This window comes from Oncorhynchus mykiss, chromosome 18 (genome assembly GCF_013265735.2).
Source record: "Oncorhynchus mykiss isolate Arlee chromosome 18, USDA_OmykA_1.1, whole genome shotgun sequence".
In the NCBI taxonomy this organism is placed as follows: domain Eukaryota; kingdom Metazoa; phylum Chordata; class Actinopteri; order Salmoniformes; family Salmonidae; genus Oncorhynchus; species Oncorhynchus mykiss.
In genome coordinates, this window is record NC_048582.1 from 69,235,549 (window position 1) to 69,296,496 (window position 60,948).

General features: G+C 42.9%; 3 protein-coding genes across 7 annotated transcripts; 1 reads left to right on the top strand and 2 right to left on the bottom strand.

The window, feature by feature from the left end:
- Positions 1-2,494: 2,494 nt before the first annotated feature.
- On the bottom strand, positions 2,495-27,259 carry spag1a (sperm associated antigen 1a). 4 transcript variants are annotated; one of them, XR_005037545.1, is made up of 9 exons: positions 26,834-27,257; positions 23,955-24,054; positions 18,887-19,039; positions 18,578-18,714; positions 13,366-13,507; positions 10,799-10,925; positions 4,581-4,742; positions 3,783-3,907; positions 2,495-3,271 (listed from the first exon to the last, which is right to left on the bottom strand). XR_005037545.1 is itself a non-coding variant. In XM_036953617.1 (8 exons), the coding sequence occupies exons 1-8, from the start codon at positions 27,171-27,173 to the stop codon at positions 3,902-3,904; spliced, it is 1,113 nt and encodes a 370-aa protein (XP_036809512.1). In that variant the 5' UTR covers positions 27,174-27,259; the 3' UTR covers positions 2,495-3,901. The 4 variants fall into 4 exon arrangements, 3 of the variants coding, with proteins under 3 accessions (XP_036809512.1, XP_036809510.1, XP_036809511.1); XM_036953617.1 differs by having other exon boundaries at positions 2,495-3,907; positions 13,420-13,507; positions 26,834-27,259; XM_036953615.1 differs by having other exon boundaries at positions 2,495-3,907.
- A 5,102-nt stretch (positions 27,260-32,361) lies between these two features.
- Positions 32,362-33,877, bottom strand: LOC110496771 (RNA polymerase II, I and III subunit K). Its single transcript, XM_021572807.2, has 4 exons — positions 33,751-33,877; positions 33,141-33,209; positions 32,779-32,871; positions 32,362-32,590 (listed from the first exon to the last, which is right to left on the bottom strand). The coding sequence occupies exons 2-4, from the start codon at positions 33,199-33,201 to the stop codon at positions 32,568-32,570; spliced, it is 177 nt and encodes a 58-aa protein (XP_021428482.1). The 5' UTR covers positions 33,202-33,209; positions 33,751-33,877; the 3' UTR covers positions 32,362-32,567.
- A 1,531-nt stretch (positions 33,878-35,408) lies between these two features.
- LOC110496773 (serine/threonine-protein kinase 3) lies at positions 35,409-57,347 on the top strand. 2 transcript variants are annotated; one of them, XM_036953619.1, is made up of 11 exons: positions 35,409-35,585; positions 36,273-36,353; positions 36,703-36,831; positions 37,352-37,466; positions 37,611-37,775; positions 38,408-38,575; positions 42,006-42,143; positions 46,471-46,593; positions 48,643-48,838; positions 50,518-50,702; positions 55,666-57,347. In XM_036953619.1, exons 1-11 carry the CDS (start codon positions 35,563-35,565, stop codon positions 55,825-55,827), a joined length of 1,485 nt encoding a protein of 494 aa, XP_036809514.1. In that variant the 5' UTR covers positions 35,409-35,562; the 3' UTR covers positions 55,828-57,347. The 2 variants fall into 2 exon arrangements, with proteins under 2 accessions (XP_036809514.1, XP_036809515.1); XM_036953620.1 differs by having other exon boundaries at positions 55,669-57,347.
- The last annotated feature ends 3,601 nt before the right edge of the window (positions 57,348-60,948 follow it).

A 60,948-nucleotide genomic window follows, 5' to 3' on the forward strand; every position in this document is an offset into this window, starting at 1 on the left:
ACCAGACTACACTCAATCATATGACCTACTGAAGAGATTAATCTTTAGTAAAGACTTAAAGCTTGAGACCGAGTCTGCGTCTCTCACATGGGTAGGCAGACCATTCCATAAAAATTAAGCTCTATAGGAGAAAGCCCTGCCTCCAGCTGTTTTCTTAGAAATTCTAGAGACAATTAGGAGGCCTGCGTCTTGTGACCGTAGTGTTTGTGTAGGTATGTACGGCAGGACCAAATCGGAAAGATAGGTAGGAGCAAGCCCATGTAATGCTTTGTAGGTTAGCAGTAGAACCTTGAAATCAGCCCTTGCCTTAACAGGAAGCCAGTGTAGGGAGGCTAGCAGTGGAGTAATATGATCACATTTTTTGGTTCTAGTCAGGATTCTAGCAACCGTATTTAGCACTAACTGAAGTTTATTTAGTGCTTTAACCGGTTAGCCGGAAAGTAGAGCATTGTAGTAATCTAACCTAGAAGTAACAAAACCGTGGATTAATTTTTCTGCATAATTTTTGGACAGAATGTTTCTGATTTTTGCAATGTTACGTAGATGGAAAAAAGTTGTCCTTGAAACAGTATTGAGATGTTCGTCAAAAAGAGAGCTCAGGATCCAGAGTAACGCCGAGGTCCTTCACAGTTTTATTTGAGACGACTGTACAACCATCAAGATGAATTGTCAGATTCAACAGAAGATCTCTTTGTTTCTTGGGACCTAGAACAAGCATCTCTGTTTTGTCCGATTTTAAAAGTAGAAAGTTTGCAGCCATCTACTTCCTTATGTCTGAAACACAGGCTTCTAGCGAGGGCAATTTTGGGGCTTCACCATGTTTCATTGAAATGTACAGCTGTGTGTCATCTGCATAGCAGTGAAAGTTAACATTATGTTTTCAAATGACATCACCAAGAGGTAAAAACCTTGTGGGAGATCTGTCAACATGCTCTTGAGCAGGACGTTGACCCTGGTTGCTTCTGTGTATCGCTCTGGATTGGAGTCTGTTAGTTGACTGGTGTGATGTGGTTGTTGAGTGGCTTCACTGCAAGTATATTGTATGTTTTAAATATTTTTTAAAAATGTATCAAGTCAAGAGATGCTAACCATCCCCCTCATCATTGTGTTGAACAAGTCAAGAGATGCTGATGGACACACCAACTTGGTAACCACCTAGCCAACCAAAGACAGAACAGTTTAATGGACACACCAACCTGGTAACCACCTAGCCTACCAAAGACAGAACAGTTCTCAGGCTACTGTGGATGAACCCTCCTCACTCCTAAGGACCCTTGATGAGGTGTGTAGTGTCTCTCTGAGGTGTGTACTGTTCCCTTTCACTTTGACACTGTTTGTCACAAAGGTACAGTCAAGTGGTTCAACGTCAAGAATGGATATAGTTTCATCAACAGGAATGAGACATGGGAAGACGTATTCTTTGACGTCTTAGTACATGTTAAATTAAACAGTTCCGTTAGGATCGAATCTACGTTCATGTACCTGCAATACCTCAGAATGCATGGATGTATGTTCTAAACTAAAAGTTGACCCCTAAACTGTTCATTTATCTGCTGTTGTGGTGCTGCTCAACTATCAGTCTGGATTGATAACATGCCACAAGCTGCAGTTTGTCCGTTTGTTTCCACCCCCCTTTTCCCACTTCCTGTGATTCTGTATGATACTTTGATGACTAGTGTCTAACTTGTAGAGAGCGATTGGAGCTTATGGTATTTGTATATTTGTTTTCTAATTTGCTTCATAATTGGTATGTAAATGCATAGTTCACAAAAATAAACCCATGAGTGTAAGTTGTTAGCCTGGTCCCAGATCTGTGGTCTCCTTCTATAGCCTGGTCCCAGATCTGTTCTCCTTTTATAGCCTGGTCCCAGATCTGTTGTCTCTTTCTATAGCCTGGTCGCAGATCTGTTCTCCTTCTATAGCCTGGTCCCAGATCTGTTCTCCTTTTATAGCCTGGTCCCAGATCTGTTGTCTCTTTCTATAGCCTGGTCCCAGATCTGTTGTCTCCTTTTATAGCCTGGTCCCAGATCTGTTGTCTCCTTCTATAGCCTGGTCCCAGATCTGTTCTCCTTTTATAGCCTGGTCCCAGATCTGTTGTCTCTTTCTATAGCCTGGTCCCAGATCTGTTGTCTCCTTTTATAGCCTGGTCCCAGATCTGGTTGTCTCTTTCTATAGCCTGGTCCCAGATCTGTAGTCTCCTTTTGTAGCCTGGTCCCAGATCTGTAGTCTCCTTTTGTAGCCTGGTCCCAGATCTGTTTGTGCTCTGGCCAACTCCATAGCTCAAACCAAACTGTTTGGCATGACAGCTCAAACAGACTGGCACTCAGGCTAATACTTTGTTGTTGAACATACAAAATGGATTTGTCATCGGGACAACTAAAATACTGAGAGTCATCAAGTAAGTTGCTTCATATCATCAGTCCTACTGATCATCAGTAACTGACTGCATGAAGTCAACTCTAGACATCTTTCAGAATGAACACATGGTACACAGTACAAAGCAGACGTGTTTAATCATGAACAACCACCTCAGAGGGGTCTATGTTCTAAATAGACCAATCTGTGGTGAAAGCAGAACATTCACAATATATTCAACACACGCAGCTTGTTATTAATCAGTTTCAGACACTAACTGAAATACCTCTAACTCAACAGATAACTATCTGAAGGGAGTTGATCTCTAACTCAACAGATAACTAACTATCTGAAGGGGGTTGATCTCTAACGCAACAGATAACTATCTGAAGGGGGTTTGGGGATTTTATAAAGCAGTAGAGCAACATCTGAAAACTAGCAGATCAGTGTTTGACTACTATACACATTTACCTAGCTCTGGTCCAGGCCATTACAATTCCTCTAACGCCATGGACCAGAGCTAACATTTACCATACAATCATGGTCATGTTCAAGACTGAACCTGAGATTAAAAGCATACAGTACATGATATACACAGTTGTCCATCTTTCATTATGCATTAATTAGCCAACAGTGCCCTTTAAAGGTTGAAAAGGTACATGCATGACTGTCAATACAGTGGCAACATATTTTTTGGTTTCCACATGTAAAATACTCTGCAGTGTATCAAAGCAGCAGTTTATTACATATATACAAGGATGTTATTTCTCTGAGGTTCAGATTACACTTCCCAAATATATGGTTCAACTTGAATCTCAATAAGGCACACCACATCTCTCCCACATTGTGTTCCAGTGTGCTTCTAGAGCTTCTGTCGATCGCTTCTCCAATCTGTAATACCGCCGGTCTGCATAATCTGCTGTTAGTGGGAAGAAATCAAATACTTCTGCAAAACTAGTCACTCCTAGCTTTTAAGATGTTGGGTCTGAGTCCCAAATGGCACCCCTATCCCCTATATAGTGCACTACATTTGATTATAGACCTATGAGCCCTGGTCAAACATAGTGCACTTTATAGAGAGTAGGGCATCATTTGTGACGCACCCTTTCTCTACAGTGTGTTGCTGTAGGGGGTCTGAGCATGCTGAGGTAAAGAATGCACTAACTGCAAGTCTCTCTGGATAAGAGAGTCTGCTAAATGACTCACTACTGTAAGTCTCTCTGGATAAGAGCATCTGCTAAATGACAAATGTAAATGTAAGAAGCTGCATTGCATCTAAAGTATCTTTAGAGTCTCCAGAATGGAAATGAAGGATGCAGCTGCCTGCTGGGAATTATTGAACAACGCTCTGCCGTCGTTGACGCAATGCTTTAATGATGCTCTTTGAAGGCAGATGGAGTCAGAGCCCAACATCCAGCATAGTTCACCTTAGTTCATGTCAACTCTGTGAGGGATGATGAGGCCTGAACAGCCTTCCCAGGTCTCCATCAGTCTCTCTCTTCATCAGCCTCCTATACAGTCTCCTGTGGCAGTCTCATCTCTGCCATCAAACCTGAGGTGGAATAAAGAGTTCAGTCTGATCTCTGACATCAAACCTGAGGTGGAATAAAGAGTTGGGTACCTACCCTGGGTGTGTGTTGAGTACCTACCCTGGTTGTGAGTTGGGGACCTACCCTGGGTGTGTGTTGGGGACCTACCCTGGGTGTGTGTTGAGAACCTACCCTGGGTGTGTGTTGAGAACCTACCCTGGGTGTGAGTTGGGGACCTACCCTGGGTGTGTGTTGAGTACCTACCCTGGGTGTGTGTTGAGAACCTACCCTGGGTGTGAGTTGGGGACCTACCCTGGGTGTGTGTTGAGAACCTACCCTGGGTGTGTGTTGAGAACCTACCCTGGGTGTGTGTTGAGAACCTACCCTGGGTGTGTGTTGAGAACCTACCCTGGGTGTGAGTTGGGGACCTACCCTGGGTGTGTGTTGAGTACCTACCCTGGGTGTGAGTTGGGGACCTACCCTGGGTGTGTGTTGAGTACCTACCCTGGGTGTGTGTTGAGTACCTACCCTGGGTGTGTGTTGGGTACCTACCCTGGGTGTGTGTTGAGTACCTACCCTGGGTGTGTGTTGGGGACCTACCCTGGGTGTGAGTTGAGTACCTACCCTGGGTGTGAGTTGGGTATCTACCCTGGGTGTGTGTTGAGTACCTACCCTGGGTGTGTGTTGAGTATCTACCCTGGGTGTGTGTTGGGTATCTACCCTGGGTGTGAGTTGGGCTCCGTCCATGAGGCTCTGTCTGAGCAGCCCTGTCACAGTCTCCAGCTCCTGTTCAGCCTCGTGGACGTTGGGGTCCAGCTGTAACACCTCCTGGAGGTCACTGCTGGAAGACAGGTAGTCCTGGGAAGGGAGGGAGAGGAGGCGAAGAGAGTGGGGTAGAGGAAAAGAGAGAGAGGATGAAGAAAGGGTGAGCGTGTGTGGAGAAAGAGTGAGAGAAGGAGGGGGAGGTAGAATGTCAAAAAGGGGTTAAAAATCAATGGTATTTGGTATTTTATTAGGATCCCCATTAGACTTTGCGACAGCAGCAACTACTCGTCCCGGGATCCACACAAAACACAACATATTACAGAACATTAATAGACAAGAAGAGAACTACATACATTTTTTAAAAACAGCACACATATCCTACATATAAGCTATCTAGGTCCAATAGGGGAGAGGCGTGAGGTGTTGCTTTATTAGTTTTGTTAAACCAGGTTTGCTGTTCTTTTGAGCAATATGAGATGGAAGGAAGTTCCATGCAATAATGGCTCTATATAATACTGTACGCTTTCTATTTGTTCTGGAGTTGCGTGTAAGTTGACTATGCAAACCATTTGGTATTTTCAACACATTAATGTTTCTTATAAAAAGAATAAGTGATGCAGTCAGTCTCCCCTCAACTCTTAGCCAAGATAGACTGGCATACATAGTATTAATATCAGCCCTCTGATTACAATGAAGAGCAAGACATGCCGCTCTGTTCTGGGCCAGCTGCAGCTTAACTAGGCCTTCCTCTGCAGCACTGGACCACATGGCTGGACAATAATAATAAAAACATGTTGCATCTCTTCTATCCTCAAGGGCGATAGTGTCCATTGGCTTCACACAAAAACATGGGCACAAAACCATTTTTTCCAAGTTTATAACAGAAAAATCTGCAACGTGAAAAAGGCTTTTTTAAATATTTTTTTTTACATATAAACAAAAAAACGACTTCATGTTTCGATTTTCACAAGTGGGTTAGGGTTAGGGTTACATGTGGAATGCCTGTCATTTTCCAAATGCAACAGTTCCTGTCTCTTCAAAATAGAGGTTCATTCTTCTAACTTCATTCTATTAATCTACTATCTATTAAGACATCTATTAATACCTATTAAGTCATACATTAATGCCAGTGGTGTAAAGTACTTAAGTAAAAATACTTTAAAGGACTATTTAAGTAGTGTTTTGGGCGTATCTGTAAAGTACTACTTATTGTAAGTAGATATTTTGGAGTATCATTACCTGACTTTACTATTTATATTGATTATAAGTTTTAATTTTTACTCACTAAACAAATACTGCCTTTGTAAACTATGTTGGAGAGTTGGAGTGTGTCCCTGTCTGTACGTACACTACCGTTCAAAGGTTTGGGGTCACTTAGAAATGTCCTTGTTTTTGAAAGAAAAGCACCTTTTTTGTCCATTACAATAGCATCAAAATGATCAGAAATACAGTGTAGACATTGTTAATGTTGTAAATGACTATTGTGGCTGGAAACGGCTGATTTTTTAAATGGAATATCTACGTAGGAGTACAGAGGCCCATTATCAGAAACTATCACTCCTGTGTTCCAATGGCATGTTGTGTTAGCTAATCCAAGTTTATCATTTTAAAAGGCTAATTGATCATTAGAAAACATTTTGTAATTATGGTAGCACAGCTGAAAACTGTTGTGCTGATTAAAGAGGCCTTCTGTAGACTAGTTGAGTATTTGGAGCATCGGCATTTGTTGGTTCGATTACAGGCTCAAATTGGCCAGAAACAAAGAACTTTCTTCTGAAACTCATCAGTCTATTCTTGTTCTGAGAAATGAAGGCTATTCCATGAGAGAATTTGCCAAGAAACTGAAGATCTCGTACAACTGTTCTGTTGCCATGGCGCCTACAGAGATGGCCGCCTCGCTTCATGTTCCTAGGAAACTATGCAGTTTTTTGTTTTTTTACATGTTATTTCTTACATTAGTACCCCAGGTCATCTTAGGTTTCATTACATACAGTCGAGAAGAACTACTGAATATAAGATCAGCGTCAACTCACCATCAGTACAACCAAGAATATGATTTTCGCGAAGCGGATCCTGTGTTCTGCCTTTCAACCAGGACAACGGAATGGATCCCAGCCGGCGACCCAAAAAAACGACTCCGTAAAAGAGGGAAACGAGGCGGTCTTCTGGTCAGACTCCGGAGACGGGCACATCGTGCACCAATCCCTAGCATTCTTCTTGCCAATGTCCAGTCTCTTGACAACAAGGTTGATGAAATCCGAGCAAGGGTAGCATTCAAGAGGGACATCAGAGACTGTAACGTTCTTTGCTTCACGGAAACATGGCTCACTGGAGAGACGCAATCGGAGGCGGTGCAGCCAGCGGGTTTCTCCACGCATCGTGCCGACAGAAACAAACATCTTTCTGGTAAGAAGAGGGGCGGGGGCGTATGCCTTATGGCTAACGAGACGTGGTGTGATCACAGAAACATACAGGAACTCAAATCCTTCTGTTCACCTGATTTAGAATTCCTCACAATCAAATGTCGACCGCATTATCTACCAAGAGAATTATTTTCGATTATAATCACAGCAGTATATATTCCCCCCCAAGCAGACACATCGATGGCTCTGAACAAACTTTATTTGACTCTTTGCAAACTGGAATCCATACATCCTGAGGCTGCATTCATTCTAGCTGGGGATTTTAACAAGGCTAATCTGAAAACAAGACTCCCTAAATTGTATCAACATATCGATTGCGCAACCAGGGCTGGAAAAACCTTGGATCATTGTTATTCTAACTTCCGCGACGCATATAAGGCCCTGCCCCGCCCTCCTTTCGGAAAAGCCGACCACGACTCCATTTTGCTGATCCCGGCCTACAGACAGAAACTAAAACAAGAAGCTCCCACGCTGAGGTCTGTCCAACGCTGGTCCGACCAAGCTGATTCCACACTCCAAGACTGCTTCCATCACGTGGACTGGGATATGTTTCGTATTGCGTCAGATAACAACATTGACGAATACGCTGATTCGGTGTGCGAGTTCATTAGAACGTGCGTTGAAGATGCCGTTCCCATAGCAACGATTAAAACATTCCCTAACCAGAAACCGTGGATTGATGGCAGCATTCGCGTGAAACTGAAAGCGCAAACCACTGCTTTTAATCAAGGCAAGGTGACTGGTAACATGACCGAATACAAACAGTGCAGCAATTCCCTCCGCAAGGCTATCAAACAAGCTAAGCGTCAGTATAGAGACAAAGTAGAATCTCAATTCAACGGCTCAGACACAAGAGGTATGTGGCAGGGTCTACAGTCAATCACGGACTACAAGAAGAAAACCAGCCCAGTCACGGACCAGGATGTCTTGCTCCCAGGCAGACTAAATAACTTTTTTGCCCGCTTTGAGGACAATACAGTGCCACTGACACGGCCTGCAACGAAAACAAGCGGACTCTCCTTCACTGCAGCCGAGGTGAGTAAAACATTTAAACGTGTTAACCCTCGCAAGGCTGCAGGCCCAGACGGCATCCCCAGCCGCGCCCTCAGAGCATGCGCAGACCAGCTGGCCGGTGTGTTTACGGACATATTCAATCAATCCCTATACCAGTCTGCTGTTCCCACATGCTTCAAGAGGGCCACCATTGTTCCTGTTCCCAAGAAAGCTAAGGTAACTGAGCTAAACGACTACCGCCCCGTAGCACTCACTTCCGTCATCATGAAGTGCTTTGAGAGACTAGTCAAGGACCATATCACCTCCACCCTACCCGACACACTAGACCCACTCCAATTTGCTTACCGCCCAAATAGGTCCACAGACGATGCAATCTCAACCACACTGCACACTGCCCTAACCCATCTGGACAAGAGGAATACCTATGTGAGAATGCTGTTCATCGACTACAGCTCGGCATTCAACACCATAGTACCCTCCAAGCTCGTCATCAAGCTCGAGACTTGTCTCGACCCCGCCCTGTGCAACTGGGTACTGGACTTCCTGACGGGCCGCCCCCAGGTGGTGAGGGTAGGCAACAACATTTCCACCATGCTGATCCTCAACACTGGGGCCCCACAAGGGTGCGTTCTGAGCCCTCTCCTGTACTCCCTGTTCACCCACGACTGCGTGGCCACGCACGCCTCCAACTCAATAATCAAGTTTGCGAACGACACAACAGTGGTAGGCTTGATTACCAACAACGACGAGACGGCCTACAGGGAGGAGGTGAGGGCCCTCGGAGTGTGGTGTCAGGAAAATAACCTCACACTCAACATCAACAAAACTAAGGAGATGATTGTGGACTTCAGGAAACAGCAGAGGGAACACCCCACTATCCACATCAGTACAGTAGTACAGAACAGTAGTGGAGAGGGTAGTAAGTTTTAAGTTCCTCGGCATACACATCACAGACAAACTGAATTGGTCCACTCACACAGACAGCATCGTGAAGAAGGCGCAGCAGCGCCTCTTCAACCTCAGGTGGCTGAAGAAATTCGGCTTATCACCAAAAGCACTCACAAACTTCTACAGATGCACAATCAAGAGCATCCTGGCGGGCTGTATCACCGCCTGGTACGGCAACTGCTCCGCCCTCAACCGTAAGGCTCTCCAGAGGGTGGTGAGGTCTGCACAACGCATCACCGGGGGCAAACTACCTGCCCTCCAGGACACCTACACCACCCGATGTTACAGGAAGGCCATAAAGATCATCAAGGACAACAACCACCCGAGCCACTGCCTGTTCACCCCGCTATCATCCAGAAGGCGAGGTAAGTACAGGTGCATCAAAGCTGGGACCGAGAGACTGAAAAACAGCTTCTATCTCAAGGCCATCAGACTGTTAAACAGCCACCACTAACATTGAGTGGCTGCTGCCAACACACTGACTCAACTCCAGCCACTTTAATAATGGGAATTGATGGGAAATGATGTAAAATATATCACTAGCCACTTTAAACAATGCTACCTAATATAATGTTTACATACCCTACATTATTCATCTCATATGTATACGTATATACTGTACTCTATATCATCTACTGCATCCTTATGTAATACATGTATCACTAGCCATTTTAACTATGCCACTTTGTTTACATACTCATCTCATATGTATATACTGTACTCGATACCATCTACTGTATCTTGCCTATGCTGCTCTGTACCATCACTCATCCATATATCTTTATGTACATATTCTTTATCCCCTTACACTGTGTATAAGACAGTAGTTTTGGAATTGTTAGTTAGATTACTTGTTGGTTATTACTGCATTGTCGGAACTAGAAGCACAAGCATTTCGCTACACTCGCATTAACATCTGCTAACCATGTGTATGTGACAAATAAAATTTGATTTGATTTGAAGTAGTACACAGAGTTCAAAAGTTCAAATCAATGATTTGATTTGAACTCTGTGTACTACTCCCTTCACAGATCAGCGCAAACTGACTCTAACCAGAATATAAAGAGCAGTGGGAGGCCCCAGGTCACAACTGAGCAAGAGGACAAGTATATTAGAGTGTCTAGTTTGAGAAACAGACGCCTCACAAGTCCTAAACTGGCAGGTTCATTAAATAGTACCTGAAAAACACAAGTCTCAACGTCAACAGCAAAGAGGCAACTCCAAGATGCTGGCCTTCTAGGCAGAGTTGCAAAGAAAAAGACATATCACAGACTGGCCAATAAGAATAAAAGATTAAGATGGGCAAAAGAACACAGACACTGGACAGAGGAACTCTGCCTAGAAGGCCAGCATCCTGGAGTCGCCTCTTCACTGTTGACGTTGAGACTGGTGGGCGGGGGTTTCTGATCAATTTGCTAACCAGCTAACCATTTACAGTAATAGATTAATAAATAGCTATTAATTGGTGACTTAATTAATAGATGAATAAATAGCTATTAATTGGTGACTTAATAGATAGTAGATGAGGTTAGAAGGGTGAACTCCTATTTTGAAGGGACAGGAAGTATTGGTTGTGCATTTGGCCAATAAAATGCATTCCACATGTAACCACACCCACATGTTAATTGTTTTATCTGCTGAGTTAACAAAAAACAAGCCGTTTTCCTGTTTTTGGAAAACACAGTGTTCATTGGTTTTCCTTGTTCTTCACAACAACAAAAAAATGTGTTGAACCAACTAGGACTTTGAATAATAGATAACCACCTGTAAACCTTTAAACGCCAGCGCCCGTCTATAGAAGGCCTTCTTATTGGTTGGTTCCAGCTTGAGGGCGGAGTCACAGTCCTGTCTGGCCTCTTCAAAACAACCCAGTCTCAGATAACAGATGGCTCTGGGGGTGAAGGGTAGGAGTTAAGGACTAACAGTGGGCTTGAATGTGGTCATGTATCATGGCAATTTTTGTGTACAGTACTACACTGATAAAGAACTGTGCTTACAATCATATAAAAATTAATCAAATAAATGCCACTCGCACTCGGTCATTACTGAGGAAAAATGGACTTCCCCCTACTAGCATGGACATTACTGAGGAAAAATGTACTTCCCCCTACTAGCATGGACATTACTGAGGAAAAATGGACTTCCCCCTACTAGCATGGACAATACTGAGGAAAAATTTACTTCCCCCTACTAGCATGGACAATACTGAGGAAAAATGGACTTCCCCCTACTAGCATGGACAATACTGAGGAAAAATGGACTTCCCCCTACTAGCATGGACATTACTGAGGAAAAATGTACTTCCCCCTACTAGCATGGACATTACTGAGGAAAAATGGACTTCCCCCTACTAGCATGGACATTACTGAGGAAAAATGGACTTCCCTCTACTAGCATGGACATTACTGAGGAAAAATGGACTTCCCCCTACTAGCATGGACAATACTGAGGAAAAATGTACTTCCCCCTACTAGCATGGACAATACTGAGGAAAAATGGACTTCCCCCTACTAGCATGGACAATACTGAGGAAAAATTGACTTCCCCCTACTAGCATGGACAATACTGAGGAAAAATGGACTTCCCCCTACTAGCATGGACATTACTGAGGAAAAATGTACTTCCCCCTACTAGCATGGACATTACTGAGGAAAAATGGACTTCCCCCTACTAGCATGGACAATACTGAGGAAAAATGTACTTCCCCCTACTAGCATGGACAATACTGAGGAAAAATGGACTTCCCCCTACTAGCATGGACAATACTGAGGAAAAATGGACTTCCCCCTACTAGCATGGACATTACTGAGGAAAAATGTACTTCCCCCTACTAGCATGGACATTACTGAGGAAAAATGGACTTCCCCCTACTAGCATGGACATTACTGAGGAAAAATGGACTTCCCTCTACTAGCATGGACATTACTGAGGAAAAATGGACTTCCCCCTACTAGCATGGACAATACTGAGGAAAAATGTACTTCCCCCTACTAGCATGGACAATACTGAGGAAAAATGGACTTCCCCCTACTAGCATGGACAATACTGAGGAAAAATTTACTTCCCCCTACTAGCATGGACAATACTGAGGAAAAATGGACTTCCCCCTACTAGCATGGACATTACTGAGGAAAAATGGACTTCCCCCTACTAGCATGGACATTACTGAGGAAAAATGGACTTCCCCCTACTAGCATGGACATTACTGAGGAAAAATGTACTTCCCCCTACTAGCATGGACATTACTGAGGAAAAATTGACTTCCCCCTACTAGCATGGACATTACTGAGGAAAAATGGACTTGACTGAGATATGTGGTTATGATGAATTCACTAACTGTAAGTGGCTCTGGAGATCTATCTGCTGAATAACTCAAATGTAAATCTTGTCTATAAGCACTTCCTATTATCTACTGTAAGTATTAACTTAGGTTTGATCTGAAGGATTAGGGCGTCACCTGTTGCTAAAGCAGGAACACTTGTCAGGTTAGGGTTAGTATGCTATGAGGATTATGGTTAGTATGCTAACAGGATTAGGGTTTGTATGCTAGCAGGGTTAGGGTTAGTATGCTAACAGGGTTAGGGTTAGTATGCTAGCAGTGTAAGGGTTAGTATGCTAGCAGGGTTAGGGTTAGTATGCTAACAGGGTTAGGGTTAGTATGCTAGCAGGGTTAGGGTTAGTATACTAGCAGGATTAAGGTTAGTATGCTAGCAGGATTAGGGTTTGTATGCTAGCAGGGTTAGGGTTTGTATGCTAACAGGGTTAGGGTTGGTATGCTAGCAGGGTAAGGGTTAGTATGCTAGCAGGGTTAGGGTTAGGGTTAGTATGCTAACAGGGTTAGGGTTAGTATACTAGCAGGATTAAGGTTAGTATGCTAGCAGGGTTAGGGTTAGTATGCTAGCAGGGTTAGGGTTAGTATGCTAACAGGGTTAGGGTTAGTATGCTAACAGGGTTAGGGTTAGTATGCTAGCAGGGTTAGGGTTAGTATGCTAGCAGGGTTAGGGTTAGGGTTAGTATGCTAACAGGGTTAGGGTTAGGGTTAGTATGCTAGCAGGGTTAGGGTTAGGGTTAGTATGCTAGCAGGGTCAGGGTTAGTATGCTATGCTAACAGGGTTAGGATTAGGGTTAGGATGCTATGCTAGCAGGGTTAGGATTAGGGTTAGTATGCTATGCTAACAGGGTTAGGGTTAGTATGCTAGCAGGGTTAGGGTTAGTATGCTAGCAGGGTTAGGGTTAGTATGCTAACAGGGTTAGGGTTAGTATGCTAACAGGGTTATGGTTAGTATGCTAGCAGGATTAGGGTTAGTATGCTTAGCAGGGTTAGGGGTCACCTGTTGGTAAAGCAGGAACACTCGTCAGGTTTGATCTTAAGGCATTCACTGTACTTTTCTAGACCGTCATGGAACTGGCTTTTCCTCACATGCTCATTTCCTTCTGTTTTGAGAGAGGCAAAGCGAGCCTCTGCTTTTTTGGCTGCGGAGAGAGAGAGAAGCAGTTATCAGTAGTGATGCCAGAGGAAATCTGCAGACTCAGAGCAATATGATTTGTTTTTCTAACTAATTAAACTACTTCTAGCTGACTGTAAATATAAAAAAAACTTTCCTACAATGACTTCTAATGTCAAATGAGCAAAAGCTGACTGGTTGAGCCTCTGTTGAGTTTAACAGTGCTGTGACTCGATGAACTATGTCTAATCCACAGCACACCATTCTGGTCAACTCAACAGATATGACATTTCATATTCAGGACACTGGGTAGTCTGGGTAGAGAAGTCTGATTAAGGTGCTCCCTTAAGGAGTGCTGGTGTCTCACATGACAGACCCTGTTTTATTAATCTGTATCTATTTCTGAATAATCTGCATGGACAATCTCTTTCTACCAGTCTGACTCTGGACAGTGGGTAAAAACTAACGGTCAGTCTGTGGTGAGATAATCAACAGAATGTTGTCATGCTGAAGCCTGAAGGGAGCCAGCAGCAGCCAGGCAACCAGACCCTGTTTGTTCCATGACTACCACACTGTGACTGGCAGACCCGTGGGTATCAGGTTGCACTCTACATAACTACCACACTGTGACTGGCTGACCCGTGGGTATCAGGTTACACTCTACATAACTACCACACTGTGACTGGCTGACCCGTGGGTATCAGGTTACACTCTACATAACTAACACACTGTGACTGGCTGACCCGTGGGTATCAGGTTACACTCTACATAACTACTACACTGTGACTGGCTGACCCGTGGGTATCAGGTTACACTCTACATAACTACCACACTCTGACTGAATGACCCGTGGGTATCAGGTTACACTCTACATAACTACCACACTCTGACTGGCTGATCTGTGGGTATCAGGTTACACTCTAGCGAGTGTAAACACAAAACGGGGCTGTTTAGAAGCCTCTTGGACCTAGACTTGGTGCTCCGGTACCACTTGCCATACGGTAGTGGAGAGAACCGTCTATGACAAGGGTGGCTGGAATCTTTGACCATTTTTGGGGCCTTCCTCTGACACCGACCTAGTATAGAGCTCCTGGTTGGGAGGAAGCTTGGCCCCAGTGATGTACTGGGCCATACTCACTACCCTCTGTAGCGGTGATGCAACCAGACAGCATGCTGTTGATGGTGCAGCTGTATAATTTTTTGAGGATCTGGGGACCCATGACAAATATTTTCAGTCTACTGAGGGGGTATAGACATTGTTGTGCCCTCTTTACAACTGTCTTGGTGTGTTTGGACCATGATAGTTTGTTGGTGATGTGGACACCAGGGAACTTGAAGATCTCAACCCGCTCCACTACAGCCCTGTCGATGAGAACGGGGGCGTGTCCAGCCCTCTTTTTCCTATAGTCCACAATCAGCTCCTTTGTCTTGCTCGGGTTGAGGGAGAAGTTGTTGTCCTAGCAACACACTGTCAGTTCTCTCCCTATAGGCTGTCTCGTCGTTGTCGGTGATCAGGCCTACCACCATTATGTCATAAGCAAATTTAATGATGCTGTTGGAGTCATGCTTGGCCATGCAGTCATGAGTGAACAGGGAGTACAGGAGGGGACTAAGCATGCACCACTGAGGGGCCCCCGCGTTGTGGATCAGCGTGGCAGATGTGTTGTTGCCTACCCTTACCACCTGGGGGCGGCCCGTCAGGAAGTCCAGGATCCAATTGTAGAGGGAGGTGTTTAGTCCCAGTGTCCTTAGTTTAGTGATGAGCATTGGGGGCTCTATGGTGTTGAACACTGAGCTGTAATCAATGAACAGCATTCTCACATACAGTAATGTACCTTTTGTCCAAGTGGGAAAGGGCAGTGTGGAGTGCAATTGAGTTTGCGCCATCTGTGGATCTGTTTGGGCGGTATGCGAATTGGAGTGGGTCTAGAGTTTCAGGCATGATGGTGATGATGTGAGCCATGACCAGCCGTTCAAAGCATTTCATGGCTACTGACCTGAGTGCTATGTGGCGGTGGTCATTTAGACAGGTTACCTTTGCATTCTTGGGCACAGGGACTGTGGTGGTCTGCTTGAAACATGTTGGTATTACAGACTCAATCAGGGAAAGGTTGAAATTGTCAGTGAAGACATTTGCCAGTCGGTCCACACATGCTCCGAGTACACGTCCTGGTAATTGCCCCACGGCCTTCTGAATGTTGACATGTTTAAAGGTCTTGCTCACATCAGCTATGGAAAGCGTCTGGAACAGCTGGTGCTGCCTCAAAGCGAGCATAAAAAGAAATTAGCCCATCTGGTAGGCTCGAGTCACTGTGAAGCTCAGGGCTGGGTTTCTCTTTGTAGTCCGTAATAGTTTGCAAGCCCTGCCACATCCGACGAGTGTCAGAGCCGGTGTTGTAGGATTCAATCTTAGTACCTTATTGATGCTTTTGCCTGTTTGATGGTTTGTCTGATCGAATAGCGGGATTTCTTATAAGCGGCTTGCTCCTTGAAAGCGGAAGCTCTAGCCTTTATCTCAGTGAGGATGTTTCCTGTGATCCATGGCTTCTGGTTGGGATATGTACGTACAGTCACTGTGGGGATGACGTCCTCAAGGCACTAATTGATGAAGCCGTTGGCTGTGGTGGTATACTCTTCAATTTCATTGGATGAATCCCGGAACATTTTCCAGTCTGTGCTAGCAAAACAGTCCGGTTGCGTAGCATTCGCTTCATCTGACCACTTCCGTATTGAGCGAGTCACTGGTACTTCCTGCTTTAGTTTTTGCTTGTAAGCAGTAATCAAGAGGATAGAATTATGGACAGATTTGCCAAATGGAGGGTGAGGGAGAGCTTTGTACACGTCTCTGTGTGGAGTAAAGGTGGTCTAGAGTTTCTTTTCCTCTGGTTGTACATTTAACATGCTGGTAGAAAGGAGGTAAAACTGATTTAAGTTTGCCTGCATTAAAGTCTCCGGCCACTAGGAACGCCGCTTCTGGATGAACATTTCCTTGTTTGCTCCCGAGTGGCAATGCATCTCAATGTAAGAGGTGTCACTACAGTTCCTGGTTCGAATCCAGGCTGTTTTACATCCGGCCGCAATTGGGAGTCCCGAAGGGCAGCACACAATTGGCCCAGCGTCGTCTGGGTTTGGCCGGGGTAGGCCGACATTGTAAATAAGAATTTGTTCTTTACTGACTTGCCTAGTTATATGAAGGTTAAATAAAATAAAATAAAAAATAATTATGTATGACTTTATACAGTTGGTTGAGTGCAGTCTTAGTGCCATCATCGGTTTGTGGTGGTAAATAGGCAGCAATGAAAAATATAGATGTGTTGCACATAGCCTGTCTTCTCTTCAGAACCAGGTCTGCCTATGGTGGTCTTTCTCAATAGCAAGGCTATGCTCACTGAGTCTGTACATAGTCAAAGCTTTCCTTAATTTTGGGTCAGTCACTGTGCTCAGGTATTCTGCCACTGTGTACTCTCTGTTTAGGGCCAAATAGCATTCTAGTTTGCTCCGTTGTTTTGTATATTCTTTCCAAGTAATTATCTTTTCGTGTCCTCATGATTTGGTAGGGTCTTGTTGTGTTGCTGTCCTGGGGCTCTGTGGGATGTGTTTGTGTTTGTGATCAGAGCCCCAGGACCAGCTTGATTAGGGGACTCTTCTCCAGGTTCATCTCTTTGTAGGTGATGGCTTTGTTATGGAAAGTCAGGGAATCGGATCTCCGTCTCCTCTTCATGTGAATGACAGGGATTTGGGCCTGGTCCGGGAGCAACAGTATATCCTTCGCGTCAGACTCATTAAAGAAAAAATCTTTGTCCAGTTTGAGGTCAGTAATTGCTGTTCTGATATCCAGAAGCTATTTTCGGTCAGAAACATTATGTACAAAATAAGTTAAAAAAAACACAAAATAGCACAATTGGTTAGGAGCCTGTAAAACAGCAGCCGTCCCCTCCGGTGCCATTGTCACTGTGACTGGCAGACCCGTGGGTATTAGGTTACACTCTACATAATTCATTGATTCCTCTTGAGACACCTCATCAGGAATACTTCTACCATTCACTCAGATTCCCTGTGACACACTTATATATCTATATGTTGCAGCTATTAGATCAAGAACACAACTTCAGCACTTGGATGGATTTGGTCAACTTCGCATGTTTCATTGTGATGAGTAATCCTTTCCTCAGACCTGAAGACTTGTTTATTGCCTAGGCTTTAGCTCAGTGGACTAAAGCTGTCTTGAATTGCATGGACAACCCAGGTTCAATACCCGGTCTTTCCTTCCAGTTCTCTGCTGCCAATGACAGGAACGAACTTCAAAAATCTCTGATGCTGGAGACTCATATCTCCCTCACTGGCTTTAAGCAGCAGCTCACAGATCACTGCACCTGTACATAGCTCATCTGTAAATAGCCCATCCAATCTACCTCATCCCCATACTGTATTTATTTATTTATTTTGCTCCTTTGCACCCCAGTATCTCTACTTGCACATTCATCTTCTGCCGATCTACCATTCCAGTGTTTAATTGCTACATTGTAATTACTTCGCCACCATGGCCTATTTATTTCCTTAACTTACCTCATTTGCACTCACTGTATATAGACTTTTTGTTTTCTTTTGTTCTATTGTATTATTGACTGTTTTGTTTATTCCATGTGTAACTCTGTGTTGTTGTATGTGTCGAATTGCTATGCTTTATTTTGGCCAGTTCGCAGTTGCAAATGAGAACTTGTTCTCAACTAGCATACCTGGTTAAATAAAGGTGAAATAAAATAAATAAAACATTTTTTTTAATTAGATCACAATGAAACATGTTCAAACTGTTTGATATCTGCTAGGTCTGAACTAGTGGGTAGCCTAGTGGTTAGAGCGTTGGACTAGTAACCAAAAGGTTGCAAGTTCATATCCCTGAGCTGACAAGGTACAAATCTGTCGTTCTGCCTAGGAACCCACTGTTCCTAGGCCATCATTGAAAATAAGACTTTGTTCTTAATTAACTGACTTGCCTAGTTAAATAAAGGTAAAAAAAATATCTGGTCATTTCACGGTACGGCTAGCCAGTAAACAGGAAGTGATGTGGCTAGCCAGTAAACAGGAAGTGACCTCTGACCTTCTCTAGCCTGGACCAGCTCAGCGCTGGGGTCTTTCTGCCTGTGGTGCTGCTGAGCTGACAGTGGGACTAGAGGGATCTCCGGAAGCTTCTGTCTCCAGTCAGGGCCGTCCTGCTCAATAAGCTGCTTGGTGATCCTGGAGGAAAACACACTCAGGTCACACAGTTCACATCCTAAAATAAACCCTGACACCATATTGACAGAGACAACTGCAAGTTCATTTTCACTGCAGGGGAACCTCCACTGTCATGGTTGTATGGCCATACACAATGTCCTCTGAGGGGGGCTGCTTTAAATCCTTGGTTTACCTGTGGACACTGTCGTGTGCCGCCTGCACCCCGATGTCTATCTGCAGAACAGTCTTAAAATCCACGTAGGCCTGTCGGTAACGTTCCATTGACTCATAGGCCGTGGCCCTGCGGAGGAGGGGCTTCAGGGAGAAGGGCTGAATATCCAATGCCCTGGGGTTAATAGGATCAGAGGGAGGGAGAGAAAGAGAGAGAGAGTGAGAGAGACAGAGAGAGGATCACAACCCCCACTTTGCGTTTGGTCACGTTGTGTTCCAGGTGGTGGGACAAGACTTCACCTCAGTCCTGACACTCTAGGCTGCAGCAGATAATGTCTGCCATTTAGAAACACGTGATAGAGAGAGTGTGTGTGTGAATGGAAACCTAAAACACATGCCATTTGTCTAACCTATAAACAGAGGCAGAACAGAGGCAGACAGTCTGTGAACAGAGGCAGACAGTCTGTAAACAGAGGCAGACAGTCTGTGAACAGAGGCAGACAGTCTGCGAACAGAGGCAGACAGTCTGCGAACAGAGGCAGACAGTCTGTGAACAGAGGCAGACAGTCTGTAAACAGAAGCAGACAGTCTGTGAACAGAGGCAGACAGTCTGCGAACAGAGGCAGACAGTCTGTGAACAGAGGCAGACAGTCTGTGAACAGAGGCAGACAGTCTGTAAACAGAGGCAGACAGTCTGTAAACAGAGGCAGACAGTCTGTGAACAGAGGCAGACAGTCTGTAAACAGAGGCAGACAGTCTGTGAATAATGTGTTTGTAGTGCCACGAACATGTGTTAAACACTACAACAACAACCACATGATGAGCATGAATGAGTTTAATACAGACTGGAAATCTGTCTTTCTCTAACAGCCTAATACTCTGTCTCTCTCAGACAACCTAATACTCTGTCTCTCTCAGACAACCTAATACTCTGTCTCTCTCTGTCTCTCTCAGACAACCTAATACTATGTCTCTCTCTGACAGCCTAATACTCTGTCTCTCTCAGACAGTCTAATACTCTGTCTCTCTCAGACAGTCTAACACTCTGTCTCTCTCTGTCTCTCTCAGACAACCTAATACTATGTCTCTCTCTGACAGCCTAATACTCTGTCTCTCTCAGACAGTCTAATACTATGTCTCCTCAGACAGCCTAATACTCTGTCTCTCTGTCTCTCTCAGTCTAATACTCTGTCTCTCTCAGACAGTCTAACACTCTGTCTCTCTCTGTCTCTCTCAGACAGTCTAATACTATGTCTCCTCAGACAGCCTAATACTCTGTCTCTCTGTCTCTCTCAGTCTAATACTCTGTCTCTCTCAGACAACCTAATACTATGTCTCTCTCTGACAGCCTAATACTCTGTCTCTCTCTGTCTCGCTCAGACAGTCTAATACTCTGTCTCTCTCTGTCTCTCTCAGACCGTCTAATACTATGTCTCTCTCTGACAGCCTAATACTCTGTCTCTCTCTGTCTCGCTCAGACAGTCTAATACTCTGTCTAGCTCAGACAGTCTAATACTCTGTCTCTCTCAGACAGCCTAATACTCTGTCTCTCTCAGACAGTCTAATACTCTGTCTCTCTCTGTCTCTCTCAGACAGTCTAATACTCTGTCTCTCTCAGACAGCCTAATACTCTGTATCTCTCAGACAGTCTAATACTATGTCTCTCTCAGACAGTCTAATACTCTCTCTCTGTCTCTCTCAGACAGTCTAATACTCTGTCTCTCTCAGACAGTCTAATACTCTGTCTCTCTCTGTCTCGCTCAGACAGTCTAATACTCTGTCTCTCTCTGTCTCTCTCAGACAGTCTAATACTCTGTCACTCTCAGACAGTCTAATACTCGGTCTCTCTCAGACAGTCTAATACTCTGTCTCTGACAGTCTAATACTCGGTCTCTCTCAGACAGTCTAATTCTCTGTCTCTCTCAGACAGTCTAATACTCTGTCTCTCTCAGACACTCTAATACTCTGTCTCTCTGACAGCCTAATACTCTGTCTCTCTCAGACAGCCTAATATTCTGTATCTCAGACAGTCTAATACTCTGTGTCTTGCTGTCTCTCTCTGACAGCCTAATACTCTGTCTCTCAGACAGCCTAATACTCTGTCTTTCTGACAGCCTAATACTCTGTCTCTCAGACAGCCTAATACTCTGTCTCTCTCAGACAGCCTAACACTCTGTCTCTCAGACAGTCTAATACTCTTTCTCTCAAACAGCCTAATACTCTGTCTTTCTCTGTCTCTCTCTGACAGCCTAATACTCTGTCTATCTCTGTCTCTCTCAGACAGTCTAATACTCTGTCTCTCTCTGTCTCTCTCAGACAGTCTAATACTCTGTCTTTCTGACAGCCTAATACTCTTTCTCTCAAACAGCCTAATACTCTGTCTTTCTCTGTCTCTCTCTGACAGCCTAATACTCTGTCTATCTCTGTCTCTCTCAGACAGTCTAATACTCTGTCTCTCAAACAGTCTGAGAGACAGCCTAATACTCTGTCTCTCTCAGACAGCCTAACACTCTGTCTCTCAGACAGTCTAATACTCTTTCTCTCAAACAGCCTAATACTCTGTCTTTCTCTGTCTCTCTCTGACAGCCTAATACTCTGTCTATCTCTGTCTCTCTCAGACAGTCTAATACTCTGTCTCTCAAACAGCCTAATACTCTGTCTTTCTCTGTCTCTCTCTGACAGCCTAATACTCTGTCTCTCTCAGACAGTCTAATACGCTGTCTCTTTGACAGCCTAATACTCTGTCTCTCTGTTTCTCTCTTTGACAGCCTAATACTCTGTCTCTCTCTGACAAACTAATACTTTTTCTCTCTCTGTCTCTCAGACAGTCTAATACTCTGTCTCTCGCTGTCTCTCTCTGACAGCCTAATACTCTGTCTCTCAGACAGCCTAATACTCTGTCTCTCTCAGACAGCCTAACACTCTGTCTCTCAGACAGTCTAATACTCTTTCTCTCAAACAGCCTAATACTCTGTCTTTCTCTGTCTCTCTCTGACAGCCTAATACTCTGTCTATCTCTGTCTCTCTCAGACAGTCTAATACTCTGTCTCTCTCTGTCTCTCTCAGACAGTCTAATACTCTGTCTTTCTGACAGCCTAATACTCTTTCTCTCAAACAGCCTAATACTCTGTCTTTCTCTGTCTCTCTCTGACAGCCTAATACTCTGTCTATCTCTGTCTCTCTCAGACAGTCTAATACTCTGTCTCTCAAACAGTCTGAGAGACAGCCTAATACTCTGTCTCTCTCAGACAGCCTAACACTCTGTCTCTCAGACAGTCTAATACTCTTTCTCTCAAACAGCCTAATACTCTGTCTTTCTCTGTCTCTCTCTGACAGCCTAATACTCTGTCTATCTCTGTCTCTCTCAGACAGTCTAATACTCTGTCTCTCAAACAGCCTAATACTCTGTCTTTCTCTGTCTCTCTCTGACAGCCTAATACTCTGTCTCTCTCAGACAGTCTAATACGCTGTCTCTTTGACAGCCTAATACTCTGTCTCTCTGTTTCTCTCTTTGACAGCCTAATACTCTGTCTCTCTCTGACAAACTAATACTTTTTCTCTCTCTGTCTCTCAGACAGTCTAATACTCTGTCTCTCGCTGTCTCTCTCTGACAGCCTAATACTCTGTCTCTCAGACAGCCTAATACTCTGTCTCTCTCAGACAGCCTAACACTCTGTCTCTCAGACAGTCTAATACTCTTTCTCTCAAACAGCCTAATACTCTGTCTTTCTCTGTCTCTCTCTGACAGCCTAATACTCTGTCTATCTCTGTCTCTCTCAGACAGTCTAATACTCTGTCTCTCTCTGTCTCTCTCAGACAGTCTAATACTCTGTCTTTCTGACAGCCTAATACTCTTTCTCTCAAACAGCCTAATACTCTGTCTTTCTCTGTCTCTCTCTGACAGCCTAATACACTGTCTATCTCTGTCTCTCTCAGACAGTCTAATACTCTGTCTCTCAAACAGTCTGAGAGACAGCCTAATACTCTGTCTCTCTCAGACAGCCTAACACTCTGTCTCTCAGACAGTCTAATACTCTTTCTCTCAAACATCCTAATACTCTGTCTTTCTCTGTCTCTCTCTGACAGCCTAATACTCTGTCTATCTCTGTCTCTCTCAGACAGTCTAATACTCTGTCTCTCAAACAGCCTAATACTCTGTCTTTCTCTGTCTCTCTCTGACAGCCTAATACTCTGTCTCTCTCAGACAGTCTAATACGCTGTCTCTTTGACAGCCTAATACTCTGTCTCTCTGTTTCTCTCTTTGACAGCCTAATACTCTGTCTCTCTCTGACAAACTAATACTTTTTCTCTCTCTGTCTCTCAGACAGTCTAATACTCTGTCTCTCGCTGTCTCTCTCTGACAGCCTAATACTCTGTCTCTCAGACAGCCTAATACTCTGTCTCTCTCAGACAGCCTAACACTCTGTCTCTCAGACAGTCTAATACTCTTTCTCTCTCTGTCTCTCTCTGACAGCCTAATACTCTGTCTCTCTCAGACAGTCTAATACTCTGTCTCTCAGACAGTCTAATACTCTGTCTCTCTCTGACAGTCTAATACTCTGTCTCTCTCTGACAGTCTAATACTCGGTCTCTCTCAGACAGTCTAATACTCTGTCTCTCTCAGACAGTCTAATACTCTGTCTCTCTGACAGCCTAATAGTCTGTCTCTCTCTGACAGACTGATACTCTGTCTCTCAGACAGCCTAGTACTCTGTCTCTCAGACATTCTAATACTCTGTCTCTCGCTGTCTCTCTCTGACAGCCTAATACACTCTGTCTCTCAGACAGCCTAATACTCTCTCTCTCAGACAGCCTAACACTCTGTCTCTCAGACAGCCTAATACTCTGTCTCTCAGACAGCCTAATACTCTGTCTCTCAGACAGCCTAATACGCCTGCCACTATTAACATGTTTACTGAGCCCAGGGAGAGGTGGGATGTGTTTCAAATGGCACCATATGCCCTATATAGTGCACTATAACCAGGGCCCTGGTCAACAGTAATGCATTATATCTGGAATAGGGTTCCATTTGGGACACAGATGTAGAAGAGTATTGGCCTGTAGAAGGGGCGATAGCAAGGCCTCCTCACCTGGTGCAGTCCTGGATACACTCTGTGTTGCTCCCATCCTTCAGGTAGCAAGCAGCTCTGTTAGAGTAGAGAATACACAGGTCCTCTCCACTCTCTATACCTTTAACAACAAACAGCTCTGTTAGAGTAGAGAATACACAGATCCTCTCCACTCTCTATACCTTTAACAACAAACAGCTATGTTAGAGTAGAGAATACACAGATCCTCTCCACTCTCTATACCTTTAACAACAAAGACAACTTGTATTTCAAAGTCATTTAAATAAAAATATAATTTAAAAAATAACAAAGCGAGCAACGAAAATAACAGAGAGCATTTTGTCCATACTCTGCTCAGATCTCAGTTAAACTTGTTAATAGGACAGACTATGATGTTGAGTGTGTGTGTGTGCACACCGTACAGTTTGCATGGTCAATCCATTTACAAGGAAAAGGCTTTCCACTGCCCTTTCTCCAAGGAGCTCAATCTGCAGCATCAGCCATTGTTGACCATCATCAGTCATTACACAGTAGTGATGGATTCCTGTCAGTCTAGATAATGTTGTTGGCTGTTGTGTTTTTCCCTGCTACTAGCATCTATTTGTGTTGCCACCCACGAGCTTTCATGACGTTTTGGAAATTCAACTGAATCCAATTTGCAGGAGTGTAATGTTAATGCCTACGCAGCAGCATGTCACGAGCCCATACTCCAGACACACTACCAGCAATAGGGATTGGCTGATGAGGGCTCTGGGATGACTATCATAAAGCCCAATGACAACAAAGAGGCCTGTGTCAGGAAATGGACCCTGTAGAAACTAGGAACGAGTGACACTTAACGTGAACCTGGGTCTAATACCCATTTCCTCCATGACACACACACACAGCAGCTGGGAGGAACATGATCTTCCTGTCGCAGTCCTTATGACTACCTTCATTGTCATTATTCAAGTACCCACAATATCCTACATCACTGACAGTGGGCCTCTTAGTCCTGTGACCTGTTAAAACATCTAGTGTAGGTCTGTTTCCTGTTAAAACATCTAGTGTAGACCTGTTTCCTGTTAAAACATCTACTGTAGGCCTGTTTCCTGTTAAAACATCTGGTGTAGGTCTGTTTCCTGTTAAAACATCTAGTGTTGGGCCTGTGTCCTGTTCAAACATCTGCTGTAGACCTGTTTCCTGTTAAAACATCTAGTGTAGGCCTGTTTCCTGTTAAAACATCTAGTGTAGGCCTGTGTCCTGTTAAAACAGCTAGTGTAGGCCTGTGTCCTGTTAAAACATCTGGTGTAGGCCTGTTTCCTGTTAAAACATCTAGTGTAGGCCTGTGTCCTTTTAAAACATCTAGTGTAGGCCTGTGTCCTGTTAAAACATCTGGTGTTGGGCCTGTGTCCTGTTAAAACATCTAGTGTAGGTCTGTTTCCTGTTAAAACATCTAGTGTAGCCCTGTTTCCTGTTAAAACATGTAGTGTAGGCCTGTGTCCTGTTAAAACATCTAGTGTAGGTCTGTTTCCTGTTAAAACATCTGGTGTTGGGCCTGTTTCCTGTTAAATCATCTAGTGTAGGCCTGTTTCCTGTTAAAACATCTAGTGTAGGCCTGTGTCCTGTTAAAACATCTAGTGTAGGTCTGTTTCCTGTTAAAACATCTAGTGTAGACCTGTTTCCTGTTAAAACATCTGGTGTAGGCCTGTTTCCTGTTAAAACATCTGGTGTTGGGCCTGTTTCCTGTAGAAACATCTAGTGTAGGCCTGTTTCCTGTTAAAACATCTGGTGTAGGCCTGTTTCCTCAGTTATATCAAATGGATGTTTCACTAACCCACTTTCCTTCACTGCTGGAACCTGAAATATTAAGTTCAGGGCCGGTTCCAGGCATAAGCAATATAAGCGGTCACTTGACATTTTTGTTGTTGTTGTAAATTAGGAACTCAGTCAGGGTCTCAACTTACTATTGAGAGTTAAAATAGTAGAATTTAGAAATGTGGTTGTGCATCAGCAGTTTGTCTTGTTATGTCCATCACCGACAGTCATTCAATTAGCCGCCAGCTAACAATTTTTTTTGCCAGCTAACTAAACTTGTATTAATCATGGCCAAACAGCGACCGGGCACGCAGGGCACGTGTCCAGGGGCCCTGACCTCCAGGGGGCCCCCATTGATTTTGTTTGTCATTCTCACTCAGATGTCATTAACACAGCATAAGCCATGTAAAATGTATAGAATTGCAGGAAATTTGCTCTAAAACTGCTAAATAAATATCTCCACCCCATTGCAAAATGGGTAGAATTGCATAAAATGTGTTGTACAATTGCAACTTCCTCTCTGCCCCATGTGAAAATGTGTAGAATAAGAATTGCAGGAAACATGCTTTAATGGTCCAATGCAGCAGTTTTTATCTCAATAATAAATAATTTCTTGTAATATTTAAGTACCTTACTGAGATTGTTTTAAATTAAAATGGTTCAAAATAAACTAAAATAGCTTCTTAGCAAAAGGCAATTTCTTAATCAAGAATTTTGCTGGAACTGTCAAGGAGTGGCGAGGGGGAAACAAAGAATGTGCTGTTATTGAGAGAGAGGTTGGGAACTCTCTTTCTTATTGGTTGATTAACTCATTTAACACATGGTGATGTCACCATGGAAGGCCAAAACTCCATCCCACCAAAACAGGCTGAAATTTCTGGCTTTTCAAACACCCGCATACATAAGGCGTGAGGCCCCCCAACCAAATCTAGCTTAGGGCCCCCAAAAGGCTAGAGCCGGTCCTGATTGAGTAACACGCTGCTTGCTGCCTGCTGAGATGAAACACACATCAAAGACATGTATGAGGTCATGAACTCTGAGACTAAACCCCATCCTGAGACATCAAACTCTGTAACAAGCCACTGCTATTGATTGTACTCCACCTGCGTCACAGCAGCCATCGATGGCTGCAGAGTATTTCTCCACAGCATCTGCAAACTGTCCTTTTTTGAAGAGGTGGTTACCCTCGTTCTTGAGCCGGCCCAGGTGGGGTGGCAGAGCTCCAGCGGGGGCGTCCAGATAGCTGGTGTCTGGTGGGATGTCCTTACTCTGGTTCCTGTCCCCCTGGGTGGCTCCGTTGGCCATCGACCCCTTCTCTGGGGGACCCTTCCCTGCCTTGGGCTTCTCCGTACTCCCAGCTCTGCTTCTCCTCCTGAATCCTGGGGTGGCCTGGTCCGTTTTAGCCCCCCCGGATCCAGAGGGCTTATCCTGTGCATTCCCCATTATTATCTCTGTACGCTGCAGTGTCAAAGCTTTCCTCCCCCTAGAGCAGCAGCCTAGTCTAAGCTGGATGGAAGATCTGGTGTCAGGACACGCCCCTACTGGTGGAGTCAGCAGTGACATCACAAAAGGGGGCGGTGTTGTTGCATTGCAGTGCTGAGAGAGGAGAGATATTTCATGAGGCCACTGCATGAGGGAGAACTGGTGCTTGGCAAGAGAGAGGAGCCAGTTATGCTGCCAGCAGTTAGGTGATGTCAGGGAAGAATGAGGATATTCCTCTGGGGACACTTCAGGAACAGAACTCTCTGGGAAACCAGTGAAATATGCTACATCCTAAATGGAATCCTATTCCCTAAGTAGTGCACTACTATACATCCTAAATGGAATCCTATTCCCTAAGTAGTGGAATACTATACATCCTAAATGGAATCCTATTTCATATGAAGTACCCTACTTCTGACCAGGGCCCATAGGCCTCTGTATTCAGTTCAAAGTCATATCCAGTAAGTAGTAATATTAATGATAGAGTGCTATGAATGATATTGCTCCAGTATCTCTTTAGGGTGTCGAAATAATTAGCATATTTATAGGTGAAACTCCTAGACTAGGTAACTCCAAACGTATAATTAGCATATGTATAGATGTGTAAGGTTATATCTAAGACTAGGAAACTCCTAACCTACTTTGGACTCCTACTCCTTGGGGACAAACAGACAACTGAACCCTTCAGTCACTACAATAAACATGACACAATTCTACATCCACACTCATCAAGGTCCTGTAGTGCAGATGTCTTGACCAGTAGAAACATGACACTGTTCTACAAATCAAATCAAATTGTATTTGTCACATACACATGGTTAGCAGATGTTAATGCGAGCGTAGCGATATGCTTGTTCTTCTAGGTCCGACCATACAGTAATATCTAACAAATGATTGAACAATTTCACAACTACCTTTTACACACAAGTGTAAAAGAATGAATAAGAATATGTACATATAAATACAGTGGGGAGAACAAGTATTTGATACACTGCCGATTTTGCAGGTTTTCCTACTTACAAAGCATGTAGAGGTCTGTAATTTGTATCATATGTACACTTCAACTGTGAGAGACGGAATCTAAAACAAAAATCCATAAAATCACATTGTATGATTTTTAAGTAATTAAATGGCATTTTATAGCATGACATAAGTATTTGATACATCAGAAATGCAGAACTTAATATTTGGTACAGAAACCTTTGTTTGCAATCACAGAGATCATACGTTTCCTGTAGTTCTTGGCCAGGTTTGCACACACTGCAGCAGGGATTTTGGCCCACTCCTCCATACAGACCTTCTCCAGGTCCTTCAGGTTTCGGGGCTGTCGCTGGGCAATACAGACTTTCAGCTCCCTCTAAAGATTTTCTATTGGGTTCAGGTCTGGAGACTGGCTAGGCCACTCTAGGACCTTGAGATGCTTCTTACGGAGCCACTCCTTAGTTGCCCTGGCTGTGTGTTTCTGGTCGTTGTCATGCTGGAAGACCCAGTCACGACCCATCTTCAATGCTCTTACTGAGGGAAGGAGGTTGTTGGCCAAGATCTCGCGATACATGGCCCCATCCATCCTCCCCTCAATACAGTGCAGTCGTCCTGTCCCCTTTGCAGAAAAGCATCCCCAAAGAATGATGTTTCCACCTCCATGCTTCACGTTTGGGATGGTGTTCTTGGGGTTGTACTCATCCTTCTTCTTTCTTCAAACAAAGCGACTAGAGTTTAGACCAAAAAGCTCTATTTTTGTCTCATCAGACCAGATGACCTTCTACCATTCCTCCTCTGGATCATCCAGATGGTCATTGGCAAACTTCAGACGGGCCTGGACATGCGCTGGCTTGAGCAGGGGGACCTTGCGTGCGCTGCAGGATTTTAATCTATGACGGAGTAGTGTGTTACTAATGGTTTTCTTTGAGACTGTGGTCCCAGCTCTCTTCAGGTCAATGACCAGGTCCTGCCGTGTAGTTCTGGGCTGATCCCTCACCTTCCTCATGATCATTGATGCCCCACGAGGTGAGATCTTGCATGGAGCCCCAGACCGAGGGTGATTGACCGTCATCTTGAACTTCTTCCATTTTCTAATAATTGCGGCAACAGTTGTTCTTACTGTTGTTCTTAAGAATTCTTACTGGTTGGGGTTGGTAGGTGATCAAATACTTATGTCATGCAATAAAATGCAAATTAATTACTTAAAAATCATACAATGTGATTTTCTGGATGTTTGTTTTAGATTCCGTCTCTCACAGTTGAAGTGTACCTGTGATAAAAATTACAGACCTCTACATGCTTTGTAAGTAGGAAAACCTGCAAAATCGACAGTGTATCAAATACTCTCCCCACTGTATATGGATGAGTGATGGCCGAACAGCATAGGCAAGATGCAGTAGATGGTATAGAGTACAGTATGAGATGAGTAATGTAGGGTATGTAAACATTATATAAAGTGGCATTGTTTAAAGTGACTAGTGAAACATTTATTACATCCAATGTTTAATTATTAAAGTGGCTAGAGATTTGAGTCAGTATGTTGGCAGCAGCCACTCAATGTTAGTGATGGCTGTTTAACAGTCTGATGGCCTTGAGAAAGAAGCTGTTTTTCAGTCTCTCGGTCCCAGCTTTGATGCACCTGTACTGACCTCGCCTTCTGGATGATAGCGGGGTGAACAGACAGTGGCTCGGGTGGTGGTTGTCCTTGATTATCTTTTTGGCCTTCCTGTGACATCAGGTGGCGTAGGTATCCTGAAGGGCAGGTAGTTTACCCCCGGTGATGCGTTGTGCAGACCTCACTACCATCTGGAGAGCCTTACGGTTGTGGGCGGGGCAGTTGCCGTACCAGGCGGTGATACAGCCCGACAGGATGCTCTCGATTGTGCAGCTGTAAAATTTTGTGAGTGTTTTTGGTGAAAAGCCAAATTTCTTCAGCATCCTGAGGTTAATAGGCGCTGCTGCGCCTTCTTCACCACGCTGTCTGTGTGGGTGGACCATTTCAGTTTGTCCGTGATGTGTACCACCCTCATACTAAGGAAGGTTAAAACCACCCTCAGACTAAGGAAGGTTAAAACCACCCTCAGACTCAGGAAGGTTAAAACCCACCCTCAGACTCAGGAAGGTTAAAAGCACCCTCAGACTCAGGAAGATGTAAAACTTTCCTTTTTAATTATATGAGTTTTAACTGCCCATAAAGTCTGTTTTGACAGAGTATACTTTTTAAAGAATGTCTTCGGTGGGGTAATTGGTATTACCAAAAATAAAACCAAAACCTTTGTCAGCCATGCCGTTCTAAAGAGTTTTATTCTCCCTGTAAGATTCATGGAAGTTTATTCAATTTAATTAGATCTGCTTTCATGTGGTTGAGTAATGGAATAAAGTTATCTTTATATATTTGTTGGCACTTATTAAGAATCCTAAGTATTTTATATTTTTTGCAGACCACTTAAAGCACAGGTGTCAAACTCATTCCACAGAGGGCCGAGTGTCTGCAGGTTTTTGCTCCTCTCTTGTTTTGATTGATGAATTAAGGTCACTAATTAGTAAGGAACTCCCCTCACCTGGTTGTCTAGATCTCAGTAAGGAACTCCCCTCACCTGGTTGTCTAGGTCTCAGTAAGGAACTCCCCTCACCTGGTTGTCTAGATCTCAGTAAGGAACTCCCTTCACCTGGTTGTCTAGATCTCAGTAAGGAACTCCACTCACCTGGTTGTCTAGATCTCAGTAAGGAACTCCCCTCACCTGGTTGTATAGATCTCAGTAAGGAACTCCCCTCGCCTGGTTGTCTAGATCTCAGTAAGGAACTCCCCTCACCTGGTTGTCTAGAACTCAGTAAGGAACTCCCCTCACCTGGTTGTCTAGATCTCAGTAAGGAACTCCCATCACCTGGTTGTCTAGATCTCAGTAAGAAACTCCCCTCACCTGGTTTTCTAGGTCTTAATTGAAAGGAACAACCAAAAACCAGCAGACACTAGGAATAATGGAATAAGTTTGACACCCCTAACTTAGAGGATTGCTGTAGATCAGGAGTTATGCTTTCTTTTTAGAACATTCTGAAAATATTTTTAGCAAGGGGGTCGAGTTTTCAATATTGGTCAGGTATATGAGGGGGGGGGGATCATCTGCAGATATGTTTAGTTTATATTCATGTTTATCAATACTGATATGTTTGTGTCCTGTCTAATTCTTTCTGGAAGCGGTTCAATTTCCAGTGCAAACATGAGAGTGGACAACATCCCTGTCTTGTTCCCCTTTCTAAAGCAATTTTATCAGATAATGTATTATTTGTGTATATTTTTGCTTTAGCACATTTAAAGAAATGTTTTTATTAAATGTATTATTTCAGCTGGAAAGTTAAAAGCTTCCAAAGTTTTGAATAGAAAAGGCCATTCAAGATAGCCGAAAGCTTTTTCGGCATCAACAGCCATTATTGATAAATCTAGATCTTGTTTTTTTAGCGTATTGTATTAAACTGAAACACGTTCTTGTATTTGTTTGTGTACATTTTTAATAAACCCTGTTTGATTGATATGTATCAAATCTGGTAAGACTTTTGCCTTTCTATTGCTTATGAGCTTTGTTATTATTTTGTCACAATTTATTAAACTTATGGATCTATAATGAGCAGGGGACTCTCCAGATTTTAACATAACTGAAATAACTGTTTCATACATGGAAGTCGGAAGTACTGAATGGGGCGGCAGCGCAGAGTGTTGGACTAGTAACTGAAAGGTTGAAAGTTCAACTCCCGAGCTGACAAGGTACAAATCTGTCGTTCTGCCCCTGAACAAGGCAGTTAACCCACTAGGCTGTCATTGAAAATAAGAATTTGTTCTTAACTGACTTGCCTAGTTATATAAAGGTAAAAAAATGCAGTGCTGTGTGTTGTCATTTGTGTAAATAGGGGGGCTACTTTGTCCCAAAATGTTAATTCTATGCTATTTTCTAGCTGTTGCTTTTCTCCATGCAAATGTTTTAACAGTGTCGAATATTTATTTTTTGGGTGATATCTATTTTTTGTGATTATTTTTGTCTGCTGATAGACTCAACAACTAAGGCCAACTGTTGTTTAAATCTGATTTATATAGATTCTGTTGCATTCTTTGTATTTTCAAATGATAAAATATTGTTCAGTTTCATTTCTTGATGTGCAAAAACCACAAGCTCAATCAATCGGGATGTATTTTATAAACCATATCTATCATTGATTACAGTTGCAGGAACATAATCAACCAACTGGGCACCCATTCTGGCACTGCTTCCCAAGCCTGTGGGATTTCCTAGAAAGAATATGAAGTGTTGGTGACTTGGTGCAACACTGTGACACACTAAAAACTAACAGAACAAAAATGAGTCAATGTTGTAGTCGTCCACTTCACCGCGCGTCAAACACAACCACTGGAGTCTGGGAGTCGAGGAATAGCAACAAGAATTGAAAATATTATTTCATATAGTAAGTAGCCTTGCACGAGTCTTGGCTTGTGCGAGCCATAACGGCTAATATGAGCTTGAGCTTGGGATTTTTCTGTGGCAAATAGCAGCGAACAGGAAAATAAGTGCAGCAGAAACACTATTTAAAAGGATACATCTCTTTGTTCTCTTCTTGTACATGATTCTGTATCCACACTCTCTGCATCTGATTGGATCACGAGCCTTAATTTCATTTTCAGTGTGGCATTCTGTTTGGAGAGAAAACAACATTTCAGCCACTACTACAGCAGACATACTGGTAAGCATTCTATAAGGCAGGAGCTGCAGTAGTACATCAACCACGTAGATACATGTATAGATATGGGTGAATAAAACAAGGGTAGACAACTGAGGGGGCATGTTATGAAAAGTTACTAATAGTCTTAGTTACAGTACAAAGACAAAGCATGGATTTTTAGAAAAATAGCACCCCATGTACAGTATAATAGAATATTAGTTTCAGAACAGCAGACATTACCCCCACATATGTAGATCATAGGCTGTTGCTTGGGGGGTTGCACATCTTTTTGAGCGTCCATGCTTGAATCTGGAGAAAAATCAGATTAAACATTGTCAGTACAGTTTGGGAGTGTATTTGTATGTATTATGAATCCCCATTAGCTGTTGCCTTCCTGGTGTCCAGCCAAATTAAGGCAGTTATGCAATTTTAAAAACAATACAATACATTTCACAACCCAATAAGTGTATGCCCTCAGGCCACTCCTGTACTACCACACAAAATACTTGTGAACATGTGTATAGTATAGTGTGTGTGTGTAGGCATATGACACATTTCTGAAATAGCCGAACCAGCATGGCTTATAAATGAGATTGTAATGACTAGCTAACATATAACAGGTTTGCAAAGTGAGCCAAAAGCATAATTATCTCACAGCAATTTAGCCAAATATTATGATAACTAACCCCTTGTATCTGTGGTTTAGCCTTAGCTAGTTACCCTGCTATGAATGGTTTCCTGGCTAGCGTTAGCAGGCTAACTTCAAAATAATAACTGAGAAATATCAAAGCATATATCGCGTGTTTAAAACCAATTCAACTTGAAATAATTAGTTATTTAGGTACCCTACCGGTTTAGAAAGTTGATAAGTATGTTTTTTGTTTCTCTCATGCCAGCGTGCGCAGTCGTACTGGACGTCGCAACAACGTGATTCGTGATTGGTTACCTAATCCTCCATTGTAATTGGTCCATCAATGCTTGGCTAGATTTAATTTTTTATTTAACCTTTATTTAACTAGGCAAGTCAGTTAAAGAACAAATTCTTATTTACAATGACGCTTTATTCAATATATTTTCTAGCAGTTTGATGTCAAATTAAATATAACAATCGGTACATAGGAGTCTTTCTATGTTTGTCACAAGCCATACTTAGTTTTTTTCTCGATGGGACTTGGATGATTTTAGGTTCACAGCTCCAGCAGAGGGCGCTGTTCGGTTCATGTAAGCGCCGTTACACACTGCAAATCCGAAGACGATATCACCACAGATAGAACAATGAGACAGATATTTTACCGGATGTATAAATGTGAAGCATCCGTTTGGCGTTTCCACTCACTACCAAATATGGTGATGAGAAGAAGCCCAGTGGCGGGCAGTGTGGGAAGATGGGATGAGATGGAATTCTACAAAATGTTGTCATCGTTGAAACATTTGATCTCAATACAGTTTTCTGTTCCCAAAACTAAAATATGTTACAAACAGAGTGGACTAAGTATTGTAGACTTCACCCTTTGCCAAAGTTTAAGACAAACGCAGGAGGCCTTTTGTCTTTTGGTAGTCCATCATTGTAAATACGAATTTGTTATTAACTGACTTGCCTAGTTAAATAAAGGTTAAATAAAATAAAATAGAGTTATTGCACATGAACACTTCACAGAGCAGGCATTCCCTAACGGAAAAATGAAAATGTATGCTAGAACACGCCAATAGGCTAACTCGTGCATGGCTCTGCCCCATCCTTGCGTGTTCTGCCCACTATGACTCAATTGTTCCCATTGCAAATAACAGGCTGTGGTTTGTCTAGATTATCTTTGATGCTGCCACACAATGAGTTAGTTATAAAATGAGTTAGTTATAAAAATCTTTGACGATGCCTTAAAGGCTTTTCATATAAGACGAAATATAGTTCCTTGGTGGACTGAAGCATGTGATAAGGCTTTTAAAACTTTAAAGAATAATTTGACATTTGATAGCATGATAGTCTTTCAGAGAAAGAGAGTGTTTTCTAGAATGCCAAGAAAGGTTCATGGAGGGAATTCTGTTCTTCTATAGGAAGGGAAACTCAACTGGGGGATGTGTGGAAGAGTGGATGTGGTTGGAAGAGTGCGCTTTTTTTAAATGGAAAAGCGTTGTACTGTGGAGCACTACAGAGATTGTGTCAGCCGGTTAAATGCCGTTCCTTGAGAAGACAAGAACAACATATATGTCAGGAGAAGTGCAGTATTATCATAAGGACACGTATACTTGGAATAGGAGGAATGGAGGGAAAAAGAGAGGCAGAGGAGGTCTAAGAGAGTGGGAGGATGAGGGTACGCTTGAATCGGTTAAAAAAGGGAGATGGTTTGTTTAAAGAAGAATGGTAGAAAATGTAAGCAGAGTGAGCTGATGACAGGAGGAGAAATTGAAGTGAAAGCAGGGTGAAGTATCGGAGGTGGTAGGTGTGGTGTGGCCTCACACTCCGGTACAGTAGGTGGCGTTGTATGCGCATCAGTTGGTTGCGATTCCCCCGATAAAAGTTAAAGAAGAATAAACCTTTGACACTACAGCTGACCGGACCTCTTGCCTAAAAACAACGACAGAAACAGAAAATATCACAAATATTAGTTTGAATTTGTTATATTTTAGCGTTTTAAACAAGGGTGACTATTTGAAGTTGTAAAGCATGGAGCCGACAGCGCCCAAAAGGTGTGTGGGAGTTTAGAAAGTTTACTAACAATATTTGTCATATTTTATAAGCTAGCCAGCTAGAGTGTTAGCTTCACCATTATGAGTCAAAGTTTGACTTGTAGTTATCTAACTAGACATTTTATGCTTTACCTTAATGTAGCTACCGGCGGGCTAGTTGTCTAGTTAGACAGAAACGGTCTGAAAATGTATTTTATGTTCTTGTCATGTTTACATTTATGCCTGAAAAGCTAGCTAACTACTTTGACATAACTTACATTAAAATCCATGTAGACCCAGTTCTACAATGCCAGTCATGTTGTTCATGCTGTAGAAGATATTGAACCCTCTTAACTCTGGCAATTTGACGAGAAAATAATGAGTCACTCTAATGGCTGCCTGGTGTTGTGATGCCATCATTTCCATGCTAATTAAACATCTCTTAAAACTGATGCTGGATTTGTCATGGTAATGTAGAATGCTAATTCATATGATGCTAACTGATGTAGCTCATGGAATTTATTTTTTTGTTTGTTTAATCAACAAATCACAATGCAGATTGAATGGTACACTTCCTGCTTTTATTTCCAGGCATGGGTACACTGTGTGGTACTGGTTATAGTGTGGGGTCTGCCATCATTGACTTGAATAGGGACGCCTGTTCTATCCATTATATTTCTATTGTTCATGCTCAAACTTCCTCCACAGCAAGCTGAAGAAACTGAGTGAAGACAGTCTCACAAAACAACCGGAGGAGGTCTTTGATCTTCTGGAAAAACTAGGTGAAGGGTGAGAATATTCATTCATTCATATATATTCTTACCGCATTATAATTATAATATTATAATATTAATAATATTATAATATTATAACATTATAATTTCTTACAGAATAACACTTTATAATGAAAATAAAGAGATGTTCATGTAAATTGACATTATAATAATGACTAGATTATTTATGCAACAGCTGATGGAACCACTAATATGTATCTTAAGATATTGTTGAGGTATTACCCTTACAAACTATCATGAACTTATTTTTTCTTAAGATGCTTACGTTTTTACATGTGTTTTGTGAATGGGCCCTGGTCTTTGGTACTTTCTGCATCATTTCCACTGTCTTTCTTAATCTCCAGGTCCTATGGCAGTGTGTTTAAAGCCATCCATAAGGAGTCAGGCCAGGTGGTGGCTATCAAACAGGTGCCTGTTGAGTCAGACCTCCAGGAGATCATCAAGGAGATATCCATCATGCAGCAGTGTGACAGGTATTCTGTATGTAAGAGAGGAAAGACTCTCTGGCCCAGACGTTCATCAGGCAGAGCTAGCATGGCTCCAGAGGCTAGTGAGAGGAGAACAGTCTCCTCCTCCACAATCACATAACCAGTACCACACACACTACCCCACACTCTGTTACTATAACCAGTACCCCACACTCTGTTACTATAACCAGTACCCCACACTCTGTTACTGTAACCAGTACCCCACACTCTGTTACTATAACCAGTACCCCACACTCTGTTACTATAACCAGTTCCCCACACTCTGTTACTGTAACCAGTACCCCACACTCTGTTACTATAACCAGTACCCCACACTCTGTTACTATAACCAGTACCCCACACTCTGTTACTATAACCAGTACCACACACTCTGTTACTGTAACCAGTACCCCACACTCTGTTACTGTAACCAGTACCCCACACTCTGTTACTATAACCAGTACCACACACTCTGTTTGCTCACCTTTCATCAATAATTGTTTGTTCTGTCTCTCCTCCTGTCCAGTCCCTATGTGGTGAAGTACTATGGCAGCTACTTTAAGAACACAGACCTGTGGATAGTGATGGAGTACTGTGGAGCCGGTTCTGTTTCAGACATCATCAGACTACGCAATAAGACGGTCAGTATATTGACTAAAAGTGTGAGAATGAAGATGACCTTTGGTATTTCGGTAGCCTTTTACCATTCATTTCTCATGTTAATGTGTATTCATAGACTACTGAATTATCAGAATGAATCATTTATACCATCTCCTCTTGTAAAGCTCACAGAGGATGAGATAGCCACCATCCTCAAGTCCACATTGAAAGGTCTGGAGTATCTGCATTTCATGAGGAAGATCCACAGAGACATCAAGGCAGGCAACATTCTCCTCAACACAGAGGGCCATGCCAAACTGGCTGACTTTGGAGTAGCGGGACAACTCACGGTCTGTCTACCTGTCTGTCTGCCTGTCTGTCTACCTGTCTGTCTACCTGTCTGTCTGCCTGTCTGTCTACCTGTCTGTCTGTGTCTACCTGTCTGTCTACCTGTCTGTCTACCTGTCTGTCTACCTGTCTGAGTCTACCTGTCTGTCTACCTGTCTGAGTCTACCTGTCTGTCTACCTGTCTGTCTGCCTGTCTGAGTCTGCCTGTCTGTCTACCTGTCTGTCTACCTGTCTGTCTGCCTGTCTGTCTACCTGTCTGTCTACCTGTCTGTCTACCTGTCTGTCTACCTGTCTGTCTGCCTGTCTGTCTGCCTGTCTGAGTCTGCCTGTCTGTCTACCTGTCTGTCTGCCTGTCTGTCTGCCTGTCTGAGTCTGCCTGTCTGAGTCTGCCTGTCTGAGTCTGCCTGTCTGAGTCTGCCTGTCTGAGTCTGCCTGTCTGAGTCTGCCTGTCTGAGTCTGCATGTCTGTCTTCAACTCTCTCTGTCTCCCTAAAGTGAATTCTGACTGTCTAACGATGTAATCTGGTGTCAGTTTGATCAGGCGTTCTTATTATCCTTGTAGTGATTGTAGCAGCATATCACAGAAGTTTATATATAGATGAGACTAATGCTCGTATTATTCTGTCCCTGTCTAGGACACGATGGCAAAGCGGAACACGGTGATCGGGACTCCGTTCTGGATGGCTCCAGAGGTCATCCAGGAGATAGGATATAACTGTGTGGCAGACATCTGGTCCCTGGGCATCACCTCTATAGAGATGGCTGAGGGCAAACCTCCCTACGCTGATATACATCCCATGAGGGTGAGTCTGAGTTTGGGCAGGACAGTTCAGTGAGGTTAGTCTACATGTTGATTATAATTCACCTAGCTGAAAAATAAGACATCTGGGATACTTCACAAACACCTGGATGTCTCAGAATCACAAATAAACATTCTTCCAAATATATTTTATAACCCTTTTTTGGTAACTACATGATTCCATATGTGTAATTTCGAAGTTTTGATGTCTTCACTACTATTCTACAATGAAAGAAAATAGTACAAATAAAGATAAACCCTTGAATGAGTAGGTGTCAACTTTTGACTGGTCAAAAGTGTTTCTTTATTTTGACTATTTTCTACATTGTAGAATAATAGTGAAGACATCAAAACTATGAAATAACATGCATGGAATCATGTAGTTACTACAAAAGTGTTAAACAAATCAAAATATAGTTGAGATTCTTCAAAGTAGCCAAGCTTTGCCTTGATGACAGCTTTGCACGCTCTTGGCATTCTCTGAACCAGCTTCATGAGGTAGTCACCTGGAATGCATTTTAATTAACAGGTGTGCCTTAACTTCATTTGTGGAATTTCTTTCCTTAATGTGTTTGAGCCAATCAGTTGTGTTGTGACAAGGTAGGGATGGTATACAGAACATAACCCTATTTGGTAAAAGACCAAGTCCATATTATGGCAAAAACAGCTCAAATAAGCAAAGAGAAACAACAATCCATCATTACTTTAAGAAATGAAGGTCAGTCAATACGGAACATTTCAAGAACTCTGAAAGTTTCTTCATGTGTAGTCGCAAAAACCATCAAGCGCAATGATTACACTGGCGCTCATGAGAACCGCCACAGGAAAGGAAGACCCAGAGTTACCTCTGCTGCAGTGGATAAGTTCATTAGAGTTACCAGCCTCAGAAATAGCAGCCCAAATAAATACTTCACAGAGTTCAAGTAACAGACACATCTCAACATCAACTGTTCAGAGGAGACTGCGTGAATCAGAAACCACTACTAAAAGACACCAATAATAAGATATTTGCTTGGGCCAAGAAACACGAACAATGGACATTAGACCTGTGGAAATCTGTCCTTTGGTCTGATGAGTCCAAATTGGAGACCGCTGTGTCTTTGTGAGATGCAGTGTGGCTGAACGGATGATCTCCGCATGTGTTTTTCCCACCGTCAAGCATGGAGGAGGTGGTGTGATGGTGTGGGGGTGCTTTGCTGGTGACACTGTCAGTGATTTATTTAGAATTCAAGGCACATAACCAGCATGGCTACCACAACATTCTGCAGCAACACGCCATCCCATCTGGTTTGGGCTTAGTGAGACTATCATTTGTTTTTCAACAGGACAATGACTCAAAACACACCTCCAGGCTGTGTAAGGGCTATTTGACCAAGAAGGAGAGTGATGGAGTGCTGCATCAGATGTCCTGGCCTCTACAATCACCCAACCTCAACCCAGTTGAGATGATTTAGGATGAGTTGGACCGCAGAGTGAAGGAAAAGCAGACAACAAATGCTCAGCATATGTGGGAATTCCTTCAAGACTGATGTAAAAGCATTCCAGGTGAAGCTGGTTGAGAGAATGCCAAGAGTGTGCAAAGCTGTCATCTAGGTGAAGGGTGGCTACTTTGAAGAATATAAAGTATATTTTGATTTGTTTAACACTTTTTTTTGTTACTTCATGAATCCATATGTGTTTCATAGTTGTGATGTCTTCATTGCTATTCTACAATGTAGAAAATAGTAAAAAGAAAAACTCTTGAATGAGTAGGTGTGTCAACTTTTGACTGGTACTGTGTGTGTGCGCATAGAGTCCGTGCAAGAGCGTTAGTGGAAAAAAGGGTCAATGCAGGTAGTCCGGGTAGGCATTTGATGAGCTATTTAGCGGTCTTGTTTAGCAGTCTTATGGCTTGGGGGTAGAAGCTGTTCAGGGTCCTGTTGGTTCCACACTTAGTGCAGCGGTATCGTTTGCTGTGCGGTAATATAGACATTCATTAGGGTTACAGAGAGGTTCCGTACCAAGCGGTCTATAGACATTCATTAGGGTTACAGAGAGGTTCCGTACCAAGCGGTCTATAGACATTCATTAGGGTTACAGAGAGGTTCCGTACCAAGCGGTCTATAGACATTCATTAGGGTTACAGAGAGGTTCCGTACCAAGCGGTCTATAGACATTCATTAGGGTTACAGAGAGGTTCCGTACCAAGCGGTCTATAGACATTCATTAGGGTTACAGAGAGGTTCCGTACCAAGCGGTCTATAGACATTCATTAGGGTTACAGAGAGGTTCCGTACCAAGCGGTCTATAGACATTCATTAGGGTTACAGAGAGGTTCCGTACCAAGCGGTCTATAGACATTCATTAGGGTTACAGAGAGGTTCCGTACCAAGCGGTCTATAGACATTCATTAGGGTTACAGAGAGGTTCCGTACCAAGCGGTCTATAGACATTCATTAGGGTTACAGAGAGGTTCCGTACCAAGCGGTCTATAGACATTCATTAGGGTTACAGAGAGGTTCCGTACCAAGCGGTCTATAGACATTCATTAGGGTTACAGAGAGGTTCCGTACCAAGCGGTCTATAGACATTCATTAGGGTTACAGAGAGGTTCCGTACCAAGCGGTCTATAGACATTCATTAGGGTTACAGAGAGGTTCCGTACCAAGCGGTCTATAGACATTCATTAGGGTTACAGAGAGGTTCCGTACCAAGCGGTCTATAGACATTCATTAGGGTTACAGAGAGGTTCCGTACCAAGCGGTCTATAGACATTCATTAGGGTTACAGAGAGGTTCCGTACCAAGCGGTCTATAGACATTCATTAGGGTTACAGAGAGGTTCCGTACCAAGCGGTCTATAGACATTCATTAGGGTTACAGAGAGGTTCCGTACCAAGCGGTCTATAGACATTCATTAGGGTTACAGAGAGGTTCCGTACCAAGCGGTCTATAGACATTCATTAGGGTTACAGAGAGGTTCCGTACCAAGCGGTCTATAGACATTCATTAGGGTTACAGAGAGGTTCCGTACCAAGCGGTCTATAGACATTCATTAGGGTTACAGAGAGGTACCGTACCAAGCGGTCTATAGACATTCATTAGGGTTACAGAGAGGTTCCGTACCAAGCGGTCTATAGACATTCATTAGGGTTACAGAGAGGTTCCGTACCAAGCGGTCTATAGACATTCATTAGGGTTACAGAGAGGTTCCGTACCAAGCGGTCTATAGACATTCATTAGGGTTACAGAGAGGTTCCGTACCAAGCGGTCTATAGACATTCATTAGGGTTACAGAGAGGTTCCGTACCAAGCGGTCTATAGACATTCATTAGGGTTACAGAGAGGTTCCGTACCAAGCGGTCTATAGACATTCATTAGGGTTTACATTGAGGCTTCTATACTACCTGCTTAACTAGGTGTTTTCTGTCTCTTCTTCCTCTGTATTACTGTCAGGCTATTTTCATGATCCCAACCAACCCTCCACCTACGTTCAGGAAGCCTGAGCTGTGGACAGACAACTTCACACACTTTGTAAAGAAATGTCTGGTGAAGAACCCAGAACAGAGAGCTACAGCCACGCAACTACTACAGGTGAGATACACACAACTACTACAGGTGAGAGATACACACACACAACTACTACAGGTGAGAGATACACACACAACTACTACAGGTGAGAGATACAGCCACACAACTACTACAGGTGAGAGATACAGCCACACAACTTCTACAGGTGAGAGATACAGCCACACAACTTCTACAGGTGAGAGATACAGCCACACAACTTCTACAGGTGAGAGATACAGCCACACAACTACTACAGGTGAGAGATACAGCCACACAACTACTACAGGTGAGAGATACAGCCACACAACTACTACAGGTGAGAGATACAGCCACACAAACGCTGACACTACACATCCAAATATATCGAGGGACCAAATTATAAAAGACCAGAATTGTATTTTTGAATTCCGTAAAGTCAGTATGGACGAGGTGAAAAAAGTATTGTTGATCAACAACGACAAACCACCGGGGTCTGAGAACTTGGATCGAAAATTACTGAGTGTAATAGCGGACAATATTGCAACTCCTATTTGCCACATCTTCAATTTAAGCCTACTAGAAAGTGTGCCCTCGGGCCTGGAGGGAATCAAAGTAATTCCTCTACCTAAGAATAGTAAAGCCCCCTTCACTAGCTCAAATAGCTGACCAATCAGCCTGTTACCAACCCAAGGTAAACTTCTGGAACAAATGGTGTTTGACCAGATACAATGCTATTTCACAGTAAACGAATTGACAACAGACTTTCAACACCCTTATATGGAAGGACATTCAACAATCACTTACACAAATGACTGATGATTGGCTGAGACAAATTGATGATAAAAAGTTTGTGGGGGCTGTCTTGTTAGACTTCAGTGCAGCTTTTGACATTTTCGATCATAGTCTGCTGCTGGAATAATATATGTGTTATGGCTTTACACCCCCTGCTATAATGTGGATAAAGAGTTACCTGTCTAACAGAACACAGAGGGTGTTCTTTAATGGAAGCCTCTCCAACATTATCCAGGTAGAATCAGGAATTCCCCAGGGCAGCTGTTTAGGCCCTTTACTTTGTTCAATCTTTACTAATGACATGCCACTGGTTTTGAGTAAAGCCAGTGTGTCTATGTATGTGGATGACTCAACACTATACACGTTAACTATTACAGCGACTGAAATGACTGCAACACTTAACAAAGAGTTGCAGTTAGTTTCAGAATGGGTGGCAAGGAATAAGTTAGTCCTAAATATTTATAACACTAAAAGCATTGTATTTCAAATCAAAATCAAAGTTTATTTGTGACATGCGCTGAATACAACAGTGAAATGCTTACTTACAGGCTCTAACCAATAATGCAAAAAGGTATTAGGTGAACAATAGGTAAGTAAAGAAATAAAACAGCAGTAAAAAGACAGGATATATACAGTAGAGAGGCTATAGAAGTAGCGAGGCTACATACAGACAGACACCTGTTAGTCAGGCTTATTGAGGTAGTATGTACATGTAGATATGGTTAAAGGGACTATGCATATATGATAAACAGGGAGTAGCAGCAGCGTAAAAAGATTTGGGACAAATCATTCACTAAACCCTAAACCTCACCTCCATCTTGTAATGAATAATGTAAAAATTTAGCAAGTTGAGGTGACTAAACTGCTTGGAGTAACCCTGGATTGTAATCTGTCATGGTCAAAACATATTGATACAACAATAGCTAAGATTTTTTAAATTTTATTTCACCTTTATTTAATAGGCCAGTTGAGAACAAGTTCTCATTTACAACTGCGACCTGGTCAAGATAAAGCAAAGCAGTGCAACAAAAACAACAACACAGAGTTACACATAAACAAACACAATAGAATCATCTGGATACATTGTGTAGATGGGGAGAAGTCTGTCCATAATAAAGCGCTGCTCTACCTTCTTAACAACATTATCAACAAGGCAGGTCCTACAGGCCCTAGTTTTGTAGCACCTGGACTACTGTTCAGTCGTGTGGTCAGGTGCCACAAAGAGGGACTTAGGAAAATTGCAATTGGCTCAGAACGGGGCAGCACGGCCCTTGGATGAACACAGAGAACTAATATTAATAATATGCATGTCAATCTCTCCTGGCTGAAAGAGGAGGAGAGATTGACTTCATCACTACTTGTATTTATGAGAGGTATTGACATGTTGAATGTACCAAGCTGTCTGCCTAAACTACTAGCACACAGCTCAGACACCCATGCGTACCCCACAAGACATGCCACCAGAGGTCTCTTCACAGGCAAAGGGAGTGTCCTGTCTTTACTATCATTAAATTGAAGACTTCGTTTTTATCAAAGATACTCTGTAATTAGTATTACACGATCAAATTGATTAATCATGTAGCTGTAATTATCTAGGAAGTCGGGGCACTAGGGGGAGTGGGGGTCAGCTGAGAAGTCACTACAGAGTTGATAATTATAACAATTGAAATGCTAATCCTTTGCACATGAACGCTCACTCATTCGGGAACAATTGCAATCAATATATATATTTACGCTCAGTGTGTCGTCTTGATCGCTGTTGAAAAGTTGTTTCTTTTGTAGAATTGTCCGTCTCTCTCTGTCGCGGTTATAGTGGATAGTTCAGAGTGACATTCATTCATGTTGTTGTAGGATGGATGTTTCGGCGGTTGTCGTGTCGTTCTTCGCATTCAATGATACCGAATTCCTAGCTGCAGACTAGTAATTAATATCAAAGACTTGTTCTTATTCTGTCGGTATCAATAGTCTAAGAGTTTAACCACGTGGTATGGTTAAAAGATTCAGCAATGGTCTACAACCTTTGTCCCCTCCTAATGGAGAAAAGCATGGTCTGGTCATAATTTCTCAAAGTTGGGTTTTATTCAGAATTTCAGAAAAGGGGCTGTCCCAGGATGCCTGACCCTAACTGGGCACAGGGGCGGTCCTCTTAGTTCAAATCAAAGGGGAGTTGGATTTTCCTTCATTAAACAGTTCAAAATCATATTACACAATTTTACAAACAGTATCATAGTCACTCATTCATCTTATACAACAATTAGACCAATTATGGTAATGTGGCCACACCGTCTCCCACGAGCTTCCCCAAAATGTAACAAACGGACCAGTTCGTAGCTGGATTCTTCACCGACCTTTTATACCTTGTCCGGAACATGACATTTGTTCGGACCTCCAGTTCTGAGGTGGAAGAAATTCCTTTGTTCTCTATGAAACTTCACTCTCTCTCTATACTGTGTGGCCATGAGGCAGGGTCTTCTCAGGAATTTACGACCTTTCTCTGACCACAGCAGCCTAGTTGAAGGAGGCAGGGAGAGGGGATGGGCTTGCTGTACCAAAAGAGGGCAACGTCATGACAGGAGGCACACAGTACTACATAGAGCCATGACTACATGGAACTCTATTCCACATAAGAGGAACTGATGCAGCAGTAGAATCAGATTTAAAAAACAGATAAACACCTTATGGAACAGTGGGGACTGAAGCAACACAACCATTGGCACAGACACACGATAACATGCGCACTATACACACACACACACATGGATTTAGTACTGTAGATGTGGTAGTGGTGGAGTAGGGGCCTGAGGGCACACCGTGTTTTGTGAGATTTGTGAAGGTATTGTAATGTTTTAAAGTTGTATAAACTGCCTTAATTATGCTGGACCCCAGGATGAGTAGCTGCTGCCTTGGCAGGTGAGACACAGACAGACAGACGACTACCACAGGTGAGGCACAGACGGACGGACGACTACCGCAGGTGAGACACAGACGGACGGACGACTACCGCAGGTGAGACACAGACGGACGGACGACTACCGCAGGTGAGACACGGACGGACGACTACCGCAGGTGAGACACAGACGGACGGACGACTACCGCAGGTGAGACACGGACGGACGGACGACTACCGCAGGTGAGACACGGACGGACGGACGACTACCGCAGGTGAGACACAGACAGACGACTACCGCAGGTGAGACACAGACAGACGACTACCGCAGGTGAGACACAGACAGACGACTACCGCAGGTGAGATGCACACGGACGACTACCGCAGGTGAGACGCAGACGGACGGACGACTACCGCAGGTGAGACACGGACGGACGACTACCGCAGGTGAGACACGGACGGACGACTACCGCAGGTGAGACGCAGACGGACGGACGACTACCGCAGGTGAGACAGACAGACTCCTGTATACTGGTAGAACATCATAGTGTGGTCTTCTGTAGCTCATCAGAGCCTAGCACCTTGACAATTATCTGTCTATGCTGTCCCTTCCTCTACCAACATATTAAACCGCTGGCAGGCATGTGGAGCTTCGTCAACTAACTGCCTTCCTTCTCTCGCTCTCTCCTGTAGCATCCGTTCATCACAGCAGCCAAGCCAGTCACCATCCTGAGAGACCTGATCACTGAGTCCATGGAGATGAAGGCTAAGAGACAACAGGAGCAGCAGAGAGAGCTGGAGGAGGAGGACGACTCTGTACGTATAGTTTAGTCTAGGATCTATGTACACAGTACACAGCCATTAAAGCAGCTGGGTTCAGACATGTTCACCAAGCTGCCTTAATGGCTGGGCTTCTAGGGGCGTTATAGTTCTGATGATCGTCAACTACAAGTAGGGGATTGGTTGATGCTGAATGTTATATTAAAATATTCCTACCATTTCATCTAAGTCAATATGACACCAATATCTTAATAGTTAGCTAACACCAGTCTGCTGAACAGGCAAAGAAAAGGTCATGGAACCTTGACACAAATTACTTTTGCCATTAGCTAGCTAGCTAGAGCTAGACAACAACAGTTGACCTCAACACTTCACATAAAAGCTACAGGTAAAATAAAGGAATAAAGGAAACACCAACAGTGTCTTAATAGGGCGTTGGCCCACCATGAGCCAGAACAGCTTCAATGCATCTTGGCATAGATTCTACAAGTGTCTGGAACTCTAATGGGGGGGATTCAACTAGGGCTGTTGCGGTGACTGTATTACAGCCACACCGGCAGTCACGAGTCATGACCGCAGTACAATTCCACGTGACCATTGAGTCACGGTAATCTCATTTTATGCACAGTGGTCTTGCGTTGGTAGTACCCGTCCCTAATGGCCTGGTACTCAGGGCTCTATTGTCCCTCCATCAGGTCCTAATGGCGTGGTACTCAGGGCTCTATTGTCCCTCCATCAGGTCCTAATGGCCTGGTACTCAGGGCTCTAATGTCCCTCCATCAGGTCCTAATGGCCTGGTACTCAGGGCTCTATTGTCCCTCCATCAGGTCCTAATGGCCTGGTACTCAGGGCTCTATTGTCCCTCCATCAGGTCCTAATGGCCTGGTACTCAGGGTTCTATTGTCCCTCCATCAGGTCCTAATGGCCTGGTACTCAGGGCTCTATTGTCCCTCCATCAGGTCCTAATGGCCTGGTACTCAGGGCTCTATTGTCCCTCCATCAGGTCCTAATGGCCTGGTACTCAGGGCTCTATCGTCCCTCCATCAGGTCCTAATGGCCTGGTACTCAGGGCTCTATTGTCCCTCTAACCACTCTGACATCAATGCAATCTAAAGTCACATCAAACAGTATTGCAGTTGATATACAACAAAATGGACAGTGCTTTTAGTTCCCAACACCCATATGCATAGGCTTATATATGAGCCCCCCAAAAAACCCTGAATTAAAATGATTGTGCCATTATATTATACGTGGCAGAGAGTTATTGAATACAAATGTAAGATGTCTTTGGTATATAATTGGTCTACCCTATGCTCCAAAAGCTCCAAAAGTAAGTCAATAGCCATGTTAGACTGAAATATATAACGGTCAATATGTAAAGGTCAATATGTAAAGGTAATTTCGTCAAACTTGTGAGGCTCTCTCGTCTCCATGCTCATTCAACATACAGTGCATTCCGAAAGTATTCAGACCCCCCAGAAATACCTTTATGTAAATAAGGTAGTTTCAAAGTTACAAAAATGTCAACCTGTTTTTGCTTTGTTCTTATTGGGTATTGTGTGTAGATTGATTTGAAATAATTTCATCCAGAATAACGTCAGCTTGCTCATGTCCAAATGCCAGTCCTACATTCTTCCACTTCCACAAAGAAGGTTTGAATCCTAAGCAACCTGCCTACATAGTGTTGAAGTACAATAGACCAACATAACTACTGTAGTAGGTTAAAGCTGTGTGTTGGAAAACCATGGTAGAGCATGGGTGGATTACACATTAGTGCTTTTGTTGCTTAAGACCAATGCTTAGTTTACACTTAAAAGGTTGTTTTTGTGTTAATAGATACCTAGTATGAAAGCAGAATAATGGGCCAGCACACATTTTATATATTTGCAGTTGATACTTTGAACGTAATTTTTTATTTCCTGGGTAACATGTCCTTCTACACAGCTCAGGTTTGGGCCTGCAAATTCCGCAGTTAGTGGGTATTTGTATGAATGAATCCCAGCACCTTACTGTCCACCTGCTGATGTAAAAATGACTTTACAAGTTAGTTTGATTGACCTGACTGTCCTCTCTCTCTGTGTCCAGGAAGAGGAGGTGGAAGTGGACTCCCACACCATGGTGAAGTCTGGGTCAGAGGGGGCTGGCACCATGAGAGCTACCAGCACCATGAGTGACGGAGCTCAGACCATGATCGAGCACGGCAGTACCATGTTAGAGGCAGACCTGGGAACCATGGTCATCAACAGTGATGAGGAGGACAACGATGAAGGCTCAATGAGGAGTGAGTAGAGCTTGTCAGGATAGTACCGTAGGCTGTAACATAGTATATTTTGTGATAATTTAGTTATATTTATTTTAGTGAGCTGTCAGCGTAGTACCCATTAGGCTGTAGCTGACATTATCTAGTTTTTGTGATAGATTTTTATTTGATTTGAGACTAGATGCACATGGAGAAAGACTTAAACCCCCAACCTCAGGACCTCCGTCCTGTAACTGTCTCTGTCTTTAGTTTAGTAGTGTTGCTACTGTAAACAAATATATCAATGCAAAATACAACAATTCCTGAGTTACAGCTCATATAAGGAAGTCAGTCAATTCAAATAACTTCATTAGACCCTAATCTATGGATTTCACAAGACTGGGCGCAGCCATAGGCCTACCCACTGGGGAGCCAGGTCCAGTCAATCGGAATGAGTTTTTCCCCCACAAAAGGGCTTTATTACAGACAGAAATATTCAGTTTCATTAGCTGTCCGGGTTTTTATTTATTTTATCAGGCAAATTCTTAAGAACAAATTCTTATTTTCAATGACGGCCTAGGAACAGTGGGTTTAACTGCCTGTTCAAGGGAAGAACGACAGATTTGTACCTTGTCAGCTCGGGGGTTTGAACTTGCAACAGTCCGGTTGCTAGTCCAACGCTCTAACCACTAGGCTACCCTGCCCCCCCTCCACTCTAACCACTAGGCTACCCTGCCCCCCCTCCACTCTAACCACTAGGCTACCCTGCCGCCCCGGTGGCTGATCTCAGAATATTCAGCAGGTGAAGAAGTCAGATGTAGGGGTCCTGGGCTGGCGTGGTTACATGTGGTCTGCGGTTGTGATGCCGGTTGGACGTACTGCCAAATTCTCTAACACGATGTTGGAGGCGGTTTGTGGTAGAGAAATGAGCATTCAATTATCTGGCAACAGCTCTGGTGGACATTCCTGTGGGCAGCATGCCAATTGAACATTCCCTCAAAAATATAGATATCTTTGGCATTGTGTTGTGACAAAATTGCACCTTTTTAGTGGCCTTTTATTGTCTCCAGCGCAAGGTGCACCTGTGTAATAATCATGCTATTTAATCATCTTCTTGATATGCCACACCTGTCAGGTGGATGGATTATCTTGGGGGGGAAAGGCTCACTAACAGGGATATAAACAAATTTGTGCACAGCATTTGAGAGAAATTAGCTTTTTGTGCATGTGGAACATTTCTGGGCTCTTTTATTTCAGTTCTTGAAACACTTTACATGTTGCGTTTTTATATTTTTGGTCGGTATATTTTAAAACCTTATCTATTCCTCGTAGATATAAATCTTCACAGTTAGAAAATTATTATATTCAAGGGATACATCAGGATTTTGGCAATGAGGCTCTTAATCTACTTCCCCAGAGTCAATGACCTCGTGGAAACCATTTTTATGTTTCTACGTACAGTTTGAAGGAAGTTGCTAACTAGCGTTAGCGCAATCACTTAGAAGTCTATGGGAAGCTGATACCCATAGGCTTCCAGTCATAGCGGCTCACGAAACTACCTCCAACTTCCTTCATACTGGAAACAGAGACATAATGATCCGGAAGTATCCCTTTAACATGTGTTCATTACTCCAACATGCCTAGCTCTACCTCACTCCACACTGTGTGGTTTTGTTATTCATTAGGAAGAGTAGAGTAAATGTTTCCTTCTCTCTGCACAGGACACCCCACCTCCCAGCAGGCCCTGAGACCCTCCTTCATGGACTACTTTGACAAGCAGGACTCTAAGGTCCAACAGGAGAGCTATAACCATAACCGGCAGCAGGAACCAGGCTATCACATCAGCCAGGCTAAGGACGTCTTCCCTGACAACTGGAAGGTTCCTCAGGATGGAGACTTTGACTTTGTGAGTTACACCTAATCACCCTTCCATAGAACAACATATAGAACCATCCATAGAACAACAAAAATAACCATCCATGGAACTACATATAGAACCATCCATGGAACTACATATAGAACAACATATAGAACCATCCATAGAACAACATATCGAACCATCCATGGAACTACATATAGAACAACATATAGAACCATCCATTGAACGATATATAGAACCATCCATGGAACTACATATAGAACCATCCATTGAACGACATATAGAACCATCCATGGAACTACATATAGAACAGCATATAGAACCATCCATAGAACAACATATAGAACCATCCATGGAACTACATATAGAACCATCCATGGAACTACATATAGAACCATCCGTGGAACTACATATAGAACCATCCGTGGAACTACATATAGAACCATCCGTGGAACTACATATAGAACCATCCATGGAACTACATATAGAACAGCATATAGAACCATCCATGCAACTACATATAGAACCATCCATGCAACTACATATAGAACCATCCATGGAACTACAAAAATAACCATCCATAGAACTACATATAGAACTATCCATAGAACTACATATAGAACTACATATAGAACCATCCATAGAACTACATATAGAACAACATATAGAACCATCCATGGAACTACATATAGAACCGTCCATAGAACTACATATAGAACCATCCATAGAACTACATATAGAACCATCCATGGAACTACATATAGAACCATCCATAGAGCCATCCATAGAACAACATATAGAACCATCCATGGAACTACATATAGAACCATCCATGGAACTATGTATAGAACCATCCATGGAATTACATATTGAACCATCCCTGGAACTACATATAGAACTATCCATGGAACTACATATAGAACCATCCATAGATCAACTAATAGAACCATCCATAGAACTACATATAGAACCATCCATGGAACTACATATAGAAAAACATCTAGAACCATCCATAGAACTACATATAGAACCATCCATAGAACTACATATAGAATCATCCATAGAACTACATATAGAACCATCCATAGAACTACATATAGAACCATCCATGGAACTTCATATAGAACCATCCATGGAACTTCATATAGAACCATCCATGGAACTTCATATAGAACCATCCATGGAACTTCATATAGAACCATCCATGGAACGACATATAGAACCATCCATGGAACGACATATAGAACCATCCATGGAACTACATATAGAACCATCCATGGAACGACATATAGAACCATCCATGGAACGACATATAGAACCATCCATGGAACGACATATGGAACGACATATAGAACCATCCATGGAACGACATATAGAACCATCCATGGAACGACATATAGAACCATCCATGGAACTACATATAGAACCATCCATGGAACTACATATAGAACCATCCATGGAACTACATATAGAACCATCCATGGAACTACATATAGAACCATCCATAGAGCCATCCATAGAACAACATATAGAACCATCCATGGAACTACATATAGAACCATCCATAGAACTACATATAGAATCATCCATAGAACTACATATAGAATCATCCATAGAACTACATATAGAACCATCCATATAACTACATATAGAACCATCCATGGAACTTCATATAGAACCATCCATGGAACTTCATATAGAACCATCCATGGAACTTCATATAGAACCATCCATGGAACTACATATAGAACCATCCATGGAACTACATATAGAACCATCCATGGAACTACATATAGAACCATCCATGGAACTACATATAGAACCATCCATGGAACTACATATAGAACCATCCATGGAACTACATATAGAACCATCCATGGAACTACATATAGAACCATCCATGGAACTACATATAGAACCATCCATGGAACTACATATAGAACCATCCATGGAACTACATATAGAACCATCCATGGAACTACATATAGAACCATCCATGGAACTACATATAGAACCATCCATGGAACTACATATAGAACCATCCATGGAACTACATATAGAACCATCCATGGAACTACATATAGAACCATCCATGGAACGACATATAGAACCATACATGGAACTACATATAGAACCATCCATAGAACAACATATAGAACTACAAATAGAACCGTCCATGGAACTACATTTAGAACCTTCCATGGAACTACATATAGAACCATCCATAGAGCCATCCATAGAACAACATATAGAACCATCCATAGAACAACATATAGAATCATCCATAGAACATCATATAGAACCATCCATGGAACTACGTATAGAACCATCCCTGGAACTACGTATAGAACTATACATGGAACTACATATAGAAAAACATCTAGAACCATCCATAGAACTACATATAGAACCATCCATAGAACTTCATATAGAACCATCCATATAACTACATATAGAACCATCCATAGAACAACATATAGAACCATCCATGGAACTACATATAGAACCATCCATAGATCAACATATAGAACCGTCCATAGAACTACATATAGAACCATCCCTGGAACTACATATAGATAAACATCTAGAACCATCCATAGAACTACATATAGAACCATCCATAGAACTTCATATAGAACCATCCATAGAACGACATATAGAACCATCCATAGAACTACATATAGAACCATCCATAGAACAACATATAGAACCATCCATAGAACTACATTTAGAACCATCATAGAACTACATATAGAACCATCCATAGAACTTCATATAGAACCATCCATAGAACTACATATAGAACCATCCATAGAACTACATATAGAACCATCCATAGAACTACATATAGAACCATCCATAGAACTACATTTAGAACCATCATAGAACTACATATAGAACCATCCATAGAACTACATATAGAACCATCCATGGAACTTCATATAGAACCATCCATGGAACTTCATATAGAACCATCCATGGAACTTCATATAGAACCATCCATGGAACTTCATATAGAACCATCCATGGAACTTCATATAGAACCATCCATGGAACTTCATATAGAACCATCCATGGAACTTCATATAGAACTATCCATGGAACTTCATATAGAACCATCCATGGAACTTCATATAGAACCATCCATGGAACTTCATATAGAACCATCCATGGAACTTCATATAGAACCATCCATGGAACTTCATATAGAACCATCCATGGAACTTCATATAGAACCATCCATGGAACTTCATATAGAACCATCCATGGAACTACATATAGAACCATCCACGGAACTACATATAGAACCATCCATGGAACTACATATAGAACCATCCACGGAACTACATATAGAACTACATATAGAACCATCCATAAAACTACATGTAGAACTACATATAGAACTACATATAGAACCATCCATAGAACTACATATAGAACCATCCATGTAACTACATATAGAACCATCCATGGAACTTCATATAGAACTACACATAGAACTACACATAGAACAACATGTAGAGCGTTCTCTAGAACTTCATATAGAGCCGCCTATAGAACTACAGTACCAGTCAGAAGTTTGGACACACCTACTCATTCCAGGGTTTTTACAATTTTCTACATTGTAGAATAATATTGAAGATATCAAAACTATGAAATAATACACATAGAATGATGTTGTAACCATAAAAGTGTTTGAGCTTCTTGAAAGTAGCCAAGCTTTGCCTTGATGACAGCTTTGCACACGCACGCTTCATGAGGTAGTCACCTGGAATGCATTTCAATTAACAGGTATGCCTTGTTAAATTAATTTGTGGAATTTCTATCCTTAATGTGTTTGAGCCAATCAGTTGTGTTGTGACAAGGTAGGTTTGGTATTCAGAAGAAAGCCCTATTTGATTAAAGACCAAGTACATACAGTGGGGCAAAAAGGTATTTAGTCAGCCACCAATTGTGCAAGTTCTCCCTGTGTTGCTGATGGTAGGCTTTGTTACTTTGGTCCCAGCTCTCTGCAGGTCATTCACTAGGTCCACTGTGTGGTTCTGGGATTTTTGCTCACCGTTCTTGTGATCATTTTGACCTTACGGGGTGAGATCTTGCGTGGAGAACTTGCACAATTGGTGGCTGACTAAATACTTTTTGCCCCACTGTATATGAGTCCAATTTTTAGTTTTTTGGTTCCAACCGCCGTGTCTTTGTGAGACGCAGGGTTGGTGAATGGATGATCTCCGCATGTATGGTTCCCACCGTGAAGCATGGAGGAGGAGGTGTGGTGGTGCTTTGCTGGTGACACATTTTGATTTGTTTAACACTTTTTTGGTTACTACATGATTCTGTATGTGTTGTTTCATAGTTTAGATTTCTTCACTATTATTCTACAATGTAAAAAAAATTGACAATGGCACATGTAACCTACATATCAATACATACACACAAACTATCTACGCCAAATAGGGGAGAGGCGTTGTGCCGTGAGGTGTTGCTTTATCTGTTTTCTGAAACCAGGTTTGCTGTTCATTTGAGCAATATGAGATGGAAGGAAGTTCCATGCAATAATGGCTCTCTATAATACCGTACGCTTTCTTGAATTTGTTCTGGATTTGGGGACTGTGAAAAGACCCCTGGTGGTTTGTAATAGCATGTCTGTGATCAATAGGAATGTAATATTATCTCTGTGATTTAATAGTCATATGATGTCATCTCTGTGATTTGTAGTATGTGATGTCATCTCTGATCAATAGGAATCTAATATTATCTCAGTGATCAATAGTAATGTGACATTATCTCAGTGATCAATAGTCATGTGATATTATCTCTGTGATCCATAGTCATGTGACATTATCTCTGTCCATCCCTTGGTCTTTACTTCCTATCTGACACAGTGATTTAGGTTGTGCCGTGTTCTAAAGTTGCTTCTCTCCCTGTGTGTGTGTGTGTGTGTGTATGTGTGTGTGTGTGTGTGTGTGTCCCTGCGTGTTCTCTGTCTAAGCAGCTGAAGAACCTTGACTTTGAGGAGCTGCAGCTGCGTCTGACGGCTCTGGACCCCATGATGGAGAGAGAGATCGAGGAGCTGCGCCAGCGCTACACCGCCAAGAGACAACCCATCCTCGACGCAATGGACGCCAAGAAACGCAGACAGCAGAACTTCTGAAGAGCCTGACCTGAGGAACACATTCTGACCTGGGCCCGTGTTCATACAGCGTCTCACATTCCAGAGTGCTGATCTAGGCTAAAGTCCACTTTCCATGTAATCTTATTCCTTATGATCTAAAAGGTAGAACTGATGCTAGATCAGCACTCTGGCAGTAGAACTGATGCTAGATCAGCACTCTGGCAGCAGAACTGATGCTAGATCAGCACTCTGGCAGCAGAACTGATGCTAGATCAGCACTCTGGCAGCAGAACTGCTGAGGACCTTAGAAAAGGAATTCTGACCTGGTGCTTTCTGTTAAGACCTGATCAAGGGAGAGGAGAGACCTGACCGCTGTCTGGAATTTAATTCACCCTGCTTCTGTGCTTCTAAATGTCCTCCATTTTGTCTCTCATCACCACCCCAGTAGTCAGTGTGACCTGGAGTTATCCTATCTTCCCATGGCTCTGCTGGCCCTCAGGACTATTTTAAACAATTATTAGCCTCCCCCTCTGTTAATTATGAACCTGTAGGTAGCCTTATACCCCTCTGTTAATTATGAACCAGTAGATAGACTTATATCCCAAAGTATGATTGATTAACATTTACTTAAAGATATGTTTTTCCCCTTTAGAGCATCCTCTGATAAACTGTCTGGGTTTATTTGCCTCTTGGGAAATGACCAGCGATATGGAAAATAATGTTAAAGGAGGATACAACAACGCATTGTAAACTGCAGACGTTCTACTTGACAAGAAAAGCTAGTTTATGTTGTTAAGATGGGGAAGCTTCACCATCCTTACATCGGCGTCACTAAGAGGCGTGGTCATCTCAACGAGAAATGGCAGATTGGGGGAAGCGGCCATTGTAGAAATGGCTGTCGTTTCCAGGTGATACAAAGAAAACAATAATGTGTGAGAAACCATCTAAATCGCTATAAAATATATTTTCAATAACAACTTTCTTTTGCGGCTGTTGAAAGTTGGACGAAACTGAAAGTGAATTGTTATCCGGGGTCCTTTGGACGTCCACCATCATTGTCCATGCTATCCGGTATCCTTGTACAGTCTTTAGCCATAACGACAATTGGTCCTGAGAATGTAACTCTAACGTTACCCCATTGAAGTTGAAAATGGTCAAGGTTAGGTAAGTGTTATAGTTTAGGGTAGGGATGTTCCCTGAAATCCAGATAGCACTAACCACCATGTTACAGGGAAATGGGATGCGAGGTAGGGGATTGGAGTTGTTTGGAATGGAGCCTAGTTGTTGCAGTTCACCTAGCTTCCACACGGATGGGACATTCTACATGTACTGTCGCACCTTCAATATAGCCCCACTATTCATATCAGTTCCACTGTGGTAGTGGCAGCCAGCCTGGGGGATGATAGAGTAGTGCATCGATGGAAACCCCGTGGTGTGTATTTGATACATCATGATGTAATACTGTAGTTTGTCAACTACCAAACACTAACTGGATGAGAATAAATGCCTTAAAAAATATATATATATATATATTTTTTTTTTAAGCAATTCATTTATGTGATCTGAGTGGACAGAATATTTTCTCCCATTAGGAACTCGATCTGAAAACCTAATGGAGGGGATGTGATCTGATGTGCACCGAGAAGTTAACCCCTGTTCATTGGAACGTCTGCCAGTTGTTTATCCTTTCCTGTTCTGCTTGATATTCTGACCCAGTTGGTTACTAGGTTACTATATGTTTCCCTCTAATGTAGACACAGGCTTTAGGTTTCCTGTACTCTTAGTGCTTCATGAGTCTTAACGTGCGCTCACTGTCATAAGATTTCCATACTCTGGGTCTGTCCCAAATGGAACACTGTCCCCTATGTAGTGCATTACTTTTGACCCGGACCCATAGGTGCTACACAGGGTATAAGGTGCATTTGGAACACTGCCTCTGACTGTATATTCCCAGAGACAGAGAGCAGCTCCTGTCTGACTGTACATTCCCAGAGACAGAGAGCAGCTCCTGTCTGACTGTATATTCCCAGAGACAGAGAGCAGCTCCTGTCTGACTGTATATTCCCAGAGACAGAGAGCAGCTCCTGTCTGACTGTACATTCCCAGAGACAGAGAGCAGCTCCTGTCTGACTGAATATTCACAGAGACAGAGAGCAGCTCCTGTCTGACTGAATATTCCCAGAGACAGAGAGCAGCTCCTGTCTGACTGTATATTCCCAGAGACAGAGAGCAGCTCCTGTCTGACTGTACATTCCCAGAGACAGAGAGCAGCTCCTGTCTGACTGTATATTCCCAGAGACAGAGAGCAGCTCCTGTCTGACTGTACATTCCCAGAGACAGAGAGCAGCTCCTGTCTGACTGTATATTCCCAGAGACAGAGAGCAGCTCCTGTCTGACTGTACATTCCCAGAGACAGAGAGCAGCTCCTGTCTGACTGTATATTCCCAGAGACAGAGAGCAGCTCCTGTCTGACTGTATATTCCCAGAGACAGAGAGCAGCTCCTGTCTGACTGTACATTCCCAGAGACAGAGAGCAGCTCCTGTCTGACTGTATATTCCCAGAGACAGAGAGCAGCTCCTGTCTGACTGTACATTCCCAGAGACAGAGAGCAGCTCCTGTCTGACTGTATATTCCCAGAGACAGAGAGCAGCTCCTGTCTGACTGTATATTCCCAGAGACAGAGAGCAGCTCCTGTCTGACTGTACATTCCCAGAGACAGAGAGCAGCTCCTGTCTGACTGTATATTCCCAGAGACAGAGAGCAGCTCCTGTCTGACTGTACATTCCCAGAGACAGAGAGCAGCTCCTGTCTGACTGTATATTCCCAGAGACAGAGAGCAGCTCCTGTCTGACTGTATATTCCCAGAGACAGAGAGCAGCTCCTGTCTGACTGTACATTCCCAGAGACAGAGAGTAGCTCCTGTCTGACTGTATATTCCCAGAGACAGAGAGCAGCTCCTGTCTGACTGTACATTCCCAGAGACAGAGAGCAGCTCCTGTCTGACTGTACATTCCCAGAGACAGAGAGCAGCTCCTGTCTGACTGTACATTCCCAGAGACAGAGAGCAGCTCCTGTCTGACTGTACATTCCCAGAGACAGAGAGCAGCTCCTGTCTGACTGTATATTCCCAGAGACAGAGAGCAGCTCCTGTCTGACTATGTTATTTCTGTAGTGATTCTGTATGACGTTCTGTAGAGATGGCTGACTCTTTGTTCCCTGGGAGGTTGAATAATAAGGAATGAAACCACTTGATGGACAGAGGAGAGAATATCCTGTCAGTCATGTAATAATGGATCCTAGTAACTGCTCTTTTACAACCACGTCAAAGGGTTTTTATCCAGGTGATGATTGAGGGCGTGGTGTGATATCTTACATTGTAGGGTTCAGACAGAGGCTTCGACAAGGAGTCAAGTCACTTTTATATTGAGTCTTTTTATTGTTGTGGTTCATTAATATTGTTTCCGTGCTTGATGAGAATCACTAAACCCAATAGGACCAGCATTCCTTTAGGTGGACGGTGAGAGTGAAGGATGGATTTACCTTGCATCGTCCATTTACTAAAGCTGTTCAGTCTATTGCCATAGCAACACATGAGTTATTGAATGTTGTGAAATATTTCTGGAAGACTTGTGGTCATTTCAGATGTCTCTGGTTTCATGATGTTTGCCTAATACTATGCATGTTGCTCTTTGCATCAATCCGCTGTGTAGTGGGATATGTGATATACTATACAGAATGACAGTACTATCTGTATATAGTACTGTCATGGTTCACACTTCTCTTCCTCAGCTTTTAACAAACTACTTTACAGTACCATTACACAACCTAGAAGACCCTTGCCATAGATGGGAGATTCCCATATAAAGTTTTTGTAATATGGAAAAACTCCTCAGCTTTTAATATTTTGCCGTAGTTCCTCTTCATTTACTTCCACAATGTACAACCTGTACGCAGTTTCTCCGGTCCCCTACAAGGTTGCAGTTGTCTGCCTGTGGAATCGATCCTAGGCTTTCTGTGGTGCCAGGGCATGTAGCCTAATAGCTTTGCTTTAGCTAATGGTTCAATATTTATTGGTTGTTTAAAAAAAAAATGTATATACTGTATATATCCTACATGAAGCAATATGCAGTGTTCCACGGGTACCATTTATACTGCTGGCTGGCGGCAATAATGGAATTACTTGTTCAGTAATTAAAGTTGGAATTTCCAGTTTTTCTGGTTATATAATAGTTTTGTTTAAAACAATTATATATACACATTTGAGTAAAACCTGTCTATTAATGCCAATTAATAGTCAGTCCACCCTCAACACTAGTTGACTAGGGATCATTATGCAGAGTACTATCAGTCCACCCTCAACACTAGTTAACTAGGGATCATTATGCAGAGTACTATCAGACCACCCTCAACACTAGTTAACTAGGGATCATTATGCAGAGTACTATCAGTCCACCCTCAACACTAGTTAACTAGGGATCATTATGCAGAGTACTATCAGTCCACCCTCAACACTAGTTAACTAGGGATCATTATGCAGAGTACTATCAGTCCACCCTCAACACTAGTTAACTAGGGATCATTATGCAGAGTACTATCAGTCCACCCTCAACACTAGTTAACTAGGGATCATTATGCAGAGTACTATCAGTCCACCCTCAACACTAGTTAACTAGGGATCATTATGTGGTGTACTATCAGTCCACCCTCAACACTAGTTAACTAGGGATTATAATGTGGTGTACTATCAGTCCACCCTCAACACTAGTTAACTAGGGATCATTATGCAGAGTACTATCAGTTCACCCTCAACACTAGTTAACTAGGGATCATTATGCAGAGTACTATCAGTCCACCCTCAACACTAGTTAACTAGGGATCATTATGCAGAGTACTATCAGTCCACCCTCAACACTAGTTAACTAGGGATCATTATGCAGAGTACTATCAGTCCACCCTCAACACTAGTTAACTAGGGATCATTATGCAGAGTACTATCAGTCCACCCTCAACACTAGTTAACTAGGGATCATTATGTGGTGTACTATCAGTCCACCCTCAACACTAGTTAACTAGGGATTATAATGTGGTGTACTATCAGTCCACCCTCAACACTAGTTAACTAGGGATCATTATGCAGAGTACTATCAGTTCACCCTCAA

Excerpts from the sequence above, each read along its gene's own strand:
- spag1a (XM_036953615.1), bottom strand. The coding sequence starts at position 27,173 with ATGGGGAATGCACAGGATAAGCCCTCTGGATCCGGGGGGGCTAAAACG. Across the intron at positions 24,055-26,833 it reads CGATGGCTGCTGTGACGCAG|GTATAGAGAGTGGAGAGGAC; the intron begins GTGGAGTACAAT and ends TTGTTGTTAAAG. Across the intron at positions 13,508-18,577 it reads GCTGGTCCAGGCTAGAGAAG|CCAAAAAAGCAGAGGCTCGC; the intron begins GTCAGAGGTCAC and ends CTCTCTCCGCAG.
- LOC110496771 (XM_021572807.2), bottom strand. The coding sequence starts at position 33,201 with ATGGACGCTCAAAAAGATGTGCAACCCCCCAAGCAACAGCCTATGATC. Across the intron at positions 32,872-33,140 it reads TATGATCTACATATGTGGGG|AATGCCACACTGAAAATGAA; the intron begins GTAATGTCTGCT and ends CTCTCCAAACAG. Across the intron at positions 32,591-32,778 it reads CAAGAAGAGAACAAAGAGAT|TGGTTGTGTTTGACGCGCGG; the intron begins GTATCCTTTTAA and ends CCCAGACTCCAG.
- LOC110496773 (XM_036953619.1), top strand. The coding sequence starts at position 35,563 with ATGGAGCCGACAGCGCCCAAAAG. Across the intron at positions 35,586-36,272 it reads GAGCCGACAGCGCCCAAAAG|CAAGCTGAAGAAACTGAGTG; the intron begins GTGTGTGGGAGT and ends CTTCCTCCACAG. Across the intron at positions 46,594-48,642 it reads TGGAGGAGGAGGACGACTCT|GAAGAGGAGGTGGAAGTGGA; the intron begins GTACGTATAGTT and ends CTCTGTGTCCAG.